General features: G+C 34.2%; 1 protein-coding gene across 1 annotated transcript; it reads left to right on the top strand.

Moving 5' to 3' along the window:
* The first annotated feature begins 22620 nt into the window (after window positions 1-22620).
* LOC149945601 (cell division cycle protein 20 homolog) lies at window positions 22621-38477 on the top strand. Its single transcript, XM_090176626.1, has 9 exons — window positions 22621-22756; window positions 26419-26635; window positions 32664-32851; window positions 32915-33019; window positions 33456-33649; window positions 34561-34652; window positions 35993-36209; window positions 36953-37217; window positions 38295-38477. Exons 1-9 carry the CDS (start codon window positions 22708-22710, stop codon window positions 38450-38452), a joined length of 1485 nt encoding a protein of 494 aa, XP_090032752.1. The 5' UTR covers window positions 22621-22707; the 3' UTR covers window positions 38453-38477.
* The last annotated feature ends 33612 nt before the right edge of the window (window positions 38478-72089 follow it).

The following is a 72089-nucleotide window of genomic DNA, read 5'->3' as shown; positions in this document are numbered from 1 at the left end:
ACCGCCTCCTTTTTCTCCCCCCCTTAGCGTGAGGCGGTTAGGGCCTCAACGTGTCCGTCGATCGTCTCGACATATTCATTCTCCCTGAGAATAAATAAATACATTCTTGGTTATATATCTTTGTTTATTCGTTTAGGGGTTTTCATCTGTTCCACGATGGTAGTCCAGATCGAGCAACGGCTTCTGCACGGACTCAATTTCCGATTCTACTTTGCCTAAGTTTACTTTGTGAGGGTTTAGACTGCAACGTCTAATATGTCGACTCAGCTGTGATTTAAACAATTTATTGCACGTTGTACACCATGTACGTTTACATTTATGGGTTTTTAATCTATAGCTACGTATTCGTTTCTCGCAACTTAGACACTGAATATATTTGTTTCGACCCATTTGGAATATATTCAAAGGAGACAAACACGTACGTTTTACACGAACCGAATCTATTCATAAACTGTTCTCGATTTTTCGGGGGATATCCGTATATAAAGCATAAAATGTGTTCGGAGGGTAGAAATAATATCAACCCTATTTTGATTTTCTTCCTACTTAAGTGTTTCAGATAACGTTTACTTATTTCGCACCTTCAATCCATTTTTTTCACATTAACTTGATATAACCTTGTATCCACTAAATTATAGAGAGGATTGGAAGATCATAGTAACAGGGAAAAAGCATTGCTCGGAATTATATATATTGAAGTGGAGGAGTGGTAGACTAACGGCTCTTCGTTTTTCCAACTGCTTTTCTACCAAAAATGGACCAAAATGGACCAAAAGTACCCTAAAAGCGATCAAAGTCACCGTGACTCTTTTATCACTATCTCCCCGTTACGTTCATTCTGAAATTCGAAGACAATAACAATAGATTTTTTATTCCTATAAAAACAAATTTTAGTACATTCACTCAAGTAAGTTTTCGGAAAATAATATCTCTAAATGAAAATATACTTACGTACAGCTTGTTGGTTCCATCTTTGAATGCGTTTGAATGTTTTTTTTTATCAGGATTTCTCGGCTTTTTATACTATTACATTGCACAATAATTAGTAACAATGGAAACACTGTAACGGAGGCTCACACAGCCTCCTTGTAACCTCTTTGCCATTTAAATAATACTGGCGAAATTAACGGTTAAAATTTTAATTTAATTTGCAAATTAAAATAATGTGTATTTCCTATATCGTAGTTAACTCTATCCTCGCAAGGAATAATATATACCGTTTTACCGGAGTGTTTCAGATAAAGTTTACTTATTCCACACCTTCAATCCATTTTTTTTTCATTAATTTGATATAACCTTGTATCCACTAAATTATAGAGAGGATTGGAAGATCATAGTAACAGGGAAAAAGCATTGCTTGGAATTATAGATATTGGGGTGGAGGAGTGGTAAAATTACGGCTCTTCGTTTTTCCAACTGCTTTTCTGATGTAACCAAAACTGGACCAAAATGGACCAAAAGTACCCTAAATGCGACCAAAGTCCCCATTACCGGCACTATGTACCCTATTTCGGACCAAAAGTACCCTTAACTGGACCTATTAGCTTTATTGAAATGTTAAACTCCCATAGAGATTCCCCTAAAAAGATAAAACTTGCGGTCCAATTTTGGGTACTGGAAGTATTTCGGTGAGGGAACCCTCACTAGGAAAATAATACCTGGGAAACCAGCGGTTCAAATTTCAATCTAATTTGCATATTAAAATGATGTTTATTTCTTAATTTCAAATTTACAGGGTCTTCTTAAGGTAGAACGTGTTATAACCTTTTTAAGGATATCGTCATACAATTGATGGGCGGAAATATTCCTAGCCCTTGCTCAAAGATATTAATTCACCAAGGCGATGGGGAAGATGGCGACAAAATGTGAGTCGTGGCCTTATCGTGGGGTGAATTAAATCCGAGAGAGGGGGAAAGAAAAAATAAAAAAGAGGGGGAGATTCGAATTCAGAATGGAAACCCTTTGTCGTTAATCAATCACAAAATCTTTATTTAGCACTTATAAACAAAACACTACACAAAATAATAAAATTTGGGGGAAATCAGATATTATGGCTCTTTTGATTAGAAGGATGGTTAGGCCATCACTATTACTATTTATTATTTTTAAGCGGGGGATAACATGCACAATAGATAGGAAAATCAAACACTCTGACTAACAGGTCAATTAAAAGTTTCTCTTACGGTTCCCAATAGGATCAGTTCCAACTTCTATTCTTTCTGCCATTCTGACTTAAATCAGCGAGGGGAAACAAATAAACAATACACACTAATCTCTGATCAATACAATTAAAAATAAAAATACTACAATTATGGGCGACTACAATTAATTCTAAAAAACTCCAAACTTTACAAAATATACGAAGGCGAGGGAAAAAATACGATTGATAAAAATAGCTCCTATAGCAGTATAAAGTTACGAACGGATAGGAGCTCTCGAACTCGGGAGGGGTCTATTTTAACCTTTCCTTGGACAATAGCGAGGGGCTGCACCTTTCTTAGAATATTTCTCTCTACGTTTAAACAGTTATTTCAGACTTGACCCTGGGTATTCTACGGGGGGAGGGGAACGAAATTTGGTACTTATCACTAGATTTTCTTCGTGGCTGCTCTTCGTTTACGGGATTCCAGGTTAAACTTCCGGATTACGACTGCCGGATTACGCAAGACACACGCACACGTGTTTTCTTGAAGGGGCTCGATTGGGGACTTCTTATTTCGCGATGACAGTTCCAAACTGTCCGTTCGTCTCGATTTCAGCATGGGAGTCCGGATGACGACGACGAACTTCTTGCGAGCAGCGTAGAAACTTCGGGTTTCGTTCTAAAACTTCTGGCTAGGCGAGGGGTCGGATCTCATGTCGTTGGATACTTGTTCTCGGGATCATCGGAGGATTGGCGGTCAGCTGTGAATTGAATCGTTCGAGAGGGCTCATGAAACGGCTCTGGTTGACTATCTGAATACTTAGTTCCATCGGTTATGGCCTTTGGGATATTGAGGGGTTTGACGGGCGAGACCGCGCATTAATTTGGCGGAGGGTCATTCCGGACTTGGGCTCCGGGAGTTCATCTATTCTGTCGAGATAATCCAAACTTCTGCCTTTTTGGGGCTCTGTCTCTCGGTTTTGTTCCGGTGATTGGGGGGCGGGGTTGAAACAAAAGCCACTGGTGACCTCCCATTTTACTTGGGTCATTGGTGCACCTAGGACTCGTGTCTTGTCGTGGGACGGTGACGTCGTCCGATTTACGAAAGGTCGCTTGGGATTGCGGTGGGGGAAATGCCAGAGAGTCTCGAGGTTCCTGATTTTCTGTCTCCAAGCGGAAATGTCCAGGCGCCCTCGTGACCCTATGGTGGAAACCTTGGAAAACGGGCGCTTTTCTTGGGATCATGCTACCTGATAGTTAATATGAAGCTTGTGGACTTGGAATGATTTCATGGGAACGCTGTGAGCTGAGGGGACTCTACTGGTTCGGAAAGTTTTTAGGAAATACCTGGGCTGGGAAGGTTTGCGGAATGTATTGCCCCATGGTCTTGTGACCGAGAGAAAAAACACTTTAATTAGCGAGGAATTAATTTTTGTATTGCTGAAGGCAGGGATTTAGTTTATAAATTATTTGAAGAGAACGAATTAATTGATTAACTTAATTTTTATATTTAAGGGTAGGTTAGACCAGATCCTATGAGCTATGTAAATTATACGGGATTTCAATGTACCAGTCATAAATTATTTAAGTTCTTAAGTTTAAGTTAATTTTAATTATTTCTAACTCGCGGGGGTAATTTTTATGTATTAGATCTTAAAATTATACGACGTTTGGTAAATGGTACGTTACGAGCGGTCTAGAATATTCATTAAAATTGATTAAATTAATACTAAACAATATGTTCAAGACCAGATTGGTCTGACGCGGGGGCTTTGAGAATCGGTAGTCAGAGTGCGGGGGGGGGGAAATATAATAACAAAAGTGAATAACACACAGAAAAAATTAAAATATGTAAGTATGCGGGGGAAAATGAACCTGAAGGGTTACAGTGCACAATAGTATTGGAGAAACGTACGCGTTTCATATCGGTGGTGAAAAAGCGGGGACTGTCAATCAGGATTAAAATTCTTCTTTCTGCAGGTGGGGACCTTCTATCAATAATACAGAGAAAGGCTGCTTCCTTCTATAAACCTTTCATTTTAGCGGGGTACAGTCTTTGGTTTTCTTATGCACCACTCTCTATAGCGTTACACGTTCACCGCCCAACGAAAGCGGGGACTTTCAACAGGATTTTAACCTTTCTTTTCGACGAGGGGGTAAAGAGATGAGCGTCAACCATTAATACACAGAAAGGCGGCTGTCTTCTACAATTCACCACCAGTGGTGGCCTAGCGTTGCTAGTTCACCACTCTACATTCCCTGCCTTTGTACATTCACCAAGACAGTGCAGTTTATCCGCCTAACGTTTCAGAACCGGCACGAAAACCCTACTGCCGTGTATAATTCTATATTATGCCGTGTAGAGTATTATATTATGCCGTGTAGAGTACTATATTACGGCGTGTATAATACTTTATAGCACCGTTCATAGTATTTTATTAAGCCGTGTATAGTACTATATTTGTGGTTCTTTACAAATACGTGAAAAGGGTATACCCAAACTAAAACTAAACTAAGGTATTTGATTTTTTAGATTTACAGACGAACCTAGAATTCCATAGCAATAACACAATTTGTTACATTGTGAAATATATTATGGCATAGTAATTTATTTCGGGCGTTTAACATTTAAAATCACAAGAGTATTAATACATTATCTTACATTATGCAAAATAATTTGTAGTGTAAAAATTTTGATAATTAAATTCGTTCGTTTTACAATTAATTTCTTGGGAGCATTTAAAAACGATTTAAAATATTAGTGAATTATCGCATCTGGAGTGCCAAGAGAAAAACCCTATTTCAAATCTGCCACCACTTTTCGTGGTGCCATTTGTCTACTTCCTTTTCGCCTCTCTTTTGTACCCATCACACACAAATTTCCAGCTTACAATGCGCCACTATACGTAGAGATTGTTCCATAAAGCCCGGTAACACCTAAGCAGGAGGATAACATTGATATTAATTAGAGTAAATACATAGTGTGTAGCATGATTAAATAGGGTTATAAATAATATCTATTTTAATTTAATGATCTTTTCACCAGGTGGAAAACGGAAATAAGACGGTATATATTACTATTTTTTATTTAAAACATTTGTTCAAAGTCGACTGTAATTACACTGTGGCCCAAAAGGGGTCGGAGTGTGCAATAACTGGTGGCTTAACCGGGGAGTCGGGGTCCGGCTCTTGTAACCCATAAGGGCGGTGGCGCACTGGGAGATGTTGGCTTCGTTCAAATGGTCCTATCTCCACCTCCGACTTCGGTCAGGTTTGGGCTGGAAACTGAGCCTCGGCTCAGGCTAACGGAGAGGGTCCGGGCGAACTGGCCCCCTCGGCGTATTGGGTAGCCTGCTGTGGGGTGGTGGGCCTCCATATGCGGGCACGGTGGCCCTGTTTCCCGGCCTTTTGGAGTCCACCGGGATCTCCGGTGCCAGCTGTGCCGGGTTACTTGGGCTGCTGTGTGTTCGTCGTTCCCCTTTAGGCGCTCTTTCCAAAGGGCTTGGCTCTCTACGTTTCTAGGTAGGGTGTCGGCTGGAGTTGCTAGAGCATCCGCTCACAATCACACTGCTGTGTGCGAAGTGGTGAGCTGGTCGACCCATTGCTGCACCTTCTGCTGGGTTGAACGGCTTGCGTCAAGGGTGCTACCGTCAGAAGTAGGGTTCTACTACCCATGCTGGTTTTGTCACCTGTTGTGAAAAAATAGGTCGTTTCATCCAAATTAAAATAAATTATTATACTTAAAACCAAAAATAAAACTAAACTAAGAATTAAATGTATGTGGAACCATAAACTAAAATAGTTTTAAACCTCCAAAAAATGTAGGTGTAAATATATATAAAAGGTATTCATTTGTATATGTCATATATTTTAGCGCATTTAACTTTAAAATTAAGAACGCGCGAAAAAGGCAGGAGAGTTGTGTTTTGAATTCTACCACGAGCGGTCGTGTGAAATTTGTCTTGAATAAAAGCTTATATTTTTGAAAGTTATTCTTAACGTTCTTTTGGATTTAATTACGACGGTTAAGCCTAGCGAACATTTTATATATGATCCTAGTTTTTCAGTCGATTAGGATTAGCTTAGATAATAATTAAACGCTCTCCCACAAGTACGCGACGGGCTATTCCGTTTCTAAAATAGTCGCTACACCTGTCCGGGCTTGTGGACTCTGGCGTAGGGCATTCTGATTCTAGACCTCCGCTGGTGTGGTTTCAATCTTACCGGTACACCGTTCTATAAATTCTGAAACATGTAATTACACTGGAAATTAATATAATTATGATCAATATAAATTTAAGGTTTTTCTGGTATTTTACTTTTGTTTTGTTTTTAAGTAGTAATTAAATTGTCTTAGAAATTAATATTTTATATAGAAATTAGAAACAAGTTCGTTAACTAGCCGCTGTCTGTCTTGTCGGGTTAGACACTGGGTATTTACTCTAATTAAACCAACAATCTCTTCTCACATCCTGCGCTGTTAATTAGTTGCATCTGGCCGCCACTTGGAAGGGATGACGCAGGGAAGGGAAATGTTGTTGGTTGACAGTACCGGGTCTGCTGCGTGCAAGAGATTTACTCTAACCACTGAGCTATCGATGCTAGGTATTATAATTTATTCTTCATCATTTTAAATATTTATAAATTATATTAATCTTGTATTTAATTAAATATTTATAAATTATATTAATCTTATATTTAATTAAATATTTATAAATTATGTTAATCTTATAAAAGAATAAAAGAACTGATTTTTGTCATGGTGGTATTAAATAAAAATATATGAATTTATTACGGACAACTCATGAGATTGATTGTACTATTTAGAAAAGACTTTAATAATTTTAAAACATTTTAAAAATAAACATACAAAATACGAAACGTGATGAAAAAAAAGACATCAGCGTTAAGACACTTGACAAAGGACTTCGTTAAGTCCGAAACGTTGTGTCTTAACGCTGATGTCTTTTTTTTCATCACGTTTCGTATTTTGTATGTTTATTTTTAAAATGTTTTAAAATTATTAAAGTATTTTCTAAATAGTACAATCAATCTCATGAGTTGTCCGTAATAAATTCATATATTTTTATTTTTATGTTAATCTTATATTTAATTAAATATTTATAAATTATATTAATCTTGTATTTAATTAAATATTTATAAATTATATTAATCTTATATTTAATTAAATATTTATAAATTATATTAATCTTATATTTAATTAAATATTTATAAATTTTATTAATCTTATATATAATTAAATATTTATAAATTATCTTAATCTTATATTTAATTAAATATTTATAAAGTATATTAATCTTATATTTAATTAAATATTTATAAATTATATTAATATTATATTTAATTAAATATTTATATATTATAGTAATCTTATACTTAATTAAATATTTATAAATTATAGTAATCTTATACTTAATTAAATATTTATAAATTATTTTAATCTTATATTAAATTAAATATTTATGGGTGTGCTGCGTGCAAGAGATTTACTCCGAGGGGTAAGTCACTCTTGAAATCAGGTGTACAAACAGAATGAAATAAGCAGTGAAATCACAGAAATAACTGAGATCACTTGAAATCACATGTAATCATTAGTGAAATCCTTAAAATCAGTAGTGAAATCACTGAAATCATCCTGAAATCACGTGAAATCAGTTATGAAATCACTTAAAATTTTTGAAATCACATGAAATCAGTAGTGAAATCATTTAAAATTCTTGATATCACATGAAATCAGTTGTGAAATCATAAAAAATTCTTGAAATCACCCTGAAATCACATGAAATCAGTAGTGAAATCACTGAAATAGCTTGAAATAAGTAAAATCACTATGAGAATCCAAAATGCACTATGAAAATCCAAAATTATCTATGAAATAACTAGAAATCACCCGGAAATCCACTTGAAATCATGAGAGTGGCTATAAAATCACGCGAAACATTATGAAAACATAAGAATTACTCTGAAATCCGAAAATCACCATGTATTTCACGCTAAATAAGCTTCGAGCTTATGAAAAATAGCACCATCTGCTTTAGTTGTTTTGAACTAAGTGCATGTTGAAATAGCAGACGCAGCACCGTAACCAGGATTTGATTTCAGGGGGGGCACGCAATGGAATCAAATAAAAAAAAAATGTACATACAACCATACGTTTCAAGGCGGGGCACGGACCGAGTGCCCCCCCCCCCGCTCCCCTGTTTACGGCCCTGAACAGACGACTTAAGATTTAAGTGTTTCTAGGTGGAAACCTGCAGCAGTTGTGTAGATAGAATTTTGAATGAGATGTCCGACCAAAATTTGAAGTTGCACGAAGCCTATAGTTTAAATTTTAATGAGAATCTGAAAGCGGGTTTATTTATAAATATTAAATGTAAATATCTACTCGCGCTTACCACATTAAAAAGAGTTTTGAATTGTTTCGTAAAATATTAAGGGCTTTTGTAAGGTTCATTTGTTAGTTTGAAAAAATGGAGTAGGGTATTTGTAAGATGGGTAGCGTCACGTTTTTCAATGCTGAAATTCTATCTAGAACTTTCCTTCGTGCGCACCACTGGGAAAATAGATGATAGTTATGATGAGTAAAAGATTTTCATGCCGTACTTACTAACACTGGACTTTTTTTAGGCTCGTGAGATATATTATGAATAAAGCTACTCCCTAAAATGCTTAATTGGCATAGTTCCGGCATAGGTCGATTTCCTACTGTAAACGTTGCTACTATAGAAATTAAACCAAGGAGCGGAATCACTATTTATAAGGCATTGTTGTTTTCAATCAGGTATAGCTCTTTTTGTCGAGATTCGTAGGGATAGAATACTATCCATGCCTGACTTTACCTTGTGCGTAAGGTTTTGTTCTGTCCTCTAGGTTGGGTTATAGATGGCCCATAACATTTTTAAGTATGGGGTTGGGGGGCGCTATGCACCGCCGGCGCTCGAGCGAAGTGAGTGCGCGTCACCTTCAGGCGACATTACTCGGCGAAGACTTCGATCCCCCCTCGGAATAACGCGCTAAGTACGGCGAATCCAAACCACCACGTTTCTCGTGGGCCGATGTCGCGTCGGTCGATTTTATGGAGCTATGCCAGAGAGCTTCAAAACGAGCTATGCCTTATAAAAAGTGATTCCGCTCCTTGGTTTACTTGCTATAATAGAAATTTTTACGGTAGGAAATCGAACTATGCCACCTATCATGAATAAACTAGCGTTGTAACCTTGAGTTTAGTCATTTAAATAGTAGAATTGAACCAATTTAGTAAAAATACTATCAGTTTCGCAGGATTATCATGAACAAACCGATGGATAACCCGAGGGATAACCTATTACCAAGTACATCAATCAATGAAAAATCCATGGAGCATAAGGACAAAGATAATGAAACCTCGAGTGAATCCTCGAGTAAAACATATGTAAGTAATATTAAGTAATATTTATTTTGTTTTAATTAAGCTGTTCGAGCGAAACGGGTAGTGATTGGAACCAGGCCTAGAGGCAAGATATTTTTAAAGTTAAAAGTACGAAAAATATAATTAAATTATCTAAAATTATGAAACGATGATAGTAATAAGACTCCCACATCGCAATCCCTTGGCCAGTATGGTTGCTCTAGCCAAAAAAAGGGTTTTAACCGCAACTCTCTGCAACATAAATTACTTTTGGAATTTCAGGTATAATTTTTTTTTGAATTTTAGGTATTTATGTTTTAGAAGCGTAACTTTCGGCATATTTGTTTTTAGCGTAGATACCAGTATGAACCGTTTTTATTTGAATGATATACTTTAAAACATATAACTCTTTTTTTTAGCCCGCAAAAGAGGTACCAGTTACACAGTTTAACGAACAATTTTGGAATATAGTTTGCTCAGAATTAAGTATTGGTGTATAGTCAAAGTGGCAAACAAATCATTTACCATGGATTCTGAAGTACAAAAGCAGTGCTCGGATTTTCAAGTAACGACAAGTAAAATATCGGTAAATAACTTTGTAGCTCTCGTTCGATGTCCGATCTGCGAGTCAAACGTGCAATTAGGAATTGCAAAATCAAATGCCGGAACTTCCCCATTTTTCGCATCTAACTACACTAGACACTTAGGATTTCACTTTAAGCCTCGAAAATTAGAACCAAAGGATCAACAGATCAACGGTCAATCAACTATACAAAAAAATACTCAACGGAAACATTTTGGTACAACTGGAACAACCTCGATGGCGCTATCGACAGTGACCTCCGCGGAATCTACAATGTCAAGTATTACGGAAGCAACGCTACAGGAAGTGTCGGGGTAAGATGACAATGGCATGGTAAAGGGACCAACCATGTCATTGAATCACTAACTGAATTTAACGTTGAGGTCCCATTCACCAGTAAATGGAAAAATGAACAATATAGTAGATCGGAGCGCAACAAGCGAAAACTTAAACATTTTATTCCAAACCAGACTTTGATAACTAATTACCTCCCAATATTAAATAAAGTTCAGCTTTTAGTAAAACAAAATCAAGATCTTAACCAGTGCGTCATTAGATTCATGAATAGAAGTCATCAGCAATCGGATTTACCTGTCAACATAGGGAACTCTAACAATGTTGACTTATTTCTAACTGGACTTTTGTCCACCGCCAAACAAACTGCGGGAAGAAGTTACGCGGAAAACGATATGAACATACAATTAAACTCTTTTCTACATACCTTTTTTTAATTGGCGGTAGATTAATGTACGAAACTTTACAGACTAACTTACTTACCTTCTACTTCATCAATTCAAAGGTCTTTACGTGACCAAGGTCCAACTATTGTTGAAGGAAAAATCAGAATGGCAGAGTTAAAATCTTTCCTTATTGAAAAAAACCTGCCTCTTCAAATATGGATAAGTGAAGATGGCACACGAATTACTGGACGTGTCCATTATGATAATCACAAATGGTAGGTTCCCCATAAGCAACGGGCCCTATCACTGGGTTGCTCGTATTAGCTTCGTATCCAGCAGAATCGGCTAATGAAATTGAAAAACACATTCGAAATAACGTACCAGCAGCTTTAGCGTACGTTATAATCTTTGAAAATGCGCCTTCTTTTTGTTTGTCAATTTACGCGACTAATAATCGTTTTACTGCAAACGAAGTAATAATAAGATGGAAAAGCATTATCCAAATGGTAATAGAAAACGGAATAGAAGTCTTAGGGGTATCTTCGGATGGTGATAGCCGTTTACTAAAAAGGATGAGGCATACGACGAAACTCAATACTAATAACAAGTAACAAAAACCTGAGTAATAACCGTAAGTGGTTCCAAACAGAACAAGAACCTGAAATTGTTTGTGTTCAAGACACGGTTCATATTGGAACTAAGTTCCACCCAAAACTTTTAAAATATTCGAGTATTCTACCATGTGGAAAACAAATTGTATCAATCGCGCATTTAAATATTGTTCTGGAATCGTTTCCTAACGATAAACACGGTTTGTCGTAAAGCGACTTGGAGCCTAAAGACCGAATGAACTTTCGAGCAGTCGAAAAAATTAGCGATCCGAAGGTATTAAACTTACTTAAAGAGGTTCCCGGAAGTGAAGCTACAACACAGTATCTTTTACTACTTCAAAGATCGCTGCATACTTTCCTAAATAAAGATCTAACTCCAACTGAAAGACTTCACAGCAATTGGTATGTCGTATTTTTACGCGCTTATGGCGAAGTTGGATAGTACAACATTCAGATTACAATCTTAAAGATAATTTTATAACGTACAACACATACTGCTGCTTAGAACTTAACGCGCATGCTCTGGTCACGATGATTGAACGGTTACGAGATTTATCCAAGGAAGACCTTTTTTACCTTGGCTGTTCAGCAGGCAAGTTTGCGAAAGTTTTTTTAGAGCTACTCGATCTATAACGAGTACATTTTTGACGTTGGGCAATTTTAGCTGGTTGGAAATACTTCACCGTTTAAAGAGAATTCAACTTCAAAGTGATCTCATCACCCAGTGCAACCAAAACACGCGATACAACATACAGTTCCCGAGAAATAAAAATGGAGGTAGGAGGCGATATAACAGAAATTTGCCAAGCGTTGAAGTTCTAAATAGCACAGTACTAGAGTCCGAACAAGCAGCCGTGAGAGACGCTGCTCTTTTAGGAATAATTAGAACCTCAATAACCGATCTTAATTGTCAACTACCTTCAGTTCATATTTCCTAAGCTCATACGAACAATAAATCTGAATCTGACACAGAGGACGAACAACACGAGCAAGAAGCGGAAGACCAGACGGGAGAAGCTCTTGAAGACGACGACTTGAGATAAGACTTAAGCCTTCTATTGTCCTCTGTTGGAACTGAACTGGAAGACTACTCGACCGAATTAACCAATTACGTGGTGTCTAAAGAAAGTCGTTTCGTGAATTTAAAATTAAAATCTGGCCGTAAAGTAGTTGTAAGAAAAACTTCGCTGTGTGGGTTATTAAGCGCAACTGACAACCAATTAAGCAGCGATCGTTTGCAACGCGTTTCGCAGAAATTAAACGTTTCATCCAACCCAAAAAATTCCCGTTCATTTAATTCTACTGATAAATATTATTTTTGCAAAGACGTAATAGAAAGTTAATAATTCGGGATATATCGTTGGTTTAGTTCTCATTTTTTCGTATTTAACCGGAAAATGAAAGATAATTCTCTAAAAGTAGCGCTCCAGTTAAAGGCCTAAAGCAGAACTCAAGGGGAACTGGAGTATTATGTAATTGGTATAGTTATAACAAAGATGGTATATTAAAACCAACCGATATGCAATCTCACGGGTTATCGACCACTATAAATTTACAATTTCGCGGCATCAAATTATCAACAATGTTATGGTAATAAATAAAAATGTTATTGATGCCATGAATCTTACAATAAGTTCCAAGAGGCCTCGTAAATGTCGGAAGGAATGTAAATAATACATCACTTAAATTACTATTACAATTTTTTCGTAAATTTTTCCAATTTATTTCTAGTTTAAAGTGAAATATAAGCTCGGAAATTTGTTTTAAATATTTTTAAGTAAAGTGTTCTTTGTTAACATGTTTGTGGTTATTTTCACTTAAAACTATTTATTATAAATTTTATAGTGATACATTTAATCGTTCAATGAATGAATGCCTGCTTACAAATAAATAAGCCCAGAGACATATGTACTACAGAACTAGGGGCCGCTGAGCCTTACTGCGAACCTTCATTAGGGGAGCCGGCAAGTCTGTCTATTTTTTTTTAAATATTATTCGAAAATGGCCGCCTGAATTTTTTGGGCCAGGGACGACTATATGTATAAAGACAGCCTCGAAGAAGGCATATTTAAAAATTAGAACTCTTAAGGGATCGAGTAAAAACATGTGCAAACCTTAATTCGCCTTTAAGCACCTTGTTAATAATAAATGGTTTTTAGAGCAGGAACGCTGAATAGTAGGAATAAAGTGGAAAACGTAATAAGAAATTACGAAAATGGAGATTGATCATCAAGAAACAGATGTAATCAATAATATCATCGATAATCAGTACGAAATTAGTAAAATCAACAGGAATTACAATTTAATTAGTTAAATCAAATAAAAGTTCGTAAAATCACCTAAAATCACTATGAAATCACCTAGAATCACTTTGAAATCAGTGAAATCACCTATAATCATTATGAAATCAGTGAAATCACCTATAATCATTATGAAATCAATGAAATCTCCTATAATCATTATGAAATCAGTGAAATCACCTATAATCATTATGAAATCAATGAAATCTCCTATAATCATTATGAAATCAGTGAAATCACCTATAATCATTATGAAATCAATGAAATCTCCTATAATCATTATGAAATCAGTGAAATCACCTATAATCATTATGAAATCAGTGAAATCACCTATAGTCACTTTGAAATCAGTGAAATCACCTATAATCACTTTGAAATCACCGATAATAACTATGAAATCACCGAAAATCAGTAAAATTATCGAGGATTAGTGAAATCAACGAGAATCACTAGGTAATCAGACGTGAAATCACCTGTAATCTGAAATCCAGTGTACAACATTTTCTTAAGTGGTTAGCCCCTCGATTACTCTAACCACTGAGCCACCGACGCTTGTTAAGCTACGGTGTTTTTCGAAAACAGCTTTGGTGAATGTCCTTTACGAAGTTATAACGTTAGGTACTATAATTTATTCTACATCATTTTAAAAATTTATAAATTATATTAATCTTATATTCAAAGAGTTATTTTGATTCTGAAGTCTAATTGATTGGGATAAAATAATATATTATTCTATTCGTTATTTTTGCTTTGAAGCCTGATAATTTGGTATATGATTATATATTTTTATCTCTTAAAGGGAATATATATATATTCCCTTTAAGTTTTCACGGATATTTTGTGTGGACGGATACCGTTTAACACTGACTCTCACACCATGCTCAGAACAGGAATTGAGAGTAAATTGCAAAATTTGGAGAGTTTAAAGCCATAAGCAATAGAGACCCTAATTGAAGACTTATTTAAACAATAAATAAAACTCAGTTTCGTGGGGTTTTTATTGGTTACTGTCATACTTTTTTTATTACGTTATCTCTTATATTTAGAGATTCTATATATATGGCAATAAGGAAAACGTTTTGAAAAATAGCAGTGGCCGGGCCAGAAATTCATCAAGGGGAAAAATACAGATGACACCTTATTTCCAGCGATATTGAAAGAAAAATTGAATTTAAATCATGGGCAAGCGGATGGTTTCAGAACGAAAACCATTTCCATGCTTACGCCACGGAAATTTTCATGGAAAGTTTAACCATAAAGGTAGGCTTCAAATTACATTTATATTTATTTATTGAATTCATTTTAAAAGGTCATTTTTTATAGAAAAATTAAAAAAATTAGCAATTCAGAATCTTCATATTGAACTAGAAAATTTAATATTTACACCAATTACCATTGCTATGAAACATTTGTGGCATTCTCCTTGGTAAAGAGTCATAAAGCGAATTTACTAAATCACCATCTTGCTTTAATTCGTTCCACTCAGCCTCAACCGTTTCCCATAGTGTATCGCCATCTTCGTAAGGACGCACGTTTTTCCACTTGTTTCTTCACTCGCGCCCATAGATCTTATACTTTATTCCTAAGTGTCTTCTGTATGTCTTGCCTCTGTTTCTCTATAGACGTTCGAACCGTTCAACCTAGGACCTCCAAATTTCTCACAGCTATTCTTAAGTCCCCACCCGTGCCTACCCAATTGATATCACGAACGTCGTTGTGATTTTCTCGCAGCCAGTAGTGAACGGGGCATTTATTATGTTGGAAATAGTTATTTCCGTTTGGAAAGTCTCTTTTCAATGACAGGAAATAATGGTCACGGAGAACTACAATATATTTTTCAGAATTTAAAAAGCCGTTCATTCTCACCAGCTCTCCAAGTCCTCTGAATTACATATATCCCCAAACTGAAACTGAAAATCTACCACTTCTCTTCACGGCGTTGATAGACTGCGGGTCAAATCTGGCTCCCATAGGTCGAATAACCTGGTGCTGGTTATTTGGTTCAGTATGGAAAGTAGATTCGTCCGTGAAAGGAACCCGTTTCCAATCGTCAATGGACCAGTTCAAATGTTGCCGAGCGAAATCTAGACGAAGTTGACGGTGGGACAATTCAGTCCGCTCGTCCATTTGATTAATCAGGTGTGAGATATGTGTTACGGCCACGCCAACTGGGGGATACTTAGGGATAGGGTTGGGACACCCGTGGCGGAAGTATGACAACCACCCGTTGGGGGATTAGTGGTCGTCCTCACACGGCCATCCACAAACTCTGCCTCCCGGACGCCTGGGATTACAGGAGTGAGCCACTACTCCCGGCAACTTGCACTCTTTAAGCCAGGCTTAATTTCGGTATTGAAATGCTAGCTACGTTAAGGCGGGTTTATAAAGGAGCGAGAAAATCCAAAGAAGCTTGTGCATGAAGCTGAAAGCTGATCGACGCTATCGGAAAAAGCTTTCGGAATCTGCCTCTGCGCAGTAAGCTACTGTTTACAAAAGCGCTTGTCGTACTGAGTCCGTTCCTGAACTTGACGTGATCACGTGGTTTGTTTAGAATAAATGGCGGCTACGAAAGAAAGTCGAAATATTGTCGTGCTGAATTCAACTTTTTTATTATTGCTTCAAAAACGAAAATTGCTAATTTAAAAAAATTAATTAATTAATTAATTAAAAAATGCAAGAGATCCACGAAGGTTATAGCAAGGCTTGCATTATTATTGGTTAAATACGACCACGTGATTTCAAGCGAGAGCCAAGACCCCAGAAAAACACGCGAGAATATCAAACGGAGTTTGATGCCGCCAGCGTCGGAATTCGGCGTAAGCTGTCTGCTACAGCAAGTAGGAAATCAGCTCTCGCTTCTTTGTAAACGCTTACGCGAAAGCCGACGCCGACGAAAATGTTTCAGTTTCTACAAAAAGCTTCAACTTTTCGCTCTCTTATAAACCCGCCTTTACACAATTTGAAAGGAAAATTACAAATATATTTGCTGTTAGTAAGCGGCTCTTTAAATACATGCTTTTGATATAATAAATTGCTTTTTGATAACGTATTTTTTTATTTCAAATATCGGTTACGTGATAGATAAAAATTTTAAAGAAACGGAATGAAATTCAAAGTTATCAAACCATTTTTTTTCCTCGACTGGCTAGAATAGTTTTACTTGTGTTTTAGAGTTTAGATTTGTTTTGTGATTAATCAAGGTATCAACAAATTTGGTCCAAACAGAAAATATTTCGAATTTCCACTATCAAATAGTTTAAAAATGCTATCGATTGTTTTTTAGTAATGATGTATATTAACGTTCAACGCGAGTTAAATGGATTAGAATATTCCTTTAAAGGTAATATCACCTTCAAGGGTCTATTTGTAGATAAACCCTACAGTTTTCAAAAACAAACAACTAAGCAGTGCCTAAAATCTTAACAGCTATAGTTGGAAGTGACAAAATTTGGAAGTCTTTGCGTGTCACACCAAACAACCGAGAAAACTTAAAGGGAATATAAACCCCATGGGCATGACCCTATCATTTGAAGCCAGCCGCTTCTAAAAAAAACACTAGATTGTTATGGTTTTGTACCGCCCTTTACGAAAAAGCTGTAAAGTAATGACATCAAACATGTTCTCTTTCTTAAAACCAAATTTAGATTTTATCTCTTATTAAAAAACATTTGTGAACCACCCCTCACGAGAAAGCCGACTATTATTACCCGCCCATTGCGAAACTAAATTTTATCAGTCCCAGAATGTGATTTGCTATCGTTCGATGTATAATTTACCGTTCTTAGTGAAATGGTTAAAGAGTGGGCTCCGCCCTTCCCCAGGAGACCCGGGTGGGCAAACCCACGGTGGCATCGGCATCGAACTACACTTGCCCTAAAAGCAGTACACGAAAACCTTTAGGGATTTTGTGTAAGAAGGTTTCTTCAGAAGCTTCACAAAAATCAATAGAAAGTCTCATATTTATTTATATTACTTGTGATATAATAAAAGAACCAATAATAGCCAAAATATAAAATAACTTGAAATACTTGAAAAGTATCATTAAGTTCAAAGCTATTATAGAAATTGGTTAAATTAAATATTGCATTGCGCTTTTAAACATTTAAATGAGACTAGTTAATTGCGACGTCCTTGGTTGATGCCGAGACAAGATGCTACACTTTTCCAACAAATCCCTAATACAAAGGTAGATAACATGGATAAAGTAACTAGGATGGCCCACTCCGGGGTTTGAGACCAGACTGGATCGACGACAGCGCCACGCCTCCGTCATAGTCGGAACCATGTTTTTTTTAATGCTCACATTGCACATACGCACCGGTATTGACCGGTATATAATACTTCTTGCAATGAGCTCGTAGGGATGTGTCGAAATGGGTGGTAAATCAGGAAAATATTTGACTGGTTGGGCAAGTTGTGCTGCTGAAAAGTGTGACAATAAAAGAAGTCAAAATAAGGATCTTTCGTTTTTCGCTTTTCCAAAAGATAAAGAAAAGTAATAATCCTTTTTGGCATTTAAGAAAAACCTTTTATTGCTTAGCCTTGGGTTGCTACTGCTCTGAAAGTGTTTGATATGGCTCCAAAATTGTGGAAGATTAGATTTAATTGATGAAGTAAACGATCTGAGAAATAAAGGATTTCACTTATGCGAATGTCACTTCCAAATAAATCAAATTCTAAGCAGGAAACCTTGGTAGGTGTAAAAAGAAGTTATTGCTTGTTAAAATTGGTTTCTCATGTTTGTTTATCTTATAATTAAAATAGCTCACTGCTTATTAAGAATAGTACTCCAAAAAAATTACAACCCATGGAAACATATATGAATCACAGACAACCAAAGATGTCACTCAACTGGCCCCATTAAAAAATTTCACCAAGTTATCTCTAATTAAAGATACATCTCAAGCACATGAGGTCGCTCGTACAAGTCAGTCAGAGTCAACAATGGAAGTTTGCCATTTGGAAGTAACAATGAATTGGCCAAAATTCATCGCCACATCACTGGAGCTATCGTTGATGAAGACACTATGCAAACATTCAACACATCTGCAATGTAATTTTCCTGAAATAGCGACGTTTTATATCACACAATTATCTCCTTCTACATCTCATAATTCACCTAGAAGAAGATGGCCTAAAACACCACAAAGCATGTCTAAAACCAAACCTCCAAAGACAATACGAAGAATGATTGCAACCAAAACTCCAAATATACATAAGAAAACATCAAACGAAGTCCCAAAGAACTCTGCCTAAAATAAAATCACTATTTCCCAAAATAACAAGTATCAAGCACACCCAAAAATATTCTATTGCCAAAGGCATTGGATCTCCAAGAAAAAGAAAACTACGAGTGCTTCTAAAAAGACAATATAATGTGAACAGCAAGTTGCATAAGAAACTTAAACAGAAAGTCCAAATTATGATATTTTTATTACATTATGCTATAATAGTCACACAATTTCAAATTTTCGTAATTCCATAGTTCATTCTTGCATAGGTGTGCTTTACTGCATATCATTGGAGCAGTTGACTGTACTCATGTGAATTATACAGGCACCAAGCGAAAATGCCGTAGAGTATCTGACATCGTAACCACTCAATCAATGTCCAAATAGTCTGTGATAAAAACATCAGGATTCTCAATGTCGTTGCCCGTTGGCCTAGTTATAAGATTCTTTCATTTGGCGTAACTGTGGGTTATTCCAAAGTTTTGTAAATGGTTGTTTATATCGTGATAACGGTTACGGATTGCAACCTTTGCTGATAACACCAATGAGGCAGCAAAAGTGTGAAATTATCTCAGCTTGTTGTTATTTGCACAATTGTTGCATTGAAAACAACGTTCCTCACCCTGTAGCATCTTGAAAATAAAAATTGTTAAATTTTAAGATCTTGAAATTAAATAATTTCTTAAAACTTTTGGCTCTTACAAAAATCATGTGAGTTATTTCATTTCCAGGAGGTAGAAATATTGACGTTATTTTTTTTTACTAGGAATTCTATCACATTTTGTTCATTTAACTGAAATTGGGTTCACGTCTAAATCCCCAAGCATCATAACCAAAAAACTTGAATGGACGAGTCCTCTTCCACATTAGGTGGCTGCAAATGACCAGCAGCGAGTGCTAGAAATAGCTTGCATATCGCTTCAGTCATTCGTTCTTCACAAACCACCAGCCTCTCAAGGGCATTAGCGAACCATCTACAACTGTCAAAAGCTGAAGCATTCTTCTCTGGGTTATCAGCCACTCGGGTCAGAGTGTCCCTTATGTATCCCTGAGTTTCCTTTTACTGCACAATTTCAACAGCAAGCTTTTTACCTCAGTTTGCTAAACCGTCCAGAGCATAACCGATTCTTTCCTTAAACGGGAGAGAACGTTTCCTTGATTTATTGCTAATTATTTATCAGTAACATAAACTGGAAGGTCTTGGGAGCATTCCTTAACAAACATTTAAATTGGTAATAAATAGTGCTTTTTACAGTTTTGCCTGTATTTATAATTTAATTTACTTTAGCTCTGCTTTTTTTTAATGTTTATGTTTGGGCTGTATTTAATTTGTATGTCGTGCAATGGTATTTAACTTTTGCTCATTTTCAATTATTGTTAGTCAACCATTTTATTTAACTTTAACCATTGTATTTAAATTGTACTATAGTAGCGTTAATATTTTGAACGTAATACGCAGTATTATTTTTATAAAGAACGTGACAACTATGAATGTTTTCTCTGTACTTCCAGAAGCTTGTGCATGACATACAGTGTCCATACCACTTGGTATTCCGACATATGACACCTCTGAAATTAAAGCTTTTATCGTCTCTTACAATGGGGTAAGTTCTAACATATCAAATGCCAAACCTGCACCAGTTCATCTTATTTTCGTATTTATTGAAGCTGCTTTAACCTTGGAGTAGATAAACATGGAGGGGAAAATTCCGTATCTCTAACGTTGAGTGTCTTCCCCCATCATTACTACCAAAGGACTACCATAATTCCTAGCAGTTTTGGTAGGGTCCTACGTTTCGGCGACACCTATATTCGAAAAAACGTATACTTATCGTCTGCTCGTATTCAAACTTGACAACAATAAAAGTTTGCTGCTTGAATTAAATTTTATGAATTATTATAGTTTTAATTAATTGCTGCTATTATAACAAAAGTTAGTTGTCTTTGCAATGAAAAAATACTGTGGTTTTCAAAACTGTAAAAGTGATTCAAGCTATTTTTCTCAGGTAATCCATATTTTCACGAAAAAAAGTACCCTTTGAAGGCTTTAATGCTCCTTTTATTTGTTTAGATAAAATACTATACGTATGATCTCCAAAGTTAAATCTTTTAAACGACATTTTAAAAAACAATCGCGAAATAAATTCTATTATCACAGGCTTAACAGCTGATACTCATCCGAGCTACTCCAAGGCGACACGTACGCGCCCCTACCAAAACCGCAAGGGCTTCTGGGTACCGTACAGCCGTATAGATGACGCGCTCTAATTTCCTCTCCATGTTTAGCTACTCCAAGCTTTAACCCGGATACCGGATTTTAACGCATTCCACTTCTGGCGGTGTCAGAGGGATCTCGGTCTTGAGAGCCAATGACGTTGACTGCGTCCGTCATTTCCATCTATAATTTGTGCTGCTGGGTGCTCAGAGCACTTTGATAATATATGTAAAATAATTTTTATAGAGCTGGTGCGAGCATTTTCATAATTCTCCCCCAACATTCTTTAATTAACTGGTGGTTTTTTAATTAATTAGAACATTAAGATATGTAATGCACTTTATGTTGTTGAAGTTCTGAAAAGTGTTGTTCTTCCATCTTTGATACCAGAATATTGGTTTTTTCATCTGAAATAATCAATACCTACCAAAGAAGACTTTTTTAACGTGGTTTTAAATAGACAAAATTATACCATAAATGGTCACAACATACTAAAAATTGATTTTGTGTTTTGTAATGGTGTTAATTTTTTTAAACTATTGTATAACAACGATTTAATTGGATTAAATAAATGGCAAATTGAAAATAGTAGCACCATTATTGCATGTTAATTATACATAATTAAAAGAGTAATACTTAAATAATTTTTATGTAATAAAAACCTTTAATTTTTACATAGTTAATATTATAAATAATTCTAACAAAAATAGATATTCATAACTAATTAACTTGTTAATTATTTTTTTAAATAACAAATAGATGTCGAATAAAATGATATTTATTTTTAAAGGTCACAAATAGATGGCAGGCCACTAAGCTGGGAACTGAAAATAAACAGACTACTAAGTTATAGCTTTGTCCAGGCCATGAAAGTCGCTGGATAACTTAGGCCTAAGGTGGTGCCTGGGACATTAACCTAGCTGCTTATTATTTTATAATAATATTTGCGTCATAGAAATGTTGTGATAAGCCAATAGAAGGGCCAAAGCAAGAAGGCTTGAAGGGGGGGGGGGGAGATAAGTGTTACCGGTGTATTTCAGCCAACCGGAGCTTCTTAAGCAAGATGGCGGTTCCCCTCTTGCCAACAGGGGCCATGCAGAATACGTCTGAAGGTATTATATTATCATGATAGTTCAAAAAAGATTTTTTAAAGTCATTTGTACTTTTTAACGAAATATTTATGTATTACGGAAAGCCACACATCTGAATTTGCGACGTTAAAGCGAAATTAATGTTTTGCTCTTCCAATTGTTAGTTGGTGGGTAACCACATACTGTGTCGCTACTTTATCATTATTTACTCTGTGCAATGAAAATTTAGACCAAGGGCGCTGAGATTAAAAAAACCATCTACCACAGGAATTTGAACCTTAGTTATTTATTTGGTGTATACTCTGCATAGCGGATCTCTCTCGGATACCGCAGAAACACTTGAGCGGGTACTTTCAGTGCTTAATCGCGTTTTGGTGAACCTCAAGCTTCTTCTTAAGTAGTATTAAGCTGGGAACTTACCGTGATACGTTTGTATTTTGGAATTATGGCCATGGTGAACAGGAATATTCTCGGGTTGCGAATTAAAACCACCGGTAAGATTTATTTTTATTGAATTCGTAACTGTAGCGTTCTTTATGTGTGGTGACATCAGGAGGTTCTTCTGTTAGTGAAATGCCATACGTTGTTCAGTCAATTTAGATTTAAAGAATAAATTAATCGACTACTATTTACTTGATATTTGGTAATTATTTTTCTTGATAATTTTAATTTTTAAGAACATTTGTTTAAATAGACGAGTTCCTAGTTAAAGTCGCCTTATAACGGCTCAAGGAAATGGAACTATGATTTTTCAGGGCTAGTGTCACTAGTATTTAATTGCATTTAAATTTTCCGAATTTGAAGACCTAAAAAATTGACTTGCGGAAATAAACTACGTTTAAAAACCTTTATGAAAAACTCTTAAGAAATTTCCATTCCCCCCCCCCCCTCCCGCACCAAAGCAACTTGAACAAGAAACGCCACGAGGTAATTTAAATTAGTTGTGGCTGGACTTTTTTACTAATGTTTTAATTAATACCTAGAGTTTTAACGTTTTAAATAATACCAAGATTGGTAACGACGCCGGTCTTTTAAATGATAAGCACTTTAAATTTCCTCATGTTTTCGTCCTACGTTTTAAAATTATTCCTAGTCACGCGCATTTAATTTCGTTGGAAATATTTTGGTGGGCCCATTGGCTATGTAAACCAACTACCATAATTCATTTTGCGAATGCCTATGACTTTTTGAGCTCGCCTAAATTTCCTATTTCCAGGTTTTATGTTAATAAATGTTAAATTAATTTATGAAGTAAGGGATACTAGATGTTTAGAAGTTTTGAAGGATAGAATAAATCGCATACTGTAATTTTTTGGTATTAAACTTCAAAGAAGGTTAGTATAAATCACATTTTTTACAATTTTGTTTTAAATGTAAATATCCTCAAAAGTAATTTATAATCTATGTAGATAATCTTTGGGCTTAGCGACTCCGTTACAATAAGAAAGGTGTACGCCATCGCATTTAACGTTTAAGTGGCTCTGAACCGATGTTAATGGACCAATAGTAAGCCAAAAATATAAAAACCCAAAACAAGACCGTGATAAATAAAAATGTTCAATGACCAACTATCAAGATAAATACTTAATTAAATTAAGCTCAAATTAGGTTGGTAAAAATCAATTTAGACCTAAAACGTGACGGCACACATTTTTCGAATTGGAACCGACCTTCTTATCTTAGCGGTTTTTATATACATGTTGAATTACCTTGAAGACGTGCTTCGAGGTCAACCGAATTTTTAAAGCCCAAGATAGAATTTGTCCTATATATATCGATGCCGTAGCACAAGCACTTTCTAAATTATTAACACCTAATCATGATCTCTTGGAAATTTTTATTTATGACCTTGTTTTGGATGTTTATTTTGTGCGCTTCCTATCGGCTAATTTACATCGTTTCAAAGTCACTCGGACATAAAATACGATGGCGCACACCTTCCTAATTTGAACTGAATCTCGAAGCTCAACGGTTCTCGAGATGGATATTGTATGGCCTTGTGGACAAGGGGGGTGCCATAATCTGATCTCGCTCCATCCTAAAATTTGCCTCGGGCCGGTACTTGCTATGAGATCGAAAATATGGAATTCCTCGAAAAAATAGCTTTTCGATTATTAGCTCTGGATCGTTTTTAGTGGACACCTTATCGTTCAATAAAAAATTGCGTTAAACAACAAAAAGTATAAAATAATGGAACTATGGAAACTAAATAGTTACATCTGCGCACGCACGAAAATGTCTCGAGGGATGCTATCTCAAAGCGTCTCGTGTTTCTGGAATCGGTCTGTGTGACGGGTCGCTGTAACGCCCAATTATTTCTATAGAGGGCGCTCTTAACAGTTAGTAATATTGTTGGTAAAATTAATTCTTCTGTGAAGTACATGAAATTAAACTTTTACAAACTATCGTTGGGATAAATGTCAAGATTGGCGTAAAATTGGCGCCCAAAGAAATCGGCATCGAGCCTGCGTTGGTACATGTTTTTTAATGGTCTAAATGGATACGTCTTTCGTAGTAGCTATAATACAGTCTTCTGCTAGAACTAATAGTGTAAAAGGTCCAGTACTGTTCCTCGTGTACATAAATGACCTTTGTGAGACAAACTTAAACGGTGAATTAATATCATTTGATGATACAACATTGCTTTTTGAAGGAGAAACATGTTTAGAAGTATACAAACTAGCCCAAAATGGTCTAAATGTCATATATGATCTGTTAAATGTTAACTTACTAACCTTAAATGTAATCAAAACTAAATATATCTGTTTCTCGGCTAGAGGTCATCCCTCAATTAATTTGGACTTACAAATCACTACAATGGTACTTGCTTAAATTGTAGTTGTAGTAACGATTGTTTAAAACTTGAGTGTTTAATATTAAATATCTAGGTATTATAATAGATGCCAACTTAAAATGGGACTATCAAATAAATATAGTTAAAAATTACGTATGAGCTTACCTAAGTTTTACGAGTTAAGAAATTTTCTAATGCTCTCATGGTTGAAAATTGTATACTATGCGATTGTGCAATCTATTTTGATGTATGGAATTATTGGCTGGGGAGGTAAATATTATACGTATATTGAAATGTTAGAAAAAATTCAATGAAAAATATAAAGAATTTGTTTATAAAGAAATAACCTTAGTCTAGTTTTGTATTATATAACGACTTAAAGGTTTTCTCGGTTAGACAATTATATTCGAAAATTATATTACTTTATGCGTATGATATGAAAAATAAAAACATACCACCCAGTATTAACTATAATACCAGAAATGTAGAAACTACATGGAAAAAAGTTTAAAACCATGTCCTAACTATAAAATATTTAAAAAAAAATTATAACGTGGTGGATATCCTTAAGCATTACAAATCTCTACAACTTTATGGATTATAAAAATGTGATTTTTGTACAGTAGCAATATAATGATTCTGGTAAACTTAATTTGAATGATGTATATGACCTCTGAATTGAACCAACCTTAAAATATAAGTACTACTTTATCCCCGGCCACGCACGAGCAATTTTGCTCATGTGACCACTGGGGAGATACAATATATGATCAAATTTTGTAATGTATTAACTAGCGTACCAATAAATTAAAAAAAATATCGAGATGGTGTCGTCATCCCCCAGAAATAGAAGTGACGCTACAGCATGGTTTTTTTACTCTCACTTTAAATCAACATTTATAAAATTGCTTAAATGTAATGCTATTTTTATAAAAACAATTTCCTCTGTAAATAAACCCTAAAATTATAACTTAAATTTGGCTACTTCTTGGTAAGTATTGTTTAATTTTGGGGCATTCTGCTCTCTTGGTTAGTGCCTGTAGTTGTGGCCTGAAATCATTCCGACTAAGTGTCTTCAGCAATGCTCATTGCAAAGCTAAAGATTCTATTCCTCTTGCACATTTTCGGTTTTTGGTGTCGCGGGTTTGATATCTCACGTCACGCGCTGTTATAAATATTTTGTAAACGTTAGTCTTAAGATAACATTTGACTGGAAGTTCAACCCCCAAGGTTATTTTCCTCAGAAAATGGAATTCTCTCGTAAAGTTGGTGTGTACTTAACTCATAGCGTTTTTTAAAGTTAAATAAAAATAGGAAAAAATTTTATTCAGATATTTTGACGATTTTCTAATTTTATCCCAGCGCCTATTCTCGGGAATAGTACTCCCAATATCTTCATGAATTGCGCCACTCCACCTGCCACTTCTGTTCCACTTGAAATGTTCTCACCGGGCTTAAAAGCTCGAAACGCGGACAGACCAAGAAGCGCCGGGTTGCCCCGACAATTGTCTCCAAATGTGAGACGACCACCGAATTCTTTGAGGTACTTAAGTCTATCACCGGCCAAAGGATTGGATAGGTTTGTTACTTGATTTTGTTGTTACTCGCTAACGGTAATTGTTTGGACAACATCTATGAGTTGGTGTGATTTAGGATAAACAACAGTTGTATGCATTCGATTTTAAAGTTAAAACAAAGAGGGTTTAAATAGATTTTAAAATATTGCATAATTATCTGTGTAAGAGCCTACATTATTAGTTCGTTGTCTTTACAAATATATTTAAGTTAAAACCGGGGGAAAAGATTAATCTGCCTAAAATATCTACAGGGGGATAATCCATTATCCTCCCCAAATAATAATGTATCTCTAAAATAAATGTTTTTGCGGATTTTAAAAGTTGCGTTATACAGGGTGTTACGAATAAGAGTACCGAAACTTTCTATATGCATTCGATGGGTCCCTGATTAAAAAATGTCTACTTAACATGGGTTCTAAAGTGCTTCGTTTCAGAGATATGGGCTCCCAAAAAACTACCCTGAAAACCGGACACAGCCTTAAATCTGGCAAACAATATTCTTCCTTGAACCAAATTGTTTGCTTTAAACTGTCAATGTTTTTTATCCGTGAGGCGAGAAACTTTAATAACAAGTGGAAAAAGTTCATTAATGTCCTTTTAGAAGTAAAATAAGTTTGAAGACAAAGCCATTTTAATTTAGTGATACGATTTTAATTATTAAATTTAAAGATACAAAATGTCATAAAAATTCTGAAGGAATGTTTTTAAAATTGTCTAATTCGTTCTGTAGCTGTTATGGCACATTGGTCCTGGAACGCTTATTGCACGGACGGGCTCAAGAAAAATGGGCTAGAAGTTCAAAGTTTAAACATAGTTTTTTTGTGATTGGCATGTAACCTGGAGAGAGATACAAATAACAATTCGACTGGTTTTCCCAAATAGACGAAAGATTGCATCTTTGAACTTCTAACCCAATAAGCGTTCTTGTACGGGCCATATTAACCACAGAACGAATTAGACAAACTTAAAAGCATTCTTTTAGAAATCTTATGAAATTTGTATCTTTAATTTTGATAAATAAAATCGTTCGTAACGACAAAATGTTTTTATTTTATTTGGAACCGTTACAATAAAATTAAATGGCTTTGTCTTCAAACTCATTATTCTTCTAAAAGGACATTAATGAACTTTTGCCACTTGTTATTAAAGTTTCTCGCCTCACGGATAAACAACAATTGATAGTTTAATGAAAACAATTTGGTTCAAGGAAGAATATTGTTTGCCAGATTTAAGGCTGTGTCCGGGTTTTGGGGTAGTTTTTTGGGAGTCCATATCTCTGAAACGAAGCAGTTTAGGACCCATGTTTTTTTAGACATTTTTTACTCATAGAGACCCATAGAATACATATAGAAAGTTCCGGTACTCTTATCCGTAACACCCTGTATAATATTATCATATTCATATAAATATCTACAGGGGGACAATCCATTTTCCTCCCCCAATAATTATATATCTCTAAAATAAATGTGTTTGCGGATTTTAAATCTTGCGTAATATAATATTCTCATATTTCGCTATATGGTTTGTAGCGTGGTTAAATGTTTTTCTCCTGAGAAATATTATTGGTACACTCTGTTCAAAAAGTCTTTGCCCGTGGGAGATTTCGAACATTTTCGTCTGTCATTTCTTTTATAGTTGCATCAAGTCGAAGCGGGCATCGGTAATAGATTAATAAAATGTTTAGCTACAAATTGGCCAAAATCATTTTCTGGATAGATTTATAATTTGGCCTATTTTGGCCTAAAAGAGGGGGTGTCAACTTTTTTATTTTTTATCTCAGGTCGTTTTAAACCCGATTTTCGTGTTCTTCGGGGTGGATTTTTATTTAGAAAGTGTTGGAATTATTCAAATCGACGCATTGGTTCAAAAGATATTCACCAAAGAAGTTTTCACAGAAATTGAGAAATATCTAAACATCTTACCAAGCCATTTAAAATAATAAATGTTGACGGGTTTTGTCGCCATCTATAGTTCCTAGAAGTAATCATTTTTGTTTAATTCTAAATATTTATGTGTAGGCAAAGATTTTTAAAAGTTCCTCAAATACTTAAAAATTAAATTTTTAGAAGTTTTTTTTATATATTGAAAATAGTTTTAAATTTATTTTGCAAGTGTTAACTAACTTTAAAATATAAATTTTAAATATAGTGTTTATTTTAGTTACAAATTTGAAAAGTCGAGAAATTTTATAATAAAAATTATAATGTTGCGGTTTTTAAACTTTTACAATTAACTAATGTCGCAGCAGCGCGTGAAGGCATCCTAAGACGACGAAAACAAATCTCCGCGCTACACCCTGAAAAGTGAGAGGCGCTTAAGGTAACAGGTTAAAATCGAAATAGATAATTGAAGGTAGTATCGTCTGCTATGCAATTTCGATGCCCCGAGATAAAAGTTGGGTAGCATTTTCGTTGAGCCGAGTTCCCACTTGCTTACTTTTGTTAGTTTCGCGACGAATTCAATTTTCGCCCTAGTAATTTTATGCGTAGGCGTCAGTCAGATTAAAGAAAATTGGATTTAGCGCCACGTTGGAATAAGGCTTTGAGCATTTTCAGGAAGTTAACTAGAAATCGCCGGGGCAGCTCCAGACTAACTTATGGGGGGGGGGGGGGGGGGGCACCGTATTGGTTTTATATTGAAAAACGTAAAGAAATAGAAACCTACAATCCCGTGTGGTATATATCAATTGTTACCCCCCCCCCTCCACGGTGCCGCCCCGGGTAATCAGCAAAATATGTAGCAAATACCAATTACAAAAATCTTAAAATTACGCCTAACGAGGGCTACGGCCGACTTCAAAAGTTTATTTACGTATGTTAGTAAACACTTAACTTCATATGTGTTTAATACGTTTACGTTATCGTTTTTACTAATATAGGACCGTATGGATATTTGCTAGGCTGAAGCTGAGATTGCGTTAGACTGGTTATTTTAAAGGTCAATTAAAGGTCCGCGCCGAGTAGCGACTTTCGATAGCTCCTTTAAATCCATACACATTTACCCTGCTCGAATATAAAGAGTAACCTTATAGCTATGTCGGAATATCGGGACATACTGAGATTCCAAAGCTGTGGGAGGCTTTCTTAAATGTAACTACCCGCGTTAGCCATACGCGTTTCAAATAGGTAAATAAAGCAAAAGCGATATTTTTGATCACATATTTTATCTCGAATCACAATAGGCAAATAAATATGCTTATCTTATATGTTACATTTGTAAAAATATTAATAGGGAATCATTTCTCCCCTCCTTCTTTGACATTTCGTCAGCCTACGACGAAAAGAGTCGGTTAACATTCTAGCGTAATCATTAGGAATAGCATTAAACGCCGCTGTTATCATATTTCTTAAGTCATCCCTTGATGTTGGTATTCTTTTTTCCATGAGTTGGAGAATTTTAGACCACAGGTTTTCGATAGGGTTCAGGTCGGGGAGTTCGGCGGCCAATCCAAAACTTCAATACCATCGTTTTCCAAAAGGTTCTGGACGATCCGAGCGCAATGAGCTGGACAGTTATCGTGCATAAAAATAAACCTATACAAACAATGCTAATTGTTTAGTCATTTCACTTACTCAATTGTTTTATAAAGAATACCTCCCACCATTTTGTAATCCGAATATGGTCGCAGCCGATGGTATCATGGCCTCTCTCAAAATCCCGATATAATTTGCTCCGTTAAGTCTACCTTGAACTTCATGAAGGATACCTATTTTACCGTCACCGATGCAGCACCACACATAAACAGAAAATCTTCCACTGGTTTGAGTGCGATGCATCATGGCCGGCTTTGACCTTTGCCCTTCCTTCTAGTCATCCAAACGGTAGGAGAAGACGCCGAACTTTGAAAGGTCTGTTAAAAATCGAATGTTAGTTAGGTAAAAAGAACTCAGGAGCATACCTTATTTTTATACACCTTTTCATCGGATTAAAGAATAAGTCTCCGTAAGTCATTTCTGGGTCAGCGCAGAAGGTCGTTACAAAACTGGCGTCTAAGAATCTTGTGACGATTTGTTAAAAAAGGCTTACATAAAGCACGGCGTCTTCGAAGACCATTGGCTTTTAACCTATTCCAAATAGTTGAGTGCACAGCCCTAACGCCGTAGATTTCCTCCCATCTATCCCCCAGTTTTCCTAATGATAAATGTTTGTTCCTCGTTGCTTCTCGAACGAGATTTCGATCGCCTCTCCTTGCTGTTGCCAGTGGGCGCCCAGGTCTTGGTAAATCCTAAAAGCCGTATATAAATATTAATATAGAGAAAGTAAAGATTACTTTTAAAACAAAAATTAATTACCTGAATTCTGCCGTGATTTCTGAATCTTGAATAAGTATTCTTCGCACCTCTTTCCGAACAACCAACTTGATTTTCAATATTTCTCCAACTTTCACCGTTTTCCCTCACGGTAATAATTTGTAAACGTTGGGCTTCGTTGATTCGGGGCATTTTAAAGCTGAATCACTTACTTAAACTGCAAGGTTCGCGCATTTTATACCGAAAAATTACGAAGAGGGTATATGCATTTAGAAGAGCTAGGATCGTGGCATATTGATTCAAGCAGGGTAAATGTGTATGGATTTAAAGGAGCTATCGAAAGTCGCTACTCGGCGCGGACCTTTAATTGACCTTTAAAATAACCAGTCTAACGCAATCTCAGCTTCAGCCTAGCAAATATCCATAGGACCTATATTAGTACTAACGATAACGTAAACGTATTAAACACATATGAAGTTAAGTGTTTACTAACAATACGTAAATAAACTTTTGAAGTCGGCCGTAGCCCTCGTTAGGCGTAATTTTAAGATTTTTGTAATTGGTATTTGCTACATATTTTGCTGATTACCCGGGGCGGCACCGTGGAGGGGGGGGGGTAACAATTGATATATACCACACGGGATTGTAGGTTTCTATTTCTTTACGTTTTTCAATATAAAACCAATACGGTGCCCCCCCCCCCCCCATAAGTTAGTCTGGAGCTGCCCCGGCGATTTCTAGTTAACTTCCTGTAAATGCTCAAAGCCTTATTCCAACGTGGCGCCAGATCCGATTTTCTTTAATCGGACTGACGCCTACGCATAAAATTACTAGGGCGAAAATTGAATTCGTCGCGAAACTAACAAAAGTAAGCAAGTGGGAACTCGGCTCAACGAAAATGCTACCCAACTTTTATCTCGGGGCATCGAAATTGCATAGCAGACGATACTACCTTCAATTATCTATTTCGATTTTAACCTGTTACCTTAAGCGCCTCTCACTTTTCAGGGTGTAGCGCGGAGATTTGTTTACGTAGTCTTAGGATGCCTTCACGCGCTGCTGCGACATTAGTTAATTGTAAAAGTTTAAAAACCGCAACATTATAAAAAATTTTATAAAATTTCTCGACTTTTCAAATTTGTAACTAAAATAAACACTATATTTAAAATTTATATTTTAAAGTTAGTTAACACTTGCAAAATAAATTTAAAACTATTTTCAATATATAAAAAAAACTTCTAAAAATTTAATTTTTAAGTATTTGAGGAACTTTTAAAAATCTTTGCCTACACATAAATATTTAGAATTAAACAAAAATGATTACTTCTAGGAACTATAGATGGCGACAAAACCCGTCAACATTTATTATTTTAAATGGCTTGGTAAGATGTTTAGATATTTCTCAATTTCTGTGAAAACTTCTTTGGTGAATATCTTTTGAACCAATGCGTCGATTTGAATAATTCCAACACTTTCTAAATAAAAATCCACCCCGAAGAACACGAAAATCGGGTTTAAAACGACCTGAGATAAAAAATAAAAAAGTTGACACCCCCTCTTTTAGGCCAAAATAGGCCAAATTATAAATCTATCCAGAAAATGATTTTGGCCAATTTGTAGCTAAACATTTTATTAATCTATTACCGATGTCCGCTTCGATTTGATGCAACTATAAAAGAAATGACGGACGAAAATGTTCGAAATCTCCCACGGGCAAAGACTTTTTGAACAGAGTGTACCTCTGACATTTCCAAATAAAGTATGAGACGTTTCATTTTAGGTTTATCCCGAGTCGCGTACACAACGACTTCGAATTGAGCAGCCACAACCTGTTCGGAGAAGCCTCGGGGTCCAGTCTGTCCAGGAACCCAGAGGAAGCGCTACGCAGGTCGCCCATGTCCAAAGATTTGTTGGCGTTTAACAAGGTCCTCCGCTTCTCATCGCCGAAGTGCGCGGAAGAAAACAACGGTATAGATAACTAGGGCCACTATGCAATGAATACAGTAACGAAAAATATAATTTCATATGAAGGACAATTGAATCTTTCGAGCCATTCGCCGAGAGAATCGAAATTTCGAAGACTGCCAACTTCCGCTGACAACGTATTAGACGCTCCGGGAATTGCCAATAACTTTTGTAAGATCTGTTAAATGAAAAATTTACTATGTAAACTTAAAATATTGATACCACTCTCTCTCGAATTTCGATTCAAGAATTGTGTGAATGTTTTAATTTAAATCGGGGAAGTATCACACATTACTAAGAAAATATTTAGGTTGACAACACCATATCCGGTTCGTGATTCCCGGAAAAGCTACGCCAGCCTTACCTGTTGCAATCTTTTTAATTTTCTTCCGGTAAGAGGAAAAACAAGCTGGCACGATCGCCGGCTCTTTCGTTTTTTAGGTGGACCATATATTTCAAATTATCATGTAAAAAGGGATATATTATGCTAAACTGATTAAAATTTGGATATTACTGTATTATTTCTTAAGCGAATGTTTAGTTTTTCAGAGCTTCTAAGTTTTCTATCGGTTCATATTAAAGGTATATATGCAATGCTTTCCTGCAGTTTTGAATGCCATCGACTGGGGATCCAGTGGAATTTTAGCTGCGGCTTTGCAAAAACGAGTTTACATTTGGAACCCGGAAACGCAAGAGACCGATCTGCTCTTCGAGTGCGAAGGAGACAATGAAATGTCCGGAGTCCGATGGAACAAAGAAGGAAGCCTCCTGGTGACCACTATGCGCAATGGCCTCGTCAAGGTACTAAACGTCATCTCGTTACGCTTCTAGCCTAGGAAATCCCTCTTGAATTACATGTGTAAACACTTGGAATGTCTAATGCTTAAGGACCGCAATGTTGCGAATGTATCCGGAGGAACGGACGGGGGTTAAACTACGTCGAATGTTAAAAGTTTATATTATCTTTATATACAAGTATCGATTTAGGCTATTTAAATGAAACATGTATCTTCGTGGGTTCTAACTTATCAAAAGACTCCAATTACCCGGCAAAACCGAGGATTTGTACACCACAAAATGGCAGAAACAATTACTCTGTTTTACAACGTAATTAAATTAAATTTGGCATTCCTTTGGAGTATTTTTTAGAAAATCGTGATATGTCTCAAAAAGTTTTTGAATTTCACTGAATTGTTCAATTTCTTTCGAAATTGTTTTAAAACACCAACGGGAGCTTGTGAATCTATGTTTCAATAACTTTAGCAGTGAAGGATGCTGAATACTTAGCTCGTAAAAGATACATTGCACGCTTGTGGTGTTATCCATTTTTTAAATGTGGTACTGAATTGATCTGCGTCTGAATTTATAACCTTTACGGAACTGGTATAATTAATTACACGTTCTATTAAGAGAAATGAATAAATTCTCAAATCGAGCCATGCCTTGACTTCGTGCGGAATGTTACCATACGTGAATATTATCCAGCTTCAACGAATATAAATCTCAAGATGTTATTTTCCGTATAATTTCTTTACGAGTTATAACATAATTGTCGGCCATTAAATGTTTTACACCACTGCCTATAGGGAACTCTTATGTTCCCTGGTGACTCAGCTAATGTCACCCAGATCTGATTTCGAAACTGGTACATGCTCAGAGAAAAATTATCAGTATACGGGAACGCTATTTAGATACCGGTTTATCCTTTTCAGCTCTGGGGCAAAGACAAGAAATACAAAGGATTAGTGACTAAGCACATGGAGTACGTCACTTCAACGTCTTGGAACAAGAACATTTTGTCGAGGTTCGTCTGATATTTTATATTAATTCAAATTTTTGGTATAATTAGAGCACTTACTGCTACTATTCACAACTAAAATGTTATTAGGAATGGGTTTAGATGTTTAGACCTTGTCGGACAAACCTAGAGGATGATTAGTCTGAGGTTTAAGTCTGATTCCCTTAAGCTAAATCATTTCAAGAATCACATTGCATTGGTACTAATAATTTGTCTTCAACATGCTAATAAATTTTGCACCAACCGTAATACACCGTTAATTATTAACATTTTTTCAATCTATTTGGGGTACTTCTGCTTGGTGGTAGTGGCAATTGGTTAATTAAACGTGGGATTGACTGCTATATAAAGAGTCTGCTGTTTTTATTTGGCTGGTCTAAAGCAACGAAATAACACATTTTTCTTTTTACACTGCACTTTGACGATACCTTTGAAACTATCGTTACCGAGAATTCATCAAGTAAAGGCGAAAAATAGTTTTCTGCCTCCCTTTAAATGTTGCTAAAAAGCCTAAGTAAGCCTTTTTTGGAAATTAATGCCCCAAAGGTACACCAAGGCTGTAGATGCATTCATGTAATAGTTATTATTTTAACAATGTCTAATAACCGAAGGTAAGTAACATAACTAGAGAAACAATATGAACATACAAATGTTATTACCTTGAAACATTTAAGAAGGCTCCAAATTGATATCCCTAAACACGTTTGCTTAGTAAAAGCAGTAAGGTAAAAATGTTTATTGCCGAAATAAAAACCCATTTAATAGGGAAATATTTTTTAAGGATAATTAGGAACCAAAATTAGAAGTATGTAATGTTTTTATCTGCGTCACGAGCGCAAGTTAAGTGCTTGCAAGCGGGTTTTAGATTCTGAAGGCCAGGGGCTCGCGACTGCAGCACGTGCTCTCTATCTTAAAGAGCTAAGTAACGTAGAAAAAAATGACAAGTGACCTTTCGTATTTTATAGAAACCTAGATCTATTGAAGACTGTCTCACTCCTGTGCATATTTGTTTATTTATCATTTCGTTAATTGAATTTAACCCCCGTGAGTTACAACTTCAATGTAATCAATGGCTGACCGCTACACATTTTTTTTTGGACCAAGGGCGAATTTATATTAGTTTTACAGCCATTTGGTGTAGTCAAGTATTAAATTTCCATTCGTTAAACCAGAGTTCTACTCTAGCTCGCAAATATTTTAATTTGCGAGAATTTAAATTTTGTCGGCTGCTGGATAGTTTCACCAGATTAAAAATGGGCCCCACTCGCGTGACTTATTACCCACCATTGTCCTAGATGAAAAATTATTCATACACTATCTAACATGGTCATTATTCCAATTTAAAGCGGAGACGCCCTTGGTAATGTGCACCACACTAATGTGTTGAAAGGATCGAGCAGTACGATAAAAAGGAAAGTGACCGATGAAATCGTGTCTGGTTTAGCCTGGTCACCGAATGGAAAGTACCTCGCCATCGGAATCAGTGACGGCTCCTTCGAACTCTGGGAAGGTTTGCAGCACCACCTGTTGAAAATTCCTGATTTTCATGTTGCCGCCATTAAGGTTAGTTAATTTCATTTATTTTGGGACGGTATACTATAAAAAGGGGTGGATTGTCTAATTTTTTTAGAGTCCCTTACAAATGTTAAGAGCCTCCTTTATTATGTAATAATAATAACATTTCATGCTTCAACGGAATTTTAGGTAGCCTATCAAGAATATATATTTGTAAATTTCAATTAAATAACTATTCTAAAAGGAAGTAAATTTGATCCGATAAATTTTGGTGCATTTATCGTTATCTAATGTAGAAACATGCTGAAATATTACTAACCCTTAGTTTAATATGGCAATATCTATATTTTTCCAGCTTAGACCGCTTAGTTTTAATGTGAATAATATACAACCGACTATAAGCAGCGACAAAAAATTACCACAAAGCAATGGTGCCTAAGCTCAAGTATATAAATCACCGGTTTAAAGGTCGATTTAGTCCTACTATATTTTTCGAAGAACGTCTTGAAGGTCAAGTTGACCATTTTTGAAAGTCAATCCCTGTTGGGCAACACTGCGTTAAAAAGTAATATCTGATGATAATTTGTAGTGTTATGTAGTTCTGTTAGTGCAATAAATAAACTTGGCTAAATTTTATTTAAACCTATCCTTTAAACAAACCGTTAGAAACTCAAAACGATCGCGTTGCTCGAGTAGGACGTTTATCCGTACCAGGAGACATGTCTCCTGTCCGTACGTAGAGTAGTTTTTCAGATACTTTATCCTCAGACCAAAATTTTTTATTGATTCAGGCGATAGCATGGTGTCCTTGGAATAGTCAAGTCTTGGTAACTGGAGGAGGGATTAAAGACCAGAAAATCAGGATGTGGGTGATCGAGAGGTACCCTGTCTTTTCCGTCGAGGACATAAGCAGCCACGCGGAGGACACGCACTCTCAGATTTGCGACATCGCCTGGCCAGCGAACCGCAAGGAAATCATTACCTGCCACGCCTCGCCAGACTTCAAAATTGCTTTCTGGAAATACCCCTCTCTGGCTCCTCTCGGACAAATTCATGGTTTGCCTTTTAAATACCTCAAAGTTGTTGTAGTCGTTTTTATTATTTTACAAAACACTTTTCTCAAGGTAATTGTTTAACCTTATATACTGTGCTGAGGTGTTTATTGATAAATTCATAATTCAGTTGGTGGAAGAGCGAATTGAGTGTAAGCAACGACGGATCTACTAGATCGAGGCAGCTGAGAACAATGCTTGGGCTTTGGTGGTAGCCTTATCCGCTGTTTTTCTTTTAAGCTACCGCCTACTAATTTATTTAATTTTATATTATCTATTTAGAATTTTATAATTATATCAAATTCATTAATCAAGCGTTATGAACATAGATTTTTGTAATAATTAAACAAATATAAAACCTTTGAAACGAATTATTGCAATTCCAGCAACGTTTTAAATGTACAGGCCTATTTATAGTGGGCCTCAATTAGATAACGACTGCTACTGCATAGACAAGCGTGAAGTAGCAGTTTTTTTTAGAAATTGTTACCTTTGCTAAATCCAAAAAATACGCCCTTCTTTCAAAATCGGAGGTTCTCACTCGTATCGATTTGTTCTTTGTCAGTGATAAGTAAATACCCATTTAAGAAATAGTTGAAGGTTCTTGTAGTTGATTTATTAATTTTAAATTGCCAAATATTCAAATCAGGTATACCTTCAAAAAAATATTACGTCGAATAACGAAACAAGGTGGTCAAATAAGTATTCTAATAATGTTCTAAATATAGGCAACAAATGGATATTGTTTAATTGAAACCCCAAAGATTAATTACTTTATAATCAGGAGCGGCGAAATAGGTAACATGGGTACAATGAACCCCCTCGTATATCAATCTGGAGAATAATGAAGTTTTTGTCTATAATTTGACAATTTCATACGACATTTTTGGGTTTTTACTTTTGTACTGGCACACCAAATAGTTTATTTTGGCCATTCCTGGAATTTAATGCCATCTAGACTTCATAAATTTGCAAATAGCCGAAAAATTGACATTTCGAAAATATTTTACTGGTCTAAAAGCTTATGAAGCCACTTTTTGTCCACCCTTGTCTAAGCAATTCGAAATGTATGTTCTTTCAGGCCACCTGGAGCGCGTGTTGTCCTTGACACTCTCCCACTGCGGTCAAATGCTAGTGAGTGCCTCGGCCGACGAAACCATTCGTATCTGGAAATGTTTTCCCCCTGAAAGTAAAGAGAAGAGAACGCAGAAACATATGCTGGCCATCAGCATTCGCTAAAAATGTTATCGTTGGTTCTAAATTATTGAAAGCTTTTAAATTGTTGATTTTAATGGATAGATTTTTAAATATTATATGAATTTGAACAGTATAAAGTAAGTGTATTTTAACACAAATATTGGTCCATTTTCATTGATGTGTTAAAACATATTGCTTGACTAGCTATTTAATCATCTATGACACATTTAGAAGCTAAGAGCTCATGAACGTTATTTGTATATGCCTATCAAATCTTACCGCAACATAGGGTCACTGTGTTCGTTAATAAACACTAAATTGGGGTCGCACTTCAGCAAACATTTTAATCCGTACTAATAATCTCTTAAAAACTGTTAGATTAAACTTCTGTAATGGCTATTTCTTCTTTTCAATGGTGCTATCTACGTCGGTAAAATTTGGTGAACAAAAATTTCTGGTTATCAACGATTTATATTTATTTAGGTTATTTTGGTCTACAATTGTATTTCTTTCATCGTGAGTTAGTCTTTAGCTCGAAAAACATCCTTCGAAACCACTCGGCCTGAATGATTGAAGAATCGCAATCTACCGCTGCTTCACTTATTGTCCGCTGAAAGCGTTTAGTTATGAACGGTGTTCGTTGATTAGTTGAACATATAATTTGTTGGCACGGTCGATTGTGTCCGGTGCATAAATTGACCAGCGTTCCATAAGCTAATAGCTCACCACTGGTAACGTACAAAATTTAAATATGTTTCAATTTAAATAAAGTTTTTTTCGTACTTTGTACTGTTAAATATTAAAATCTCACTCATTAATTAAACCAAATTTAAACTTAATCTTAAATATAAATTAAACGATAAAATTAAAATATGAAACACTAAAACTGTAATAATTCTAAACAATTGTGACCCATTATTATATTCCCAAATTTTGTAAAAACCCTCGTATATATGTATATTTCCATTGTATTATTTTTATTTTATGGTAATTGAAAACTTTCCACGCTCTCTGGATAAAACCCAGAAAACTCAAAGTGCGTCACTAAAATTTCTACTGCTAGTGGCCATATCATTGCACACCTGCAACGGATATTGGCCATCAGCCCCCTTTTTTCATTTTGGGAATTGTCATTACTTCAAGCCCATATTCACATTAAAAATTAAGGTAAAAAACGGTGAGGTAGTGCCTCCCAACCTCTCGATTTGACATGGAATGACCCCCAAGCTAAAAACTAATTTTAGCAACGTTTAATAAGGCACCAAATTTAAGATGGAACAGCTTTGCACCATTAGGAAGAAAACCAGCCCACACCACGAATGTCGGTTTGAAAACCACAATTGTTTCCATCAGACCCTGAAGATATTCGCTTTTGGGAGCATTGAGAACCTTCCCTTAATTATCACAACACTACATTGATATAGTTTCTCAAAGCTTGATCTGTGACGTGGGTATCAGCAGCTTGACTTTCAACTAGTATCTCACTACCACGTTCGTTTTCATAGATCGTTATTTGGATTTTAATTCCAAATAACGACTTATTATCATCGTCGCCAGTTTTCAAAATGCTGTTTAAGTAGTAAAAAATTGGATCTACTCTACTTTTAATATCACGGATGATATCATCAATGTTGGAAGGGTTCGCCGGGTTGACAATGATGAAACCATCTAAAAGACCGTCTATGCTACATCTCAAAACGGCTTAGAGCTCAAAGCTGGGAAATGTGACTTTGAAACAAAAATCGCAGTCAAATTTTGCGATGGTTTTTTAAAAATGTTCAATAATTGATCGATCTTAGACTTAATTTTTTTTTCTAAAGTGGATACTTATTATTCATGGCTATTCTTCCAAATGCTAGTCAAGCAATCATATACTAGAATCACATTTTACTAATAATTGGAAGAGCTTGAAGTGGGTGGTGTGAAAAGTTCGGCGCTTCCAAGCAATTTTCAGATAAGTGACCAGAATAATTATTGACGAGATATCAGATCAGATTTTCCGGATTTAGCTTAGATATCAGATCAGGTAATATTACTCAGAACGCTCAAGGTTACTAGTCCTAATGATTGGATAAAAGCTAGGGTATTATGACTTTATCCATGATTACTAATGTTAAAAGACCCAATAGTCGAAAGAAGACCGAATTTAACATGTAAAGTTCAGAAGAACAGCCCGTTTCGCCTCTCGAACTGGAAGAAATTGAACCATTTTTTAGTCGAAAACGGAAATTTAAAGTTATTCATCGTAACACGTCAATTCGACGAGGATACTTAGCTACGTTTAACGCTTGTATTTTTACCTCTCCGAGGGGACTTTGTACCCTAGGAGGGGTTAAACAACCACTGTGTCTGTCTGTCTGTCTGTCAGGCCAGCGTTCGCATTTTCGAGGCAAAGGGTAATCACTGCGTACGCAGTTTCTTAGAATCAGGGAAAAGGTTTTTCCAAAGCGCCCTCTTTTTGTCATTGGGTGTAGTATAATTTTTTAATCGGCCGGGAATCGAACCCGAGCCCTCTTGAACGACAGGTGAGCGTTCTACCACAGAACCACGGATACAGTTACGCTTCACTGAAAATAAAAAACTCTTCCGAGGAGAGGTATATTTTGGGTTTGCCAACTTGTTTGTAGGTGGTTCGGGTGGAATGGTTGTTGGTGAGAATTCACCTTAGAATTACGCGATTAACATCGAATTGCCGTCCAACTTGCCTGGTACTTTTACCGGGATCATTGTAAAAAATAGTCAGTAGCACGAAGGCGCCGAAATAAAGTTGGTTAAGAGTCCATGTGTCGGGTAAGTGTCAAAAGTTTGTAGACGGTTCAAATTACTGTTGTCCGACTGTCAGCGGTATATTTGTTTCGGGTCTGATTTCCGACAGTCGGCCGACGTTTGCATTAAAGGTATCTTAGAGTAAACTGTAGAAAGAAGGGTTACCGTCTCCTGACCGAAATATAAAATAATTATTTGAAAACCATAACTATATGAAAGGCTAAGATGTAAAATTCAAATGTAAATGTCGTCTGAAAAATGGATATGCTACTTGTAAAGTGTGAATGTAGATGGAGCTTCCTATTAATTAGTTATAGATATTCAAATCTTTTAGGGTATTAAATTAACTTATCTTTACATTCTCGGAAATTGATATAGTAAAACGATTTTCCCATAAAAAGTATATTCTTAATCCAATTTGCCGTCGAAAACATCCAAGAACGTATATATGTATAAGAACGGTGAACAAATGGCATCGCTTGGGCCATGATTTAATCGGTTTCAGAATAACTCCGCCCTAAAATCCGCGTACAGCGTGGGCTTGAATTAGAAACGGTTTTAACATTAAGCGCGTGCCGCACTCGGTTTTTTGGGCGGAGTTATTCTGTAACCGATTGCGTCATGGCCCAAGCTGTGATAATTTAAAATAAGGTTAATTTAAATTATAATTTGTAAAGAAGTCAATTAATTCTTTAGAAACCCAAATAAAAAGCAGCAGATGATCTGTTAATTAAAAATAAAAAAATTGTAATTGACGAAATGATATTTTGTCAAAGGCTTAAGTAACTAGTGTACTATACAGGTGTTGTGGTTATGGCTTGTAATGGGAAAATTCTGAGATTCTAAATTGTAATTATAAGTAAATGGAATTATGATGAAATGGATGATTCTACTAAAGGTATGTAGTTATTGTCCTTGAAATAAAATGAGCATGGACAATTTAAGTCTGATGGCTTGACCCTTCATTTCTAGATTTTTGTCCTTCGCTAATTTGTGGAGTCTGAGCTAGCAATATAAATTAATAACTTTCTTAACCAAACTAATGCGATAATGTTCGATTCCAACTTCCGCATCAAACACATGTTCGCGGAGATCTGAGAAGATGTCCATGCCAACAATATTTCGAAATCCAGCAAGTCCTAGTTCTTAGTTTTTCTTTTATAGAGAGAGGAATATCTCAACATAACAACTTAACAAAGTTGGCTTAAATCCAAGGAGATCTCGCTCAAATTAAAATAACATAATTAAATCTACACGAAATGATCCTTGGTCAAAATTTAAAGGTGAGACGTTAGCATCACCGGTTTTTACCTCTCCGAGGGTACTATGTAACCTATAGGGTTTTACAATCACTGTCTCCGTCTGTGGGTCTGTCTGTATGCAACGTGTTCGCATTTAAGGGGCAAGTTGTAATCATTGCGTAAGCAGTTTCTCGAAATCAACACGTTCGCAGTTTCTTGGAATTAGGGAAAAGGTTTTACCAAAAACCCCCTATTCGTCATCAGGCGTACTATAACTTTTCTTCTGCGTTTTGTGATTGTGACCAGTTTTGACTTTTGGGACGGACCGATTGCTGAGGGTTACGGTAAACGCATCAACGTCCAAATGGCAGGATTTCAATTAAATGTTCACGGTATACGTCAAAGTGTCATTTTTCGATCACATTGGGCCCTCCTGCATGCCAACAGAACCCCCAATACATGTTAAGCTTCATTAATAATTATAAGCTCAGCTAAATCGGAAGTGTATATTAATAGTTTTGAAAGTCTAAATTGTTTACGTATTAAATTTTAAAGGTCAAATCTTGTTTTAGCGCAATCAGCAGAGATAAGAGGGTTAAGGGGTAGAACCCCTGGGTGATCCATTAAGCTAGTTTTTTGTCTATCGGTACTTTTGAACCGTTAAGGGTCATATATGAATACAATTTCAAGTAGTATACAACGCGCTTTTTTCGTTTTGTTTACTTTACTCGTAATTTCGTAATTTATTTTACGTGTTTTCTTATCGGCTTTAAATGTGTGATACATTTTCATTAATGTGGTTACGTTGAATTTAGATTTTGAGGTATGCGCTGTTGTTTAGCCTTCACTATTCAGTTAAGGTTTTTTTTGGCGTTATAAGCCGGGAATTGTTAACGGTAAGGTGTTTTTGGTTTTTTCTATTACAATTTTCATTACCGTGGGTATATGGATTGTCATTTTCTGGATTTCTAAATATTGGAATTACCTTGTTTGATTGGGTTATTATTATATATTTTTTATTACTCAAGAAAAATCAAAGTATTTTAATTAATTTGTTACTTGGTTGGGTTATTATTATAATTTTTTCTATTGGTTATTTTTCTTGTTTGTTGACAATGTGGGATATAATTCATGTCTACGATGTTTTTCTGTGCATTGATTTTTATCGGCTTCGTTGGGTTGTCGTCATGAGCCCACGTAGATTTTATTAGTGCTTTCACATAAAGTTTTGGTTTTCGCATTAACTTTTGTTTTCCATATACATTTGAATTTTAAGACTTATAATACAATTAGTTGGTTTTGGTCTATAAAATAATATATTTTTCGTTTCGTAGGCGTTCTAATAATTTAAAATTTTGTATTTTCTATTTCCCATTTTGTTGCTTTGTTTATTTATTAACGTTTTGGGTCCAAAGTTGATTTTGTTCTATTGATATTGAAAATTTGTTTAAGGCAATAACATTTGTAATATTTATTATAATTAAAAAAAAATATTCTACTGGTTGGGATAGAAACGGGATGGGGTTTTTCTGGAGGACGCTTTGAATATGGCGAAATATCGTTGAGTGCCGTGTCCAATAGTTAATACGCCAAAGGGCAAATTCTTCCGAGGAGAGGTATATTTTGGCAAGCTTGCCAACTTGTTTCTATTTTACTTTCAAGTTTATGTAATTTATTTACATTAAATTAAAAAATAATTTAGATTATTTTTACTTGTTTTAATTCTATGGAAACAAAACCGGAGTTGGAATGTTTTTTGGCGTGACCCACTTTTTGGCATTTACAATTTGTATATCCCGAACTAAAAGTGATCATTAAAAATTAAATCATGATTTGAAGGTATCCAGTTGTGGCGATTTACAACAATTATCCATTGAGAAAGTATTGTAGGTTTAGATAAGGGAAACCTATAAATAAGAATGAATATTGATCTAAATAATATTATAATTTAATCCTACTTATAGAATGAAACCTTTTCCGGTATTGTTTTACTTGGTGAAAAGTTATTGCAATGCGTTTAAGCACAAATATTAAAAAAAAACTACTAAATAAAAACAGATTTTCAGTAGAAAACACTTTTACTACTACTTATAAAACATGTTAGCTAACATTAACGTACTACCCGTTTTTCAAATTCACCGCTCAAGTTTTTGCTTCTGATTTTAAACCCGATAAATATTCTTAAGCGTTAGGTTCTACGTGGCCTAGGACAAGCGCTCACTGCTCTTCCTTCCTCTACCTTCCACAAGCCTTTGCTTCGTAACGGAGACAATGCCTTGTGGAAGGCAGGGGCCCTATTCTGAGATAGTCGCTACCTTACCGACTAAAATATTAACCACTATTTTACCGATTTCTCTTTAGCGACTTTTTCATACCGATCAAAAATTTCGTATTCTAAGCATAGTGGATAGGATGGTCGTTAGGAGAAAAGTCGGTAACTTGGGATTACCACCGGAGTTTTAGGGTTTTTTTTCCTCCTAAATTTTTTGCATCACGTGAGATAGACGACCGAATCAAAGAGCTGTATTTTATCGGATATAATTTCGTTAAAATAAACCACGTGATTCAACAGACGACGGCCGTGTGCTTTGTTTCTTAGCTTATTGTTTAGCCTAGGTATTTCGGATTTTCTTCTTCAAATAAGATTTAAATTTACAAAAATGGGACCGAAACGTGCACCTAAAGTTACCGAAAGGCAATTGATTAATCTGTTAGAATTCATGGAAATTCACAAAGAATTAGTATCCGGGAAATTTAGCCCCAGCTTCACAAAACCAATGTCCCAGAAATTGTGGGGAGAAATAACTTGAAAGTGAAATAGTGACGGTGTTGGACCTAACAAAGACGCTGCCAGATGGAAACGAGTATGTATAGATTTTCATTAAATAATAATCGAAATGAATGATCAAGTACATTTTATTTTCAGAAATGGATAGAATGGAAATCGGATACCAAATTTAAAGCGGGCAGGCGAAAAGAAAGCCAACGGTTGGTGGTCAACGACCCAAAGATATTGATCTTAATCATATTGAGTGTAGGTTATTGGCTCTGTTGGACCAATTTGTGTGGAAGGAGATCCTGAAATTGTCGAGGCTGGATTCGCTTCGGATGATAATGAGACATTCGTAAGTATTTGAATCAACTTTATGCTTAAATACAGAAGCAATTTGTAATGAAATATTTTCATTTCAAGTTATTAATGCCAAATCAATTACAGCATTGTGGAAATGGTAGGACAGTATCATCACTGGCAGCACCATCAGAAATTCAGACTGCGGAATCTTCAGCCACAGAAAGATTGGACGTAGTAACGAATGAATTTGTTTACTCTCCTAATAATTTAGGGTCACCTCCTCAACATAGTTCACCCTTAATTAATGATCATCAAAACCAAACTTCAGTGAACAAGAAGCCACAAAGATCTATCTACGAGTCACTGCCTAGCACCTCTACAGCCGAAGGCATTAAAGGGTCAATTGGCCAGTCATTTTTTTCAGTATATGAAAAAGACATTGAAACTGAAGTAGGTTCTCGTACAACCTCGTCTGTAATTGGTAAGCTTATTTAAAATCATTATCAACACAAAATGGTTTGTAATATTTTAATTTAATTTACCAATCTTATTTTTTTTGTACTAATTATGTAAATTTTCAGATGCAGATGCTACAAACACTGTCAAAAGCTCTAGTCATAAGAGATCTTCACCATCACCTGAAGGCAATAGGCCTAAAAAAAGGGTAATAGTTTTGAAAAATATTTTGATTTAAAAACAAAATACATATATAGAGTTGATATATTAGGCACGAACTGAGCACTATGCAAAAGCTAGTGAAACTATCAAAGAGATTGAGCATGAAAAAATTAAGCTTCTTCGTCAAATTGCTGATGCAGTAACTAGAATAGCTGATCCATTTTGCAGTTACTTTCAACCAAAAGAATATGTGTCTTTCAACAATATTACATTTTTTTTAATAAAATGCTTTTAAATACTCGCTATTGTTGGTTTATTATCAGACAGTTTTACAATTGTACTTCAAATAATACCGGTAATTATTAATTTTTTTATAGGAAGTAGGTTGACTGTGGATAAGGAAACTATTAGTTATATACTGTGATATTTTAAAATTTAGGTGCAAGTAAACGTGTACCTTTAGCCATTGTATTAATTACAATGTTGCCGACACTAGCCAACTACGCTCGTGTTCGAATATTTTCAAACTTCTAGTGTCATTAAATAGATAAATGAAAATAATATATTAATACTAAGGAAGTAATGGCCTTGATAAAAGCCTTTTGTTTCAAGAAACTTATCTATTTGGTCTCTCAAACCTTCTGACAATTAGATTGCGAGTTGCTTGGCCCTGGGCCAGCCAATTTTCATTAGCTCTTGGAATGTAGTTTGGCACATCCACATCTATAGCCCTTCGTCGTCGTTCTTGCCTTTGATGATTTCGCCTAGGTCCATTTTCTTCGTCGCTCTCACCTCCATCACTATCTGTATCAGAGAATTCGTCATCTTCTGGCTGGTGGTCCCCATCTCGACGGATGTTATGCAATGTACAACATGCATAGATAATTCGTGCCGCAGCAGTTGGATGATAACAACCATGGGCGTAATGGGTAGCCACTGTCTCCGGCATATTAAGAACGTTTATTAATATTAGTATCTTAGAATTTATTCTATTAATATTACGAAGTAGCCATAAGTTTTTTGTTTCATTTAAAAACGACTGCTCAAGGTATGTTGAAACCTGGGACATCTTAAAGATGTGAGAGTCATGAGCTGACCCAGGAAATTTGGCATTTGTATTCAAAATTTGAAGATTGTGATCACAAATCTATAGATTAAATAGCCGTTAATGATAATTGTACACATATTACTCGCATTTAAGAACTTACAAGTTGCACATTTATGGAATGGAAGCCTTTCCTATTAACATATAAATGCTCTCTATAGTCTTCATCAGTAGTCGGTGGAGCAACAATAGTAATGTGTGTCCCATCCACTGCTCCAATTATTCCTGGGAATCCCGCTACTTGGCTAAATCCATAATTATTAAATCTTATAGTTTAGGTCATTTGTTTAATTATGGTTCTTAAATCATTAAACATAACCTATTTTAATTTCCAATTGCTTCGCATCTGTTTTTGGAAATTATGTGATGTGGCATCATTATGTCAACAATAGCTCGGCTTACATGTGCAACACATCGACTTACAGTGGGCTGACCAACTGCAAGATATAAATCTTGCGCCACAGCAAGTTGAAATGAGCCAACCGCGTAAAAACGCAAAGCAATTAGGATCTAAAGAAAAATAATACGTTTAAACGTTGAAATAAATTAGAAGCAAATAAGACAGTAATATAATACCTTGATATCAACAGGTAATGCCAGGGCATTGTTCCCGGACAAACGATCCGCCAATCTCTCAGTAAGACCATACACTAAATCCTTCTTGACTCGAAATAGCCGTTAAAATCGATAATCACAGAGTTCAAAGACTTGAGCTCTATCTCTCAATACTCTTTGACGACGAAAATCGCGTCGAAATAATTCATTTTCGTCATCTTCTGCCGCTAAAGCTAAAATCTCAAGCCTCAAATTATTCGCTGCCATTTTGAAAATGATGAAAATCGGTGGGTAGCGTCGCTAAAGACTGCTCTAAACCAGTCGTTACGTTACCCACTATTTTCAGTCACTACTAGCGACTATTATCCGTACCGATCGCCTTAGAATTGCTAAATATTTCTCTAACGACGAATTTTTACAATAACGACGATTTTCAGTGGTTAACACCCCTAACGACTGTCTCAGAATAGGGCCCCAGGACGGATACGGAACGAAGAGCCAGTGGGCGCCTAGCCTAAAGCGCCACCTAACTTAAGTGGCGCTTTACACGTAGTACCCCAGGAATACGGAACAACTGCCGGTTGTCTGCTAGTTATCGCTGCCGTATTTTTTTGTCATATCATACTCCGCTTAAGGTGTCTTTATCTTTATTATATCTATTTCCGTTACTCATTTGTTGTTTAAATTGTTAATTTTTAAATTTAATTTTTCTTCTAAGATTAATTTGATGAGAAATATTTATAATTCAATCAAAAGTCTAAAGGTATATTGTGTAAAATTTTGTATATATTTTCAAATGGAAAGCCTTGCCGACCACGTACCTTTTTCGAGCCGCGCTTTAAGGATTTACGCGCCTCGTGTAGTATTCTATGTATTGAAGATTGAACAAATTAAAATTATTTCGTTGAAGATTAATTAACTTCTGATAAATTTTTTAAAGCAAATTGTTAGTGTTCTTTTAAAATTATTGGCTGTAAGAGTCGATAGAATATCGAGGGTTTTATCAGTAACAGGCATAAACGTAGAAAAAGGGAGTCACACATAAGCAGTGTATTAGCAAAGGTTCATGGTAGTTATCATGAAATTGACAGTAAGTCAAACATTGAAAACCAATAAATAAATGTTCCAGAGAATCTGTCAGTAGAAGTTTCTACAGATGATGATTTAACACTACTGGCACTGGGTGAAAACTCGGAACAACTCCTTCCGCGTTGAGTTTGCAAGTTCTCTCCCCACTGGTTTAAGGGGTTTTCCCCTAGCCCTTCGGTTTCCCCTTCCATAAAAACTTGTGAGGTTAACGGTAATAGTTAGTATAGGGAGCTGTTAGTCGCGTGGCATGAAGGGCTTGCCACCACCCTCCTACGCATTGTAACACGGCCACCTGAATTAATAACTCTAAAAGTCGCTTAATGACTTAGGCCTGAGGTGGTGCCTTGGGTATTAGCCTAGCTGATTATTACTACTTATTCTTGATATAAATTTAGATATAAGAAAGTGGGCGTTGAATCATAAAGATAATAATGTCGCAATGAATTATTTACTCTGTATTCATAGGCGTGCGCAGGCATTTAAAGCAGGTCGGGCCAGCTTATTTTTTACGCCCTTTTAAGCTCTTGCGCCCTCTATCCTTTTTTGTGAAACTTTTTAAATACCACGGCGCTCCTGTGTAGTTCCTTTCTTTCTCAATAGATGTAGCTAGAAATTGGTATAGTAGAGTATGTGACGAAACAGTAGTACGTTTTATTTGAGACTAGACTAAATACCAATATAGATTACAAAATTCCATTGCCTTTAACAAAAACGTGTTCTACTTTTTTAAAATTTGATTTTCATAACCCCATAATATCACATTTTTACTATATTAAAAAAATCCGTCAAACCTTTATTTTATCCTTTTTAATCCAGGTATCTAGTTTTCGTGTTTGATTTATTACTAGCTTTCTACCTGTAGCTTTTTTAGACGTTCCTATTTTAAAATCGTTGCCCGATTTACGTTTTCGATTAAACATATTTATTTCTACGCGCTGGTTCGCGAAGTAATGCGAAGATGTTTCGGCCATTTTTAATCGAAAAAGTGATTTTTCTCAATAACCATTGTAGTTAGAATTTTTAATTTTTTTTGTGTTAATTGTCCGTACCGGGGGCCATTGTTGTAAATAATTTTTATCAATTTCAAAATAATATTTTAAAATTTTGAAAAAATAAATTTTGATGTATTGGAGCTCGTCAAATTTGGCCAATGAGAAAAATGTAGAGCGACGTCGAAAACATAAGAATAACGTTTGGTAGTTGAAAACACAATCATTTTTCACGAAATTACACGCGTTTGAAAATTGACTTAACGGGTAAACAAAATAATTGGAAAAATCAAAAACTAGAATCTTTGGATGCAGTGGACGTCGTAAGACAATATTTTTGTTAGACTGAACTAAAAATAATTTTTATTATATTTAATTACAACTTACAAGAAATTACGTATTTTATTTTCTTAAAAAAAACTCGGGAAACTCCCCGACAGCGTTACACTACTTTCACTACAGTCTGCAGCCCTAGGTACTACCGAAAATGCCGCAGTTTTGGTTACAGTTTCCTCATACAGCTCAGTTCTACTAAAAACGCAACAATCCGTCGAAAACTTCCCAGTTTAAAATCAACGGCCTGCCCGTCGCTTGGTTAGTCACTGAAGCTTAAATATTTTAGTCATCGCGAATTCTACTGCATGCCGCCTGTGTCGTTTGATCTCTAGTTCCCGTAGGCATAAATGCTATTTGGTTTTACGTGGGACGATTCGACGAAATAAAGGCCTAAATCATTTTTAGAGTAAAAAAAATAATCTCATAATATAAATTGTAAAAATGACAAAACATGAAAATGGCCTCCAAAAAGCGGTCATGGGACACTTGCAAAGAAACTAAAAAACTGTGAATTACCAAGACCCGAATGGGATGACTATTCCAATTAAAATGTACTTAAAAGGATTTAAATATAATAATTTTCACACGAGATATATATTCTAATCATTCATTTACTGTCATCCCCTTATATAAAAACTGAAATATCTGCAACTTTGCATTTAATATTTAACTTGCCTAATGAAGAGTCAGACCTCATCATTTTACGATTGACGTACCTTTCTGTAAATTTTGTTCCTCTTTCTCGAGCTAGAGAAATTGGTAGCAAGGCTAAAGAACATTCGATTTAGGAAATTAAACTGAACTGGGAAAAGGTAAGAGAATCAAGGATAAGAAATAAAATTTCAGCGAAGAAAACGATAGTGAATTAGAAGTCAAAAGACAGATCTAAGTTGTCCAACAAAACTGCAGATCTCAAGTCCAGAAAAGGTGTTATATTTAAGTAATGTAAGAGTTTTATTTAATTATTTAAACTAAATGTCAGTTAAACAAAATTAAAAATCTAAAAGTGTAAACCCAAAATTTGTTTACCTAATGCGCCACTATTTAAGACCAATATTGAAACTATTGGTATGATAATGACTATGCAAATTCCAGTGTGGTTATAGCTGATAAATTTGAAATTTTTGTAGCTTCTAACCCTCCTGAAGTTACTGCTGTAATTGAGAAACATTCGAATAAGGCAATAGTTTGGAGTCTAAAGGAAAATAACTTGCACAGAAAGAGTGCTCTGAAGGTTATTCTCCAGAAAACGAAAGTTCACCTAATCCCAAGATCATGCCCATGAATCATGAGACATTAGAAATAGCTCAAGCTGGTAATTTCTTTAACTATTATGGAACTATATTTTCTCTTGATACTGTTACAATTGTACCTCAAAAGAAACCGAGAAGAGCAAAGAAGACGCAGAAAACACCTGTGTGAAATCTGTTTTGCAAATCATGCCGAAACGTATTAGTATAGTTTGCTGTATTAAATTGTTTCTTCTCATTGACCTTTCTATTAGTCCTTTAATTGAATAATTGTTTTCAGCTATGGTATTAACAATTGTCGCTAAAATGTGTCTTCTATTTACGAATAGGTTCTGTAAATGATTACACAAAGGACATTGAAAATGACTTGGAAAGTATTGTCGATGAAAGTCCACCAGGTATGAAATTAATCAAAAACGTTTACTGATCGCTTACAAACCCCTTGGTTTTTAGGTTTTGAAATAAACGAAAATGGTCATTACAAGTCAAGCATTCATCTCTGTGTGATCCATTACGTAAGAGCCCTACGCTTCCTAATGGTTATTATATCTACCGAGCTTGCACAGAGGGAGAGTATCAAAAAAGAAAATCAAATCAGATTATATATTGAATACTAAAAAGTAAACGAAAATTTTAATTATTCAGTCGAATATAGATCTACATCCAATTATATTTTTATGTTTGGGTGTTATAAAGCACTTAATTGACTTCGAATACGTTATTTTTGTACTTTCCTTATATATATGATTTTAAGCAGTGTAGACTTTAAAATAATATTTTGTTTTGTTTGTAGATGGCAAACTTCAGAAAGCATTATTAATGGCGCTTTCTGATATCAAAGCACAAATGGAAATTATGCAGAAAAGCATTTCCGAAAAATTCGATAGTCCAATTATCACAGGTGTACAAGACATTCCTCCTTTGAACATTGACATTGAACGTCAACTGGACGAATTCGAATAGTGTATTTGCTGACCAATTAAACGAAGCAAGGCTGTAATATATTCGTATTAATCTCATTTGTCTATATTTGCTCATAGAATATATATAATTTCAATTTCAGGTAATTGTTTTGGAGGTTAGGGTGGTTGAAAGATAGGAGATACAACCAGACGAATTTTAGAGAATACTATATCCCATGAACTTACTCTCAAAATGAATTGGAATGGTGCCATTGGCAAAATTGGGTTGAAGGATCTTAAACTACGTCGCCTTGGAAATCTAATATCTTTTGTGCTTTAATTTTTAGCAATTGTTTTTTGCTTTCAGATGCCGTGAGACCAAATTCCTAATTAAGAATTGCAAGAAAGTATGATGTCGAGTAATTTACAAAAGGGTGGTTGAAACATGCCGGAGAAAGGAAAGGTGGAAGATCACAAAGGGCAAGTAATAATAGTGGGTGACGATAACCTCGAAATCGTAACAACAGAGACCAAGACTGGAAGAATCGGATACACTAGATAGGAGACGTTCAGCAACAGGATACGATTCCAGTCACAAAAACAAAGAATTAGAGTAGAAGGAAAGTGAGGTCGACACTCCGATCCCGGGGTCGGGGTCAGGTTCGGGATCGGGGTCCGGGATTTAAGGGGTGAAATGAGGGTAAAATCGTCCAAAAGTCAATGTATTTAGGGTATTTCTCGCGACGATTTGTTTTCCCGTATATCAACATATTGTGTCCAGGCCAACTTGTTCATTTATCTACGCTTATCTCGAAAGATACTTGAACGTATATCTTATCAAGTGTTATCGTACGGAATAAGTTGAAATGATGTAAAAATTGATAACCTAGGCGACGCGTGCGCAGATTACCCCGGGGGACGCGGTTAATTTGAATTTAAGAGTGTTTTGACGTCATGGAATATTCGTTGTTAAAGTAGAATGGAAATATTTTTAAACTTCATTTTAATATCATTGTAGTACTTAAATATGCTTGGCACTTGAACCAATCTCACGAGTATTTCTTAAAACGAATATCTCGATCGCTTTTTATCGTACGAAATAAGTGGAAATTATGTAAGTTGTATGATTAATAACCTAGGCAGGAAGATAGCGCGCGCGTGCGCGGATTGCCCGGGCGCGCGGTTAATTTGAATTTAAAACATGGATTCCCTCTCCGAAATAATTCATGTACCCAAAATTGGACCGCAAGTTTTTTTCTTTTAGGGGAATCTCTATGGGAGTTTAACATTACAATAAAGCTAATAGGTCCAGTTTGGGGTACTTTTGGTCCGAAATGGGGTACATAGGGCCGAAAATGGTGACTTTGGTCGTTTTAAGGGTACTTTTGGTCTATTTTGGTCCATTTTTGGGTACATCAGAAAAGCAGTTGGAAAAACGAAGAGCCTTATTTTTTTTCCACCCATCTCCAAACTCCAAAAATTTATTGCTTTAATTTATTTATCGCTTCCGTAGGTATAAAATAAGATAAAAACCACTTACCTATATTTTAATTACGGTAAATTAAAAATACTTAATTAGTGTACTAAGTTACGTTTAAAAGAACCTTTTGTAACAATTCCAATATGTAAATATAGGTATAAGGATTGAAAAAATACTTAGTGGTTTTACTGATAAACTCTAAAGGAATTTAACTTTAAAGGGTATCTTAGATTATTGTTTTTAATTTTATTCAAGTTGAAAACGTATTAAGAGTCCTTCAAAGTACTATAAAAGGATTTTATTTACGAACTTAATTCATATTTTCTTCAAACTTTCAATTCGCTTTTATTACTATTTAAATACGGTAAAATATAATTCTTATACACAAATATAGTCAGAAAGATACTATAAAACACTAAAATTAAAATTAAATTAAATTTGTGTGGATAAGATTTGTAAATATCATTTTGAAACTAATAACTTTCACGCTTTATTTAAGTCAAGCCAATAAAAACAATTACCTATATTTTAAATACGGAAAATATAAATACATTTCCGATATGTAAATAGGTAGAATAACACTACGAAAAGTTCCCTTTTCTTCTTTTAATACGACAACACACAACTCTAATACGCAAATATATAAAGAAAATATAAAAAAAAATTTACTCTACGTTCGATACGTTAAAATACATTTCCGATACACACAAATATAGATAAAGAAATACTATAAAATGTAAAAAGGTAGAAAAATACTACACATTAACCATTATAAATTTAAGCTTACAACATCCTACACGTATAGAGCATAACATATATGTTCAGAGTTAACTTGTTTCCTCGTTATCTTTATCGCATGTGTTTTAAATAGCGTATGGAATAAGTTAAGAATGTACTGAAATGGTGTATGTTTAAACCTCGTAGAATAAAGAGTAAAACATATGTTCAGAGTCGGCTTGATTACTAAAGCGAATAACACAGAGACGTTTCAGGTGTAGTCACGTAGGAAGAAAAATACTACAACACTCTCTATACTCTACATTCAACACGTTAAAATATACTTCCGAAATGCCAATATAGGTAGTAAAATACTACAAAATCTCTATACTTTACCTTCAATACGTTAAATTACATTCCAATATGTAAATATAGGATAAAAATACTACAAAAGCCTCTTTTCTTGGCGTTCAATATGTTAAAATAGATTTCTGAAATGCAAATGTAGGTAGTAAATACTACAAAATCTCTATACTCTACCTTCAATACGTTAAATTACATTCCAATATGTAAATATAGGAGGAAAAATACTACAAAAGCCTCTTTTCTTGGCGTTCAATATGTTAAAATAGATTTCTGAAATGCAAATATAGGTAGTAAATACTACAAAAGCCTCTTTTCTTGGCGTTCAATATGTTAAAATAGATTTCTGAAATGCAAATATAGGTAGTAATTACTACAAAAGCCTCTTACTCTACGTTCAATACGTTAAATTAATGATATGCCTCCGATCGAATCGTTCATTTTTTCCTATTTAAATATACGCATTTAAATTAGAATTGCTTCTAGTGTTCGGCAGTCGATTAATTATTATCCACAAATTTTCCGATTTATTTAAAAAACGTTGGTAAAAAGAATATCATTTTAACTTATTTAATTGTGTTTTTTACTCAACCAAGCATTTATTTGAATAAAAGTGGTATTTATTTAAATAACCAATAGTTAAATAAAAATTGTTAAATGTTTAAATAATCGAAAGTGAACAAGCCTATTTTTTAAATAAAACAAACAGACTTTAGAGTTGATAAGATTTGTAAATATCATTTGAAACTAATAATTTTCACGCTTTATTTAAGTCAAGCAATTACATTTTTAAAAATGAAAGAAGTTAAACAATATAAAAATTTGTAAATATTGTAAATATTTTTAGGTAATAAAGAAATCAAGAAATGTTTCAATTAAAATATCTTTCATTTTCTACTACATTTTTAAAAATGAAAGAAGTTTAACAATATAATTATTCTAATATAATTTCAAAATCAGGTATTATTTAAAGTACAAATGCATAATTTAGTGAAGCAATTCTTATTTAAATACTTTTATTTAATTAATTTGTGTATCTGAAATGTATTTATTGAAAAATAAGTGGGTTTTACTATTTATCACGGTTTTTTATATATATACATATATTGGAATTGTTACAAAAGGTTCTTTTAAACGTAACTTAGTACATTAATTTATTTTGGAAGTTCAAAACGTATTAAGAGCCCTTCAGAGTACTATAAAAGGATTTCATTTACAAACTAAATTAATATTTTCTTCAAACTTTCAATTCGTTATAATTTGAATTTAAATGAAAACATCATGGATTATAGGTGCGTAATCTACTATTAGACCGAACGGATTAAAAAATACTTAAAGTAAGTGGTTTTACTGATAAACTAAAGGAATTTAACTTTAAAGGGTATCTTAGATTATTGTTTTTAATATTATTCAAGTTCAAAACGTATAAAGAGTCCTTCAAAGTAATTTAAAAGAATTTTATTTACGAACTAAATCCATATTTTAGAAGTTAGTTTGTATGAAATACTTACTAATACCTGAAAAATGGACTTTAGAGTTGATAAGATTTGTAAATATCATTTGAAACTAATAATTTTCACGCTTTATTTAAGTCAAGCAATTACATTTTTAAAAATGAAAGAAGTTAAACAATATAAAAATTTGTAAATATTGTAAATATTTTTAGGTAATAAAGAAATTAAGAAATGTTTTAATTAAAATATCTTTCATTTTCTACTACATTTTTAAAAATGAAAGAAGTTTAACAATATAATTATTCTAATATAATTTCAAAATCAGGTATTATTTAAAGTACAAATGCATAATTTAGTGAAGCAATTCTTATTTAAATACTTTTATTTAATTAATTTGTGTATCTGAAATGTATTAATTGAAAAATAAGTGGGTTTTACTATTTATCACGGTTTTTTTTTTATATATATATATATATATATATATATATATATATATATATATATATATATATATATATATATATATATATATTGGAATTGTTACAAAAGGTTCTTTTAAACGTAACTTAGTACATTAATTTATTTTGGAAGTTCAAAACGTATTAAGAGCCCTTCAGAGTACTATAAAAGGATTTCAATTACAAACTAAATTAATATTTTCTTCAAACTTTCAATTCGTTATAATTTGAATTTAAATGAAAACATCATGGATTATAGGTGCGTAATCTACTATTAGACCGAACTAATTAAAAAAAATACTTAAAGTAAGTGGTTTTACTGATAAACTCTAAAGGAATTTTGGAATTTTCTAGAATAGCAAAGTAAAACTAAAACGTAAACCAAGTTTAAAACGAAACTAATAACTGGGAGAAAGGTTGAAATAAGTAATTTTTTTTGATTTTTCGTTTTTTATTTTTTGAGTTCCCTATATTATTATAAACTAAATTAAATATAATTTTTGAAAATTTGTGATAAAAGATCTGCTCCTTCGTGTTTTACATATATTTAAAAACTCGAGATTTTAATGAATTGTTTTCAAAGCATGAAAAATATAGCAGATCCTTTGATTTTAATTGTAGTTAGTAGTTACTTAAAAAAAGTCGCTAGCTGACTTGGAGCTGGTGTAGTTAAATTTTAAAAATGTGTATTTTAAATTTTGTTTGTAAAAGTTTTTTTTGAAAAAGTTTAGTATTATAGTTTAAATTTATTAAATAAAATAAAATATAAATTATACATTTGGTTTAGTATTTTACTATTGCAAGTAAAATTAATAGTAATTTCAATTACTTTTTTAGTTTTTTTTGACAAATATGCAAACTATTTAGTTATTTCAAAAACAAATACGTCAAATTATTTGGTATTCGAAATACTATTGGTTAGTTTTTATATATTTAATTTTATTTTTCAGAACAATTTCTCTTTGTCTAGCTTCTTCTAACTTTAATTTAGATGGCCTTAAAGCCAAGTATTTAACAAATTTTGTAATCAAGTAGATGAAGCTTTAAACAATTTTTCAGTCATGTAGTCAAGGAAATGTTCAAATATACGTGTATTTGGTCATTTTGATGGTCAAATAGCCCAGTATGGAACTGCGAGATGATAGTCAGACATTGAGACGCGGGTGGCGCCCGTGCCCCAGCGTCCGCGCCAGCCCCGTCGGTGCCCCATTTCACATTTCAGACGTCGACGGAGGCTCGGGGCACCATCAGGGCGAGGGCGCGGACGCTGGGGCACGGGCGCCACCCGAGTCTCAATGTCTGACTATCATCTCGCAGTTCCATACTGGGCTATTTGACCATCAAAATGACCAAATACACGTATATTTGAACATTTCCTTGACTACATGACTGAAAAATTGTTTAAAGCTCCATCTACTTGATTACAAAATTTGTTAAATACTTGGCTTTAAGGCCATCTAAATTAAAGTTAGAAGAAGCTAGACAAAGAGAAATTGTTCTGAAAAATAAAATTAAATATATAAAAACTAACCAATAGTATTTCGAATACCAAATAATTCGACGTATTTGTTTTTGAAATAACTAAATAGTTTGCATATTTGTCAAAAAAAACTAAAAGAGTAATTGAAATTACTATTAATTTTACTTGCAATAGTAAAATACTAAACCAAATGTATAATTTATATTTTATTTTATTTAATAAATTTAAACTATAATACTAAACTTTTTCAAAAAAAACTTTTACAACAACATTTAAAATACACATTTTTAAAATTTAACTACACCAGCTCCAAGTCAGCTAGCGACTTTTTTTTAAGTAACTACTAACTACAATTAAAATCAAAGGATCTGCTATATTTTTCATGCTTTGAAAACAATTCATTAAAATCTCGAGTTTTTAAATATATGTAAAACACGAAGGAGCAGATCTTTTATCACAAATTTTCAAAAATTATATTTAATTTAGTTTATAATAATATAGGGAACTCAAAAATTAAAAAACGAAAAATCCAAAAAATTACTTATTTCAACCTTTCTCCCAGTTATTAGTTTCGTTTTAAACTTGGTTTACGTTTTAGTTTTACTTTGCTATTCTAGAAAATTCCAAAATTCCTTTAGAGTTTATCAGTAAAACCACTTACTTTAACTATTTTTTTTAATTAGTTCGGTCTAATAGTAGATTACGCACCTATAATCCATGATGTTTTCATTTAAATTCAAATTATAACGAATTGAAAGTTTGAAGAAAATATTAATTTAGTTTGTAAATGAAATCCTTTTATAGTACTCTGAAGGGCTCTTAATACGTTTTGAACTTCCAAAATAAATTAATGTACTAAGTTACGTTTAAAAGAACCTTTTGTAACAATTCCAATATATATATATATATAAACAAGTTGGCAAGCCAAAATATACCTCTCCTCGGAAGAATTGTCCCTAGTGGTATTAATTTCTCGAGATAACCCTTAAAGATATATCTCCGCAATTTAGAGTTATTTGTTAAAAATATTAACCCATTTCTATCCCGCCCGGTATAAAATTTTAATTATAATTAAAATAATTGAGACGAAACGACCAATTTTAATTTATTCAGAATATCATAAGTTAAGTAGTTACAACAGTAAGTTAGACGTACTATAACAATGCACAATTGAATTAAACCCTTTTACAGAACAAGTTTATCAGTTAAATATAATACGAAGCAAATTTTAATGAAAGAAATATCTACAGAGGCTTTTTGGAATTACTCGCTTACGAAATACTTGCCGCATCTTTAACGCTCATTTTATTTCAACACTCGCCCTTGATGAAGATACCGTAGATATCTGGTAGTGGACGACTCGTTCACTTCCTGTTGACGTTGTGACGCATACCACATAAAAAAGACCAATGCCGTCCAATTTCCAATATCATATAATGACTCGCACACCCAAGAAATCATTGACTGCGTTAGAAATCGTAGATATCCAAATATCCACACCAAATGTATTTACAAGAAGCAAAAACCTTACCATCAACAAAGCACAGAGAGCCACTTGACTAACCGCCAGCTCTTAAAGCAATTAACGTTAAATTATCTCCTTTGAATTAACAGAACTATATATAGGTCGTTAAGAAAGTGGACCACCCACAGGGTCTACCCTTTAACCCTCTAATCTCGGCTGACTGCGCTAAAACAAGATTTAACCTTTATAAAATACCAGATTAGGCCTTCATAAATTGATTAATAAAAAAAGACTTTATTACCTATTATGCTTACGATGCCTGTCTTAATTTCAGTGAATCTAAGCAGCTATCGGTGGTTCTGTGGTAGAGCGCTCGACTGCCAAGCCGAATGGTCTGGGTTCGAAACCTGGGTGGCGCATTTGTTTTTAATCAATAGAGAAACGCTAAATTAGAATTTCTTCGATGCAATAATTTCAATTTCAATTCTATTTCAATTAAACCAAAATTTCGTACTCTATTAAATACGCTTCCGATAAAGCTGAAGGTCTAATTTTCAATAAGGCGTAACAAGTGTCGGTGGTTCTGTGGTAGAACGTCCGCCTGTCAATCAGGAGGTCTCGGGTTCAAATCCCGCCCGATGCGATCGCAAATTGATACTAAGACGAATACCGTGTAAAACTGGTGGAAACCCTACCATTGGACGTTGAGATGTAGCATTACACTCAGCACTCGGTCCGTCCCAAAGTCATTAAGAAGAAGTTGGAGAGAAAACGCCCATATAAACACAACAGACTCAACATGCACAACCATCAGAACACAAACACAACAAATTCAACACTCACAACCTACGCATAAACATTACAAAAACGTAATACACCAAACCGTCACGACGATGAGCGAAAAAACACCATCCAAACCAAACCGCAAATGAATCCGTTAACGCTCACCGTCACACGGTGGTTTTGCCAACCCTTTGAGAAACTGCGTACGCAGTGATTACACTTTGCACCGAAAATGCGAACGCGTTCGCAGTCCTGAAAGACCCACCCACAGACCCACAGACAGACACGGTCGTTGTATAACCCTTCCTAGGGGACTTTGTATATTTACAAATCTTATCAACTCTAAAGTCCATTTTTCAGGTATTAGTAAGTATTTCATACAAACTAACTTCTAAAATATGGATTTAGTTCGTAAATAAAATTCTTTTAAATTACTTTGAAGGACTCTTTATACGTTTTGAACTTGAATAATATTAAAAACAATAATCTAAGATACCCTTTAAAGTTAAATTCCTTTAGTTTATCAGTAAAACCACTTACTTTAAGTATTTTTTAATCCGTTCGGTCTAATAGTAGATTACGCACCTATAATCCATGATGTTTTCATTTAAATTCAAATTATAACGAATTGAAAGTTTGAAGAAAATATTAATTTAGTTTGTAAATGAAATCCTTTTATAGTACTCTGAAGGGCTCTTAATACGTTTTGAACTTCCAAAATAAATTAATGTACTAAGTTACGTTTAAAAGAACCTTTTGTAACAATTGCAATATATGTATATATATAAAAAACCGTGATAAATAGTAAAACCCACTTATTTTTCAATAAATACATTTCAGATACACAAATTAATTAAATAAAAGTATTTAAATAAGAATTGCTTCACTAAATTATGCATTTGTACTTTAAATAATACCTGATTTTGAAATTATATTAGAATAATTATATTGTTAAACTTCTTTCATTTTTAAAAATGTAGTAGAAAATGAAAGATATTTTAATTGAAACATTTCTTGATTTCTTTATTACCTAAAAATATTTACAATATTTACAAATTTTTATATTGTTTAACTTCTTTCATTTTTAAAAATGTAATTGCTTGACTTAAATAAAGCGTGAAAATTATTAGTTTCAAATGATATTTACAAATCTTATCAACTCTAAAGTCTGTTTGTTTTATTTAAAAAATAGGCTTGTTCACTTTCGATTATTTAAACATTTAACAATTTTTATTTAACTATTGGTTATTTATATAAATACCACTTTTATTCAAATAAATGCTTGGTTGGGTAAAAAACACAATTAAATAAGTTAAAATGATATTCTTTTTACCAACGTTTTTTAAATAAATCGGAAAATTTGTGGATAATAATTAATCGACTGCCGAACACTAGAAGCAATTCTAATTTAAATGCGTATATTTAAATAGGAAAAAATGAACGATTCGATCGGAGGCATATCATTAATTTAACGTATTGAACGTAGAGTAAGAGGCTTTTGTAGTAATTACTACCTATATTTGCATTTCAGAAATCTATTTTAACATATTGAACGCCAAGAAAAGAGGCTTTTGTAGTATTTACTACCTATATTTGCATTTCAGAAATCTATTTTAACATATTGAACGCCAAGAAAAGAGGCTTTTGTAGTATTTACTACCTATATTTGCATTTCAGAAATCTATTTTAACATATTGAACGCCAAGAAAAGAGGCTTTTGTAGTATTTTTCCTCCTATATTTACATATTCGAATGTAATTTAACGTATTGAAGGTAGAGTATAGAGATTTTGTAGTATTTACTGCCTACATTTGCATTTCAGAAATCTATTTTAACATATTGAACGCCAAGAAAAGAGGCTTTTGTTGTATTTTTCCTCCTATATTTACATATTGGAATGTAATTTAACGTATTGAAGGTAAAGTATAGAGATTTTGTAGTATTTTACTACCTATATTGGCATTTCGGAAGTATATTTTAACGTGTTGAATGTAGAGTATAGAGAGTGTTGTAGTATTTTTCTTCCTACGTGACTACACCTGAAACGTCTCTGTGTTATTCGCTTTAGTAATCAAGCCGACTCTGAACATATGTTTTACTCTTTATTCTACGAGGTTTAAACATACACCATTTCAGTACATTCTTAACTTATTCCATACGCTATTTAAAACACATGCGATAAAGATAACGAGGAAACAAGTTAACTCTGAACATATATGTTATGCTCTATACGTGAAGGATGTTGTAAGCTTAAATTCATAATGGTTAATGTGTAGTATTTTTCTACCTTTTTACATTTTATAGTATTTCTTTATCTATATTTGTGTGTATCGGAAATGTATTTTAACGTATCGAACGTAGAGTAAATTTTTGTTATATTTTCTTTATATATTTGCGTATCAGAGTTGTGTGTTGTCGTATTAAAAGAAGAAAAAGGAACTTTTCGTGGTGTTATTCTACCTATTTACATATCGGAAATGTATTTATATTTTACCGTATTTAAAATATAGGTAATTGTTTTTAATGGCTTGACTTAAATAAAGCGTGAAAGTTATTAGTTTCAAAATGATATTTAGAAATCTTATCCACACAAATTTAATTTAATTTTAATTTTAGTGTTTTATAGTATCTTTCTGACTATATTTGTGTATAAGAATTATATTTTACCGTATTTAAATAGTAATAAAAGCGAATTGAAAGTTTGAAGAAAATATGAATTAAGTTCGTAAATAAAATCCTTTTATAGTACTTTGAAGGACTCTTAATACGTTTTCAACTTGAATAAAATTAAAAACAATAATCTAAGATACCCTTTAAAGTTAAATTCCTTTAGAGTTTATCAGTAAAACCTCTAAGTATTTTTTCAATCCTTATACCTATATTTACATATTGGAATTGTTACAAAAGGTTCTTTTAAACGTAACTTAGTACACTAATTAAGTATTTTTAATTTACCGTAATTAAAATATAGGTAAGTGGTTTTTATCTTATTTTATACCTACGGAAGCGATAAATAAATTAAAGCAATAAATTTTTGGAGTTTGGAGATGGGTGGAAAAAAAATAAGGCTCTTCGTTTTTCCAACTGCTTTTCTGATGTACCCAAAAATGGACCAAAATAGACCAAAAGTACCCTTAAAACGACCAAAGTCACCATTTTCGGCCCTTTGTACCCCATTTCGGACCAAAAGTACCCCAAACTGGACCTATTAGCTTTATTGTAATGTTAAACTCCCATAGAGATTCCCCTAAAAGAAAAAAACTTGCGGTCCAATTTTGGGTACATGAATTATTTCGGAGAGGGAATCCATGTTTTAAATTCAAATTAACCGCGCGCCCGGGCAATCCGCGCACGCGCGCGCTATCTTCCTGCCTAGGTTATTAATCATACAACTTACATAATTTCCACTTATTTCGTACGATAAAAAGCGATCGAGATATTCGTTTTAAGAAATACTCGTGAGATTGGTTCAAGTGCCAAGCATATTTAAGTACTACAATGATATTAAAATGAAGTTTAAAAATATTTCCATTCTACTTTAACAACGAATATTCCATGACGTCAAAACACTCTTAAATTCAAATTAACCGCGTCCCCCGGGGTAATCTGCGCACGCGTCGCCTAGGTTATCAATTTTTACATCATTTCAACTTATTCCGTACGATAACACTTGATAAGATATACGTTCAAGTATCTTTCGAGATAAGCGTAGATAAATGAACAAGTTGGCCTGGACACAATATGTTGATATACGGGAAAACAAATCTTCGCGAGAAATACCCTAAATACATTGACTTTTGGACGATTTTACCCTCATTTCACCCCTTAAATCCCGGACCCCGATCCCGAACCTGACCCCGACCCCGGGATCGGAGTGTCGACCTCACTTTCCTTCTACTAATTAGAAAGTTTTATTGAAGATAGTGACAAAATTTAATTTACGAGCTATATAAACATTTTCAGAGACTAAGCCTTTAACATAATTTCAGAAGCAACGTGAAAATGTGTTTGTTTTTGAAGTTTCCATATAATCGAAATATAAAAATACTCCTGGCGCTTTTTAGCCTCTTCCTCCAAATATTTGGGTTTTTAGAAACCATAAAAGTCAAATCGAATTTCGAAAATCACCAAAGAATTCGACCAAATACCTCCAGGCTTAAAAATTCCAACTATATAATTCTTTCTATCACAATATTTTACCAAATATCAAAGTTTTGCTTAAATAATGGTAAATAACATTGCAGCATAAAGTGGGAAAAGTGGTAAATAATGGTAGATAACGTTATGAAATATATTTAATCCCTAATACTTGTTGGCGCCATCTATCGGAGGATGTTATTAAAACATTTCCCCAGTGATTTCCCCCCTCCAACTTTCTAAACGTGCAACTAACATTATTGATATAATTTTCTTACGTCGTTTCCATTGGCTTAGGCTCTGGGTTACTATATACGTAAAGGCATATAAGTAACAAAATAAACAAAAGTATGATATTTCCTATTAACCCAATGCAAAATGTTTAATGATAGTCTGTTTCGCTAATGAAAACCTAAATCATTATTTAGCTAAGAACTGACAACGGTCCTCGAATTACTTAGTCTTTGGAAGTGCCAGGTAACAACGCCCGGGCAATCGCAGCTGTTTGATGAACGAGCCAAGACCTTTGGAAAATTAAAACGCTTTCACAAGCATTAGAAGAAAATGAACTTCTGCAAATATAAATTAAGCTTACTTCGGGAAAATAATGATAAATTATTAAATCAGAAGTTAAAAATCAGAATTATAAACATTCGCTTCATTTTTTAAAGTACTTATTTTTAATTTGAAAGTTAAACTCGTTTATGATAGTTACTATCGCCATCAAACTAACCGGCATTTACCGGCGAAGAGTTTAGGAAGTGAATAGTGTCCTCTTCCAAAACTATCGATTACGCAATCTCTATGTCATAGATTACCATTCATAGAAATCGATAAGTAATATGCGACTTATGCTTTACATTAAGTAATATCGTGAGCTAAAGAAATTTCACACAAACCGAAGGTAAAGCTACAGAAGATAAAAGATTTTTGTTGGGCTATAGTATATTTTTTTGTTGCTATAATTATTTCATTCTTATTCTTTATAGTCACCTTGTCCTTTGATCATTCAATCTTAGATATAAACGTTTGGAGAACTTATGATTCTTGATTTAGGGCATTTTAATAGGGTGAATCACTGTAAGAAAACGCTTAATGAAACATTTCAGCGCCTTCTCTCAAACACTGCAAAAGTTACAACGCTCACGGGCGAAAATTTGATGGGAATGCCTAAAAATTTGGAAAATTTTAACAAATATAATAGTAAAAATTTATGTTTTTGAGCGCTGCGCCCATGTTTGAGATTCATTTATTCAAATACATTAAATATTCCAAAACAAACCTTTAGAGACCATAGAGATATTCCCCAAGAGTAATTCCATGACAAATGGTCACAGCATGTCAACCCTACCTCAACCGATTTGGTTCAAATTTTGTATAGGGGGTTTCCAATACCGTAATAAATGAAGTCTCGATTATTTTTGAAATCGGATCAGCTGTTTCGGAGATACGGCAGGTCGAAATCTTTCAAAATGACCTTGACCCTTAACGTTGAGTAAGATATAAAATGACGAGTTTTCAACTGATTTTCAAATTTCCTACACCATTTTCAAGCTAATGAAACGTTCTTTTTACATCATTAAACCAAAAAAATATTTGACAAATTTTAATGGTCAATATTAAAGGTCAAACATTTAGACCTTTGAACTTTGGCTTTATTTTAAAAATAATGGTCATCTTCGAATTCCCTGCCCGTGATTTACCTAAAAATGTTAAAATCCCAAAGTAATATTTCTAGATCTCGAGATATTTAATTATGAATTTAACACCAGAAAATAAGAATTTAATATAAATTTAATTGAACTCACGTTTTGCAGTGAATTTATTATTTAAAATATCATTATTTGTATATATATTGTTTACATTTTTCGTTTATTTCGTCTTCAGTGCTACCATATCCAAAACGTTTATCTTTGAAACTTTTACGCAGAGCCCCAGGGAATATGGCTCAAATTACCTGCGAAAAACGCAACAATCGTGTATCATATGTTCAGCCCCTGGTATTTATATAGACGTCTGCTTTTTGTTCTACCATTCTGTCATTATTATAGGCGATTCACGATGGATGCGTGTTCTTTTAAAGGAGTTTCTGGTAATTGTCACCGCAAAGTTCTTACTAAAAATGCTAATTTAAGAGAAGTTACTAGTAAAAGAGAAAAAACTACTACATTTACGAACTGGAGTCTCGAGAAAAACAATTAAAACGATTTGTTTGCACCACGAGGAGTTACACTTGAATAGATTTTCTCATAGACAATTTAAGTGTTTAAATATTTTTAAACACCACAAAAAACCATGCAGTAAGAGCCTGAAAATACTCACGTTTCAAGACTACAAACTTAGTAAAGGAATTATAGATGGTATTGTTCCTGGCCAGAAACTTTGTTTGTAATGCTTCGTGAAATTTCGAGAAGTAATTGACATAAATATGAAGGTGACACCAAGCACTAGTCAAAGTACCACAAGTGGTCTATCGTCAATTATTCACTCTCAATCAAGTCCATCTAGTGCGCCATAAACTACACCACCAATCGGAAAAAATCGGGATATATTTGAAGACCAAATTAATTCAACTTTATCACTCCTTAATCAAGAAAAGTGAGAGCGTTTTTGCTTTTTTATAGGGTGTTTGTTATATTCTGTAAATTTCACAGAGGGACTAAACTCAAGAGGCTTACAACGCATGGCGAAAAATAAATACTATTCGGCAGCTGATAGTTTAAAAAGGAAATTTAAGAAACTTGCGAGGTGTCTCTGCCGGAGGTTGAAGATCCTTAGAGTTTAAAACTTAAACTTGGAGAACATGCTTTATATGAAAAATGATGGTTGAATTATCAGCTAAGTTCAATGCCAAAAAAACTACATATTCGGAAAAGTTGCAAATTTTAGCAATATCACCCTTCAGTATAACCACAACTGCAAAAAGATTTGGTGCCTCACGATACTTAGTGAAAAGAAGCCGACAGTTAAAATATGAAAAGGGGATTTTAAGTGTCTCTGGGTATCAATCAAAAGGAAACGGATTAAGCAACGAGGTGAAAGATGTAGTTTCTACTTTTTTCGAAAGCGACGAGTATAGCAGAATGACACCTGGTCAAAAAGACTATGTTTCAGTGATAAACAAAAATTCCGGAATTAAAGAGCATAAACAAAAAAGACTTCTATTGCTTAATCTAAAAGAAATCTATCAAAAGTATAAAGAAGAAAGTAATCCACAAGTTGGTTTTTCTTCTTTCTGTTCACTGCGTCCCCCTTGGTGTATTTTGGCTGGTGCTAAGGGTACACACACTGTGTGTGTGTGTACCTATCATCAGAATGTGAAATTAATGGTTTTAGCATTACCAAAAGAAAATAATATGAAAGTTTCCGATATATTGGCCCTTACGACAGACAGTGCATGATGAGTTGGTGCAAAAATGTCCTGGAAAAAACGGAATACTAAATTATGAAACCTTTCGCGCAATGCTGGACGATGTTGAAGAAATTGGGTATAAACAATGGATTTCGGTCGACAAAACGAACCTTATATCTATATCAGAATCGACAGAAGAGTATATGCAAAGTTTTTCCAACAAAAAAATTGAACTTTCACGTCATCATTTTACATCTAAAGCCCAGTCTCAATATTTGAAGTCGCTAAAAGAAACTGTAGAACCTGGAACCGCAATTGTTATAGGAGACTTTTCGGAAAAGTACTCATTTGTGGTCCAGGACGAGGCACAAGGTTTCCATTGGGAAAATTCACAGGCGACGGTACATCCATTTCTGGTGTACTATAGAAATATTTCTAATGACACTTTGAGACACGTAAACGTGTGTATAATAAGTGACGCGAAGTCTCATTCTACAAGTACCTTCTACACATTTCAAACTAAATTAATTACGTATTTAAAAAGCGTAATATCCAATTTTCGAAATGCAATCTATTTGTCTGACGGGTGCGCGGGACAAAATAAAAATAAATTTAATTTTTCAAATATTTGTCATCACAAAGACGACTTCGGTATTGATTGCGAGTGGAATTTCTTTGCAACGGCACACGGAAAAGGCCCGTGCGATGGCATCGGGGGAACGGTTAAAAGGTTAACGGCTAAAACAAGTCTTCAACGTCCAGTCTCTGGCCAAATTTCAGCTTTTCAAAATATAAATTTTTTTATGTTACAAATGAAGAAATTAATGAAAACAGCAGTTTTCTGGAAGAAAGGTTTTCAAAAGCAGTTACGATCAAAGGTACTCGGAGATATCATAAATTTGTTCCAATCAGCACAACTAAAATCAAAGCAGCACCCCTTTCCTGGATGAGCGAACTGACAACTTTCGATATTTCGAGTGCTGTACCGCGTGACACTCTGGAAATATTACCCGGAACATTTGTAGCATGTGTATACGGGAGAAAAGTATACATTGCTATAGTGAAGGAATATTCAAATGAATGTGGCGACTACTTAATTTCTTTTATGTATCCACCATTTAGTTCTTCGAATTATTTTTGGCCAGTTATTAAGGACGAATGTTGCGTATTACCAGAAAAGGTATTGTGTAGAGTTGACGTCAGATCCTATTGTGTCACCAATAAATAGCTCAAAATATTTGTTGCAAAATAGCGACAAGGTGAAAGTTGAACTAGCTATTGGAAAACGTGAGTTCCATTAAATTTATATTAAATTCTTATTTTCTGTATTAGTATTGCCACGTTGAATCAAATATTCCGAGGAACGTGGCTTCCCGGATACGACGACCAATGGATTAGTCCAAGGCCAAACTATCGCGGCCTAAAGAGCCGATATATTTCACAGCCACCGCTTTAGACCGATATCTGTTTCCAAGCCCAGAAAATATACTCGGTTTATTTTAATATAATTTATTCATTAACAGTTTTTGAAGGCCAACAAGAATAGTAACCTAAGCCTATACACAAGAAACATCTTTACTTTACTTTAAATCCAATCAAATCTATTTCCGATATGTAAATAGGTGGAAACATACTGCAAAAAATCTTTTTTCCTACTTTTAATATGGTGAAATACAATTCCAATATGTAAATATAGGTATAAAAATACGACAAAAACAACTTACCTTTATTTTAAATACGGTAAAATACAATTCTTATACGCAAATATAGTCAGAAAGATACTATAAAAACACAAAAATGAAAATAAATAATATTAGTGTGGATAAGATTTGTAAATATCATTTTGAAACTAATAATTTTCACGCTTTATTTAAGTCAAGCAATTACATTTTTCAAAATGAAAGACATTAAGCAAAATAAAAATTTGAAAATATTGTAAATACTTTAAAACAATAAAGAAATTAAGAAATGATTTAATTAAAATATCTTTTATTTTCTACAATAGTTACCTTTTATTACTATAAATATTCCAATATTAAATGGGAGCTGCTGCCCCATAACAAATGCATTCGGAAAATTTTTAAATATTGTAAATTTGTACAGAAACTATCTCCAATTGGCTATAGACAGAATATTTCACCCGGCGAGGAATTGTACACTAACTCATTTACAAATTAAGACTTTAAACAAAATAATATTATAAGTCAATAAAGAAATTAAGAAATGTTTTAAATTAGATATCTTTTCTTTCTACAATTGTCACCTTTTATTTGTATAAATATTTCAATATTGATATATTATTATTATTATTATGTTAATATTTAATCGTACAATTTTAACAGGAGTTAAGCCAGTCAATGGTATACAACATTACAAAAAGTTCTAATGGTACTGATTCACGATGTTAATTATTCTAGATTTCGTTTCGAACTCAGAGACTGTTTAAACTAGTTCGCGTGTTTCACTTTTTCTTTCTAGTTTCCTGCTCTCTTCCAACTATCTTGCGATATTTTATTTATCAGTACAATTTCTCTTTGACTAGCTTCATCTAGCTTAAATTTCCACTCTTCAATATGCTTTTCCCTTTCTTACAAATGCTTTCTTATTTCTTGCACATCTAGCGAAGTCACATTATACTCTTCCACTATTTTACTCGCTTCTTCAAATGTATTGAAATCCACATGGTTATAAAAAACAAAACATAAATATAAAAAGTTCAGAAATACTAAAATTTAGGTCGTCTGAAAGACCTTTCTCTCTACTACGTCACAAGCGTTTTGTTAAAGAGAATCAAATTAATTATAAACTCCATTTAATATCATAAAGTGTCTATATACCAAAGTGGTGCTTTAGCCAACATCACAAGCTTTTTGTTAAAATAAATATCTCAAGTTTCAGTATGAGAAACGTATTGTAATTGTACACGTGATTCCATATGAGGACCTGATAAATTTATAAATACGTATTTTGTAAGATGAGTCGAAAATGATATGCCAATTGTAATTCGAAATAGATAGACAATTGGTATTTTATTTTTAAATTATTCACAATTAACGTTATTTATAAAACGTATGACCGTACGATCAGGGGGTGGTTTTGAATAGTGACAACATCCCAAGAAATCGAACGCTTCGCATTCTTCAGCACGACGACTGCTCTTCGAGCCTCTTCGTCCACAGTACGTACACCTGATATATGCGGGAAACACCTTAATTAGGTGCCCAGGGATGCATTTGGTATAGGTATTATCTCGACGGAAAATTACAGCACGTTGATAATACCCACATTCTCTACCCCAGCAAAAGTAGAGTGTTCCTCCTCTTACATTCAGTTCTTCGGTACTAGCATCGCAGTGAAAGCAAACCATAGATTCAGTTGTTGAGCCTACGTACTCCTCTCCCGATGCTAAAGTTATGGAAATATGGTCCATTACTATAAAAATAGAAGGAATAAAATATAGAAAAAGAGCCTACTATCTTTTACATACATTAAAACAAAGTTAAATTAAGAATTAACATTTTATAAATCTCTACTTACATTTCGAGGTTCCTTGGAGTTGAACTCAATAAAAATCTGAATGGGAAGCTTTCTAAACACTGTGTCTCATTTTTACTAATAAACCCCTTTTTATACCCTCAGTTATTTATCACTGTTATCTTATTTATTAATATGAGAAAAAAATTATTCTTTCGGAAATATATTTTAACGTATTGTATGTAGAGTATAGAGATTCTTGAAGTATTTTTCTTCATACGTGACTACACCGGAAACGTCTGTGTTATTCTCTTTATTAATCAAGCCGACTCTGAACGTATGTTTAACTCTTTATTCTACAACGCTTTAGAATACACCATTTCAATACATTCTTCACTTATTCCATACGCTATTTAAAACACATGAGATAAAGATAACGAGGAAACAAGTTAAGAATGTATTGAAATGGTGCAGAATAGATTTTCGATACTCAAATATACGTAGAAAAATTTAAATTATTTAAATATCGAAGAAGTAGCTTATACGGTTACTAATAATTCGTCATTTTTTAGTTTTGTAAGCAAATGGTTAT

This window comes from Leiobunum rupestre, chromosome 5 (genome assembly GCF_980474605.1).
Source record: "Leiobunum rupestre chromosome 5, qqLeiRupe1.1.hap1, whole genome shotgun sequence".
Classification (NCBI taxonomy): Eukaryota; Metazoa; Arthropoda; class Arachnida; order Opiliones; family Sclerosomatidae; genus Leiobunum; species Leiobunum rupestre.
The sequence above is the reverse complement of the archived record's forward strand: the minus strand, read 5'-3'. Positions and strand labels throughout refer to the sequence as shown.

Coding starts and splice junctions, on each gene's coding strand:
- LOC149945601 (XM_090176626.1), top strand. CDS start 22,708: ATGGCCATGGTGAACAGGAATATTCTCGGGTTGCGAATTAAAACCACC. Junction 26,636..32,663: donor CCGGCCAAAGGATTGGATAG/GTTTGTTACTTG, acceptor GTTTCATTTTAG/GTTTATCCCGAGTCGCGTAC. Junction 33,020..33,455: donor GGGAATTGCCAATAACTTTT/GTAAGATCTGTT, acceptor GCTTTCCTGCAG/TTTTGAATGCCATCGACTGG.